Source organism: Culex pipiens, chromosome 3 (assembly GCF_016801865.2).
Source record: "Culex pipiens pallens isolate TS chromosome 3, TS_CPP_V2, whole genome shotgun sequence".
NCBI lineage: Eukaryota > Metazoa > Arthropoda > Insecta > Diptera > Culicidae > Culex > Culex pipiens.
Window position 1 is genome coordinate 143,178,380 of NC_068939.1, and position 59,844 is coordinate 143,238,223.

Sequence of the window (59,844 nt, forward strand, 5' to 3'; positions counted from 1 at the left end):
ATTGTTGTATTGTTGTATTGTTGTATTGTTGTATTGTTGTATTGTTGCATTGTTGTATTGTTGTATTGTTGTATTGTTGTATTGTTGTATTGTTGTATTGTTGTATTGTTGTATTGTTGTACTGTTGTATTGTTGTATTGTTGTATTGTTGTATTGTTGTATTGTTGTATTGTTGTATTGTTGCATTGTTGTATTGTTGTATTGTTGTTTTGTTGTATTGTTGTATTGTTGTATTGTTGTATTGTTGTATTGTTGTATTGTTGTATTGTTGTATTGTTGTATTGTTGTATTGTTGTATTGTTGTATTGTTGTTTTGTTGTTTTGTTGTATTGTTGTATTGTTGTATTGTTGTATTGTTGTATTGTTGTATTGTTGTATTGTTGTATTGTTGCATTGTTGTATTGTTGTATTGTTGTTTTGTTGTATTGTTGTATTGTTGTATTGTTGTATTGTTGTATTGTTGTATTGTTGTATTGTTGTATTGTTGTATTGTTGTATTGTTGTATTGTTGTATTGTTGTATTGTTGTATTGTTGTATTGTTGTATTGTTGTATTGTTGTATTGTTGTATTGTTGTATTGTTGTTTTGTTGTTTTGTTGTATTGTTGTATTGTTGTATTGTTGTATTGTTGTTTTGTTGTATTGTTGTATTGTTGTATTGTTGTATTGTTGTATTGTTGTATTGTTGTATTGTTGTATTGTTGTATTGTTGTATTGTTGTATTGTTGTATTGTTGTTTTGTTGTATTGTTGTATTGTTGTATTGTTGTATTGTTGTATTGTTGTATTGTTGTATTGTTGTATTGTTGTATTGTTGTATTGTAGAAATATGAATTGCGTCAAGAGAGTAAAACGGTGACGTTCTCTGCAAGTTTTATATTGCCAGATACTCCGGAGTTGGTGGGTGGCGGATAGAGCACAAACTGTTGGAAGTGTCTCCTGGTGTGACTTAAAACCACTGGATATTGGATCTGAGAAAGGTTCCTTTCTTTGGTCGCACTTTTATTGTCGGTTGCATAATGCAAAATGAAAATAAAAAGACTAAAGATACTAGAAATTCGATTGGAAAGAGTCATGATTCATTCATACTTGAACTTTGAAATTAGGATGTTAACATTTATGTGAAATATAATTTATGTACATATGTTTTTCTTTTTTCAAATTTGTCATCAGTCTTATTTGAGAAATCATTTATTTCCTTAATACGTTGAATTTGACTGTAATAGATAATCCGTCAAACTCGAATAAAATAGTCATTCAGTCACTATCACTAAAGATGTCGAAAACAATACCCGAATCAATCATTAATTATTTGCACCATCTATAGCTGGTGACACTTGCCCCATCTGTTTTCCCCGTTGTTATCCGACAGTAAAGCGGCAGCAAATCCGAAAATAACACTTACGCCAAGGCTCTGCAGCGATGGAAATCTTTTCTTCAAGGTTAACATCGTCCCGTTCTTGCTGGTGCCCGCTCCTTTGCTACAACTCCTTGGAGAATGTTCCGCTGCTCAGCTGTTGTTTTCCTCCCTCGACCCTTTTGTTCCTTTTGTGAGGAATTTTCCGCGCTGTGAAATATGTTCGCTGCCACTTTATTTTCCACCGTCTTTTCCTGGATGCTTTTTTCGCCTTTTCTTTTTGTGGTGGTGGGTTTTTTTTTTGCTGCCGGGGAAATTTTCACTTTTGCACTTTAATTTTTCGTGTACCTTTCACGTAACCTTGCCGAACAACTTCTTAACCGCTGCGAGAACACATACTTTTGGAAGAATTTGGGTTATTCGGCAAAATATTGTTGAACTGGTAGCATGAGCTGTAGGTTACAGCACCTTCAACATTTGGCAACAATCAATTTTCTTCATTTTCATTTCATATTTTAATAGGGGGAGAAAATTTGCGTACGCTGACAAAATCCCGACAAAAATGTTTCTTTTTGCGCTCCGACTGGTTAAGGGGTTACAAACATGTGAATTGCTTACAGTTGAAGTTAATTTGAGTTTAAATTTTTCAGCAGATTTAAATTCATTTTTTTTAAATGGCTGTACGCAAAAATGAGGTGAAATTTCAGCATCTACTCTATTTCAATTAACTTTGCAGTTTGCTGAAATTCCCATAGAGTTTTTTTTGTATTTTAAATTTGGTTGATTTAAATTCTAAAGCATAACAAAGTACAATAAAATTTCCAGCTGCTGTCCCTGACAAATGTGGTAAAAAATGGTTTTTATGACCATTTTACAAATTTCCCTAGAGTTAAATAAATAGTTTTCTCGTTTTCCCGGAAATTTAAAAATGGACGCCCTACGAAAAATATTTAATCAATTTGGTGTTTTCAGCGTAGCACTTCATTTAGATTTGTTATTCTTCAAATAATTACTATCGCCTTTTTTAACTTTATCAAGACGACGTCGTCGTGCTATCTTGTCGCACCCGCCATTTCGACATTCCAACAAAAACGCGTTTTAATGTTTGAACGAAAGCACGCAATGTAAACAATAACAAACACGTTTTGTTTGGCTGACCATTCTGTGCATTGTCCCGAAGTTTGGTTGAAGTTGGTTGCTGGAGTTCCGAGTTATAATTACAAATGTTTACTTGCACGTGCGTCAAACGCGTTCTGACCTGAAATCCCTTTGGCCAGTGTCGACAAAAATGCACGGAGTTTTTTCGGCTTTCGTTGAACATCTCAGGATTGAAATCGAATTTTGGGGATCTGTAAAGGTCAAAAGGTGAGGCATTGTGAGCTGCACAAAATGGCGTTCTTAACTCAATTTGGCCCAAAATGCACGTACGACAAGTTAGCACGATGGCGAAGAAAAGATGGTTACAATTCAACTTTGTTAAATGATAGTCACATTCCGTTTGGCAGCGTTTATTTTCTTCAAAATCGTGCTTTTTGAAAAAATAGCATAATTTTTAAATGTCAAATCAAATAAGCAATTCTCAAATTCGAATATTCTTTAATATTTCTTTAATAATGGTAGAAATCAAAGCCTATGCTTGACTTGGCATGCTTGTAACCGTGGCCTTATGAATGCGACTTCTATCTCTCAAGCAAAAGGTACAGGGATCAAACCCTGAAATTTGGGCGTAGCAATCAAAAATAATATTTCAAATTTCGGCATTTTTTCAAAATATTGTCCACTTGGTTATGGGTTTTTATGATAGAGATTTTGGTGACTTTTTTTATGAGATAATAATGAAATTCAAGCCTGAACCACAACCGTGTGTTATAATTTAGTTCAAGGTTAATGTTATTATTATTGGGAATTTGAGACAATTATTTAATTGATGCAGTGTACATTCACAAAATTTCAAAATATCAGCAAATCTTCAGTATTAAAGTTGCTCCCCATGTTTGTAGCCCCTTCATGCTAACGAGATCCTCGGGTCACAAACTGTGCGCGTGCTCTGAGTCATGTGCCGCCTGATGTGAGTGATATTTTCAAACTTTTGCTGTGTAAACGTTTCGAGACTTCAGCATCATCGTAGCCGTCAACAACACTGCTCTCATCGGAAGTTTGGTGTATTTTCGTTGTACGATTTCCACTTATTGGATGGGGGAAATATTTATAATTCCGACTCTTAATCCATTAGCAGTTGGTTTCACGGCACTGAAAATCCTTCAGGTTGTTTATATCGGCAGATTTTAAGCACAAATCAAACGTGCGTCATAAATTATTAGGGAACCAAAATAGATTCTCTCCACTTCGACTCAAAAGTTCAGCATCGTTTCGTCTGCCGAGGAACTACGAGATATTTCCCCCGCGGCATTTCACTAGCACTGAGAGCAATGCCAAGAATCCGAACTTGGCGCGCCTAAATTCCGCACGTTCCGCGCGCCCAGTGGTCAAAGTTGAACGTAAACCAATTTGGCGGGATCATTGCAACTTTTTGGGCGATTGGGATTCGAACGCCGCGAATTCCGTCGCCCTTTTTGTCACATTTTCACTGATGCCCTTACGTGAGTAAACTTTCGTGTCACGAAACGTTCGCGGCGCAGGTCGTACTAAGCCGTTTTCGCGCGCGCTCAACGACGCCGATCGCCGCCGGACTTGGGACGAGCTATTCTTAGCACCGAGCAGCAAGTTCGACGAGAGCGCGTCTAGACCGACCGACCGAAACTGCTCTGTGGTGTGGCCACCACAACAAACCATGTGTTGACGATCGACGACCACCCTCTTCTCCGGTGACGATCTATCGGCGTAATGGAATCGGTGACGGGAGGAAACGGATCAGTGATTCTCGAATTTCTCCCACTTCACTCCCACTAGGTGGATTGATCCCCGCCAGTGGCGTTCTCACAAACACTACCAAGCTCTATTAGTCGCAACAAAGTTCTATAATTAGTCGTCTACTGTTCTAACATTAGAAGTACTCTCTGTGTCCCAACAACAGGTTCCTCTGAGATATTGCCCAACAGATGAGGGGAATGATGCCGCGTGTTTCCGTAATCGGACCACCCTGACTGATGTACACAGCTTCCCTTTCTCGAGGGCAAGTCTCGTTTGTCCGAGTTGTCACACTTTAGGCTGTTATGACACGGGACGGCGCTAGCTTTTATCCGATATCGGCACGTTGCAACGGTTCGATTCGCTTGGGTGGAGGCTGTAAGCTGATGAACCGGACAGCAGGTGTGCATGAGCTATCGATCAGCTCATGTGTGGAGGAAGTTTTGGGCATGGGAATAGAGTGTTTACTATATAAGCACAGTTAAGACATGATTATACGGTTCCCGTAAAATTTTTACTTCGAATAATTGAAAAACGAAAAAATATTGAGCTCAAAAATTACCTCAACAATGCCTTAAAGTGATTAGGTATTTTTAAATCGAAGATGGTGGCCAAAATGGCTTCTATGAAAAATTAATAAATTGAATATGGTAATGTTACAGGAAATCAATCATTCAAAATTGACTAAAATTGACTCGTAGAACTCGAATTTGATGCCAAAACAGAGAAAATCAAGAATACGAAAAAAATGTTTTTTCCTTGATTCGGTTATTCGATGTTTCTAAGAAACTTAGGATTTTGTAACTTTTTTCATTCTTACAAGCAGGAGGTAGAAGGGCAGTTCTTCAACACTGGAACTCTCAACGCACGTCACGGGTTCCTTTGCAGTGGATTTTTTTTAGAAAAAGCAAGAAAACTATTATTTACATACAGTAAGTAAAAAAAGTATTTACACCCCTTGGGCACTATGCACATTTTGTGATGAAACATGTAAAAAATTTAAAGTTTGATAGGAACCTAGTACTACGTTTTGTTCAGAAACTCATGCCAAACATTTTGCTACAAAAAGCTCATGAAAAGATGATTTCTATAAAAAGTTATATAACAAATACTAATACAAAAATAAAAAAGGTGCAAAAAAAGTTTGTACACCTTTCGAAAAATTAACATAAATAATGTTATTTGTTGACAAATCACCATAAATCCAGTCTCCCAACTCCAAATAGGCATCCTTGACTGATTAAAAAAATAATTTGGATTGAATATAAAGTTTACTAACTACTTAGTATAAAAGTTTATATAACTCTGGAAATTCTATATAAAACTAATCTAAACTTAATTTTGCAAACTTTTAATTCAACTAAATGTCAATATATTACCATAGAATTGCTAAATAAACATTTTGGAGTGGGTATAACACCGTTTTGGGGGTATTTGTATCGATAGAATAGATTTTTCGTTGGAATTTCGTACCAACCCGGAATTACGTCGTAGGAAAATCCGCCGGCATCCGAACCGGTCCACGATTCTCAAGTCAACCTATGTGGTATCGGAAAGAGCATAAAATTTCCGATCTTTGGATACCCATCCATCTAAGTTTTCTTTAAAACCTACGTTTTTAAATACCTGGGCAAAAAGTATGTTTGATCCACGAGAACAAAAATTACGAAATTCCATACATTTTTGGCAGGTTGCTCAAACGAAACCATAACAACGTTTTTGCCTAGGTATTTCAAAACGTGGGTTTTATGGAAAACCTGGATGTATGGGTATCAAAAGATCGGAAATTTTATGCCCTTTCTGATGCCACATAGGTTGACTTGTGAATTGTGGACCGGTTCAGATGCCGGCGGATTTTCTGACGACGTAATTCCGGGTTGGTACGAAATTCCAACGAAAAATCTATTCTATCGATACAAATACCCCCAAAACGGTGTTATACCCACTCCAAAATGTTTATTTAGCAGTTCTATGGTAATATATTGACATTTATTTGAATTAAAAGTTTGCAAAATTAAGTTTAGATAAGTTTTATATAGAATTTCCAGAGTTATATAAACTTTTATACTAAGTAGTTAGTAAACTTTATATTCAATCCAAATTATTTTTTTAATCAGTCAAGGATGCCTATTTGGAGTTGGGAGACTGGATTTATGGTGATTTGTCAGCAAATAACATTATTTATGTTAATTTTGCGAAAGGTGTACAAACTTTTTTTGCACCTTTTTTATTTTTGTAATAGTATTTGTTATATAACTTTTTATAGAAATCATCTTTTCATGAGCTTTTTGTAGCAAAATGTTTGGCATGAGTTTCTGAACAAAACATAGTACTAGGTTCCTGTCAAACTTTAAATTTTTTACATGTTTCATCACAAAATGTGCATAGTGCCCAAGGGGTGTAAATACTTTTTTTACATACTGTATGAAAGTGTAAATACAAATTAACAAAAGGCATAGAAATAGATACCAATATAAAAAAAATCAAATTATTCGCTCTACAGCATTGCCTTGGCGTTCTCGATTGCTAGATTCCTACTCGAAACTAAATGTCCGAAGGCTTGATTGTTGAGGCAATTGCAAACCTCTTTTTACACCTTAGCTTCCATCCACCCCGGGATTCGAAGTGACGACCTTTGGGTTGTGAGTCCAACTGCCTACCAGCGACTCCACCGAGGATCCAGGGAGACGACTCCTACACCTGGACTGAGCTACCGACCTAACCTTTTAGGTTAGATCGGGGCCAACATTTAATTTCCCATCCGACGGAAGGCGTGGTCAGACAATTCTCGTCTCGAAAAATGCCGCCGGTACCGTCTGAGATCGTACCCAAGCCGACTGCGTGAGAGGCAACCACGCTTACCACTACACCACGGTCCCGGACCCTGTGAATGTATTTAAACTGTAGATCTCAATTAGATAAAAAAAATATCATGTGGACCATGTACTCACAAAAACAAGTGAAAATATAATGAAAACGTACAAAAATATGTAGATTCGGTTCCAAAATTAATAAAAGTGACTTACAGCTGAGCATAAACCCAACCAATTACACTTTTCTGTAGTGATTTGTAAACTCAATGGGCCCAGAAACATTTCTCAAAGAAAATTCATCAAAATAATGATCTGAATATGAGCAATTCTCGCTGAAACCGTCCCACTAGATGCACATGTTCTCAAATCGTTACGGCAATGTTCTCATTCGATTCAGCGCACCAAAAAACCATTAAAACAACCTTCGAACCATTGAAAATGTCAGCCGTTATCCACCTGTAAATAAAAACTTGTATTGAACTATGGATTTTTTCGAAAAAATGCCCTAATTTGGAGAAATGATATCTCCCAAAATACATTACCAAACATCAAAAAGTTATATATCGTTGGAAAGGTAATCGCGAGGGCTTTTTATCGCACTTTGAAAAACATTTCAAAAAATATTTTTTCAAGGGTAATTTTAAGGGTTTTTGAGAAACTTACTCTTTATTTTGAATTTTGACCGTGTTCGCAACCACTTATCATTACCCAACCATTTTCATTCGAAAGATTGGAAGATTTTGCATAAAATCAACTTGAGAAAAGTAGTGTAATGAAATAGTTTTCGTATAGTTATTAACGGATGAAAGAAATTGGTTAAATTTCAGTTAAAAATAACCAAAGCTCAGACTTCAGAAATGTGCCTAATTTACAGTCAAAACAAAGCAGGATTGTATTTAAGCCGAATGTACAGTCATATGAGGCAAATCTGGACATATAGGATGAATAGGGACAGCTATTTCAACTATACTTTCACTCATCAGATCATATTTTTAAATTGTTTATGTAAAAACATACATAAACAAACAAGTTTCTAAATTTTATGCAATTAAGTACTCTGAAAACTAATGTCCTTACTTAGACTGTAGTCTCGATTCGCCACATTTAACTGAAGTAATATTTTATGTACAGAATTTGTTTTGGGAAGGTCTGCTTTATTTGTATAACCTCAATCGTGCACAAAAAAGTGCAAAGTTGAAATCAATATTTTTTGATCAAGTTAAAATTGTATGGGGCTGTTGATACCATAAAAACAAGCAAAAAACTCGATTTTCGTCCAAATCGGACTAGGTCCTTTTATTTGACACCACCCCAAAGTTTCACTTTTCTGCAAACAATGTTAAAAACCTTCATTGACAAACTGCGATATCTCTGAAACCGCAAGCCGTACAATGTCGAGTCAGAACTCACTAGAAAGATTATTAGACGTGGAATTAATAAGTGTAGTCTGTTTTTCAATTAAAACTTTTTTCAATGTATTTATGTTGGACAAATGAAAATTTTAAATTTGGTTTTTATATAGAGAGTAATTGAAAATTAAAGTTATATAAATCCCAATTTTTTGACATAGAATAGAGAAGAGCGGGGCAACGGTACGCACCTAGTGACAATCATTCTGTCACCGATGACCATAACATATTTTTGATTCGTTGTATATACCAAATGGTACCCTTATCACTTGCTTTCAAAACGTAGTACTAGAATTCACCTCAAATTGCTTTTATGTCGAGAACCAGGCAATTACTCTAAAAAATAAGTGCGTAGCTTTGCCCCGTGTGTGGGGTAAAGGGATTTTTAACTTTTTTTTTGTTTTAATTTTAGTTAATTTTTCATTCAGTTTTCCATTGGGGGAAGTTTTTAATCTCAAATTAAGGTAAATTTATCGCAAATTGACTTGTGTTTAATGAAAGGACCTAGTCCGATTTGGACGAAAATCGAGTTTTTTGCTTGTTTTTATGGTATCAACAGCCCCATACAATTTTAACTTGATCAAAAAATATTGATTTCAACTTTGCACTTTTTTGTGCACGATTGAGGTTATACAAATAAAGCAGACCTTCCCAAAACAAATTCTGTACATAAAATATTACTTCAGTTAAATGTGGCGAATCGAGACTACATTCTAAGTAAGGACATTAGTTTTCAGAGTACTTAATGGCATAAAATTTCGAAACTTGTTTGTTTATGTATGTTTTTACATAAACAATTTAAAAATATGATCTGATGAGTGAAAGTATAGTTGAAATAGCTGTCCCTATTCATCCTATATGTCCAGATTTGCCTCATATGACTGTACATTCGGCTCAAATACAATCCTGCTTTGTTTTGACTGTAAATTAGGCACATTTCTGAAGTCTGAGCTTTGGTTATTTTTAACTGAAATTTAACCAATTTCTTTCATCCGTTAATAACTATACGAAAACTATTTCATTACACTACTTTTCTCAAGTTGATTTTATGCAAAATCTTCCAATCTTTCGAATGAAAATGGTTGGGTAATGATAAGTGGTTGCGAACACGGTCAAAATTCAAAATTAAGAGTAAGTTTCTCAAAAACCCTTAAAATTACCCTTGAAAAAATATTTTTTGAAATGTTTTTCAAAGTGCGATAAAAAGCCCTCGCGATTACCTTTCCAACGATATATAACTTTTTGATGTTTGGTAATGTATTTTGGGAGATATCATTTCTCCAAATTAGGGCATTTTTTCGAAAAAATCCATAGTTCAATACAAGTTTTTATTTACAGGTGGCTAACGGCTGACATTTTCAATGGTTCGAAGGTTGTTTTAATGGTTTTTTGGTGCGCTGAATCGAATGAGAACATTGCCGTAACGATTTGAGAACATGTGCATCTAGTGGGACGGTTTCAGCGAGAATTGCTCATATCAAAAAACATTGCGGTTTTTGGGAAAGAGGTTGTGCAATTTTATCAGAAAATCTCCCAAATTTCCAATAAAACCTTTATAACTTTTTTCCCTTATTTTCAATTTCTTTGCGTACTTCAGGAAAAATGTTCCCTGCATCATTTCTAAACCATAAAACATGTCCATGTGGACTTATAACAATACTAAATTGAAATAGGCGCAATTTCATTCCATAATAAAAAAAAGTTCAAAAACTTCAAACGAGGATAACTTTAATTTTTCCCGAACAAAGATTTTCGTTCACCCCGCAAAAGAACGGGGAATGTTCCACACTTTCAAATCGTCGCCATCGTGCTAACTTGTTGTACGTGCATTTTGGGCCAAATTGAGTTAAGAACGCCATTTTGTGCAGCTGCCTCACCTTTTGACCGTCACAGATCCCCAAAATTCGATTTCAATCCTGAGATATTCAACAAAACCGAAAAAACTCCGTGCATTTTTGTCACTTTACATATGAAAGTAGTTTCAATCTTGTCGTGCTATCTTGTCACTCCATGAAAATTGATGTAAGTGCGACAAAAAGCCAAAGGGATTTCAGGCCAGGAAAGTCAGGATGCATTTGTCGCACGTACAAGCTAGACTACCTTAAACATTTGTAATTATAACTCGGGACTCCAACAACCAACTTCAACCAAACTTTGGGACAATGCACAGAATGGTCAGCCAAACAAAACGTGTTTGTTATTGTTTACATTGCGTGCTCTCGTTTTTAAATATTCAAGGTCAAACATTAAAACGCGTTTTTCTTGGAACGTCAAAATGGCGGGTGCGACAAGATAGCACGACGACGTCGATATGTATATGATAGTTTTCTTTCTATTTCTCAAAAAATATTACCCCCTGAAAAAAACCTCGTGACGTCAACGTTACACGGGCGCCCAAACCTCCCGAAAGGGTTCGAACGGTAACTTCAACTTCGACCAAAAACATCGTTCCAACTTTTTTTAAACCACTGCCTCCGCGGATTTTTTGGAGACTTTTACAAGCGCAAAAAAAAAAATTGGAGCGCCTCAAATAAAGGCCAAAACGCGGGGAAGTAGAAAAAATCTGTTTTTCTTCTTCGACAAGACTGCTTACCAAAACCAGAAAGGAGTAAAAATTACAGATTTGATCGAATCGAGTTCTGCGAATTTTGCCCAATTCTTTCTACTACACCTGTCATTTGACGATTTTCTGTTAAAAGCAAATACTTGTTTCACTTTGTTTTCATGCCATGCTGGAAATTTAAATAATTAATTTTCCTCTGCAATCTGCATTCATGGAGTTAAAAATACTTTATCAATCCAGGTCGTTACTTGAATGCCACAGCAGGATTTGATCCTCATGGACAGTAACGGCTTTTGCCTTAAATCGTATAAAACCCATTAGCCAACCAAAAACGGTAACACTAAACGATATCAATTTGCAATCCAAAATTGAAATACCGAACCTCCTTCGTGCCATCCAATGGGCATTTGAACGCCCCAAGCGAATCAGTCGTTATCAAAAAACCATTAGCCAAGTTATTGCTAAACTTGAGTCATAAACGGAGAACGTTCCGCTTTTCTTGTGAAAGCTGGACTTCTATCTATCGAATAGAAAGACTTCTTTTATGAACCTAGAATACTCTGAAACGATGGTTGGTTTCAGTTCAAACTTTAAATTCGTGCAAACCGACAAAAAAAGATATCAAAAAATCATCAAAGCTCAGAAAATCCCAACTCTACAGCCAAGACCATTGAATTTTAATTGATTCTGCTATAGCCGCTCATGTGCTATCCTTTCTCCATAAAAGTTGTCCTCTTTTATTACTCAAACATACAAACAGCAGGGAAGTCCACACCGAAACACGTGAGCCAGTCTTGATGGCGCCCCTTGCAGCGATAAATAAAGCACCTCGTACGACCGTATTAAATTTCTGCAAACAAAGGATTGATGCATTCTGGGCTGGCGCTCTGAAGAAGGGATGATAGGGTAAGGGTACCCTAGGTTGACCAGGTTGCACTTTGGTGAACCATTTTTTATTTTTACAAGGACAATAATAGATTTTTATAGATTTAAATTTGCTGATATCATCGACTTCAATTTTCGAAATAATAAAGGTGGCATTCTATTTCGAGAAATTTTGCTTAAAAACTAGAAAAACACAATCACATATTCTCCAAAACCATAAAAGTTGTAAAAGTGTAAGTTTTTTCTAGTTTAAATCAAAGTTTCCCGCAAAGGAATACCACCTTAATCCATTCATGCCTTAGGGGACATTATTGACCCATTTTTTTTCACAAATCCTTTTAGTTTTTTATGGCCTTCAGAATTGTTTTATCTTGTTTTGCCGATAATGTTCAAAAATAAACATCATAATTTCTGTATAGTTTTCTATTGAGCAATTCTCTACGAAATCGGTTTTTTTTTTCTTCAATTTAATTTTTTGTATTTTTTAATCCGGCTAAAACTTTTTTGGTGCCTTCGGTATGCCTAAAGAAGCGATTTTGCATCATTAGTTTGTCCATATAATTTTCCATAAACATTTGGCAGCTGTCCATACAAAAATTATGTATGAAAATTCAAAAATCTGTATCTTTCGAAAAATTTGTTTGATCGATTTGGTGTCTTTGGCAACGTTGTAGGAATGGATACGGACTTCACTGGAAAAAAAATGTTATACTGTAAAAAAAATAAATTGGTGATTTTTTATTTAATTTTTTTGTCACTAAAACTTGATTTGCAAAAAAAACACTATTTTTATTTATTTTTTTCGTTTTTTGATATGTTTTAGAGGACATCAAATACCAACTTTGCAGAAATTTCCAGGTTGTGCAAAAAATCTTTGACCGAGTTATTTTTTTTATCAATACTGATTTTTTCAAAAAATCTAAATATCGGTCGCAAAATTTTGTCAACTTCATTTTTCGATGTAAAATCAAATTTGCAATCAAAATGTACTTTAATTAAATTTTGCTAAAGTGCACCGTTTTCAAGTTAAATCCATTTTTAGGTGACTGTTTTGAAAATAGTCGAAGTTGTTAATTTTTTAAAATCACTGCACATGTTTTAAAATTACTGTGTGGCCCTTTTGAAATGTTAGTCTTTTTCATGTTTCATTTATTTGGTTGCTTTAACAAATAAATTGGTGCAGTTGTTATCCTGAGCTGAGATATGAACTACCTTTCAACAGCTGATTTGTTCTTAATGGGGAGAGAGTTTACTCTTACTAAGGAGAACGAATTGGACAGAGAAAGAAAAAAAATGCAAAAATAACCTTCGAAAGAAATGTTAGTCTTGATTTAAAATTTTTTATAATATTTTTTTTCGAAAAGATCGAAAAATTTCACGAATGTTTCATATTTTAACATTGTTAATCGGACCATTAGTTGCTGAGATATCGACATTAGAAAATAAAGGGTTGTTCAATAATTAATTTATTTATCATCTTAAACCTTTGCATGGCAATATCTCAGTAACTAAGGGTCGTATCAACAAAGTTCAAAAAAGCAAAATATAGAGAATTCTCAGCTTTTCAAAAAAAGCTGTGCACTAATTTAAAAAAATGAAAAACTTCGACTATTTTCAAAAAAGTCACCTAAAAATGGATTTAACTTGAAAACGGTACACTTTATCAAAATTTCATTAAAGTACTTTTTAATTTTACATCGAAAAATGAAATTGAAATGTTTTTGCGACCAATATTTCGATTTATTGAAAAAATCAGTATTGATTAAAAAAATTATAACTCGGTCAAAGATTTTTTGCACAACCTGGAAATTTCTGAAAAGTTGGCATTTGATGTCCACTAAAACATATCAAAAAATGAAAAAAAATAAAAATAGTGTTTTTTTTTTGCAAATCAAGTTTTAGTGACAAAAAGTTTAATAAAAAACCAAAAAAAATACCGTTTATCATTTTTTTTTCAGTGTAGTCCGTATGGATATGTACAACTTTGCCGAAGACACCAAATCGATTCAAAAACTCCTTCAAAAGATACAAATTTTTGTATTTTCATACATCATTTATGTATGGACAGCTGCCAAATTTGTATGGAAAATTATATGAACAAACTAATGATGCAAAATGGCTTCTTTGGGCATACCGAAGGCACCAAAAAACTTTCAGTCGGTTTATAAAATACAAAAAAAAATCGAATTACGGAAATCTGAGAGAACTGCTCTATTGATAAAACATGATTTTCAATAAAATAAGTTAAAGTTTCAGTGATAATTTTTAGTGTAGGTTAGGTCCAACTTTGCTCAATTTCCCTACAGATGCCTTTACAAAGTGAAAAGTGATTACGAAAGAGGATGACATAATCTTAAATAACGCCTGGCAGGTTGAAAAGCTTTTTTCACTCAAAAAAGAGTTGAGGAAAATGGACCAGGTCGTTCCTTTTAAATTCTTGAAACTTTAGTTTTCGACATTAGGCCAGAGGTTCAAAAAAGCAATTCTGGCTTGTTGGTTGATTTGAAACAACACACATCCTCGCAGTTCCATGGTTGTCGCAGCGGTTGATCAACGGCCGTTCCGGAGGACATTCCCGAGTCGCTTGTTTTTCTTCACGCGTCTTGACTTCCGCGGCGCACTGACCCGGAACGCCGCGGCGCTCAGCGGTGCTCATGCGGAAAATATAAATCGATCGAAACGGGCTGAAAATGCAAATTATCTGACATTTTCCAGCTTGGATGGACGCTGTGAAGGAGTGGTGTGTTTGAAAGGTGAATTTTTGAATAAATTGACCGCAATCAGGGCTGCCATCGGAAAGGTCCTCCGGTATTGATTCTATAAATCAAAATTACTTTCCAGGAAAACGATTTATGGCGTCTTTCGACCTTCTGTGAATTGGGTTTCGTTTGTGAGTGTGTACTAATTTTCCTAATGGGTTCCGTGTAATTTCGTAGCTGTCGGTCGTTGGTCCTTCCACTGTCATAAAACTGTGCATACTGGAAGCTTTCTTGAGAAAAGTTTTATCTTTCCCGATGGTGAAAGGTTTGTTAATAAACTTAAGTATTCAAATAATTTGAAAGCTCTTCAATATGTTTGATTGATTTAAATCCTTTGAAGCCCTTTAGAGCAATACGCAATACTTTCAACAAATTCGCAACCATAATCAAAACTTCACTTAAGTGCCCACACCAAACGGCAGTGCTGCAAGCCTGCTAGGTAGATCCATCCGCCATTTTTTTTGTACTCCCACAACGATGGTATTCTCTGCTGCCAACAAAAGCAGCGCTAAAACTTGCACTAAAACTTTATCACTTTCGCAAACATCACGGACGGCGACACTGCGACGACTTGCAAGTCCTCTGCTGCTGCTGCTGCAGTGTTGCCATCTTCATCTCGTAAATGGGAAGTTCTTGGCCGGTGTCCTAGGCGGTTTCCACACAGTGATGATTTGCTGTTTTATTGGTGAGTTGCAGGAGGAAATTGTGCCAGCTTTTGGCCCACACCGAAGAGTTTTGTGCCAATTTGGCAGTCGAAATTGTAACGGCCGTGGGAGTTATTATGCCGACTCCGGGTAGGTGGAGTGAACTATATTTTATTCTGTTTTTTTTTTGCTATCGCATACACCGTAAATCAATCCTTAATTCTGACTGATATATACAGCAGTCAGTGGCGGTCCAGTTGTAGGAGTTTTTATTGCAACAGCAAAATGCTTGCAAATATCAGTTTGTCAATGATGATTTATTCATGGAGCTAAGGGAAACCAGCAAGTGTAAAAGATACATCTGAAGTTTATTTAAATTTTGAATTTCCAGGAAATGTTTATTACACATTCTGATTAATTCTAATAATTGTTATAAATAGAGAGAGGTTATTCAATATTGTTACGAACGTCTATTTAAATTTTTAAATCCATATTTTATTACGAGTTCTGAAAATGCTATTCGTCACAAGCTCACCAAACAGTTTGAAAATCGAATTGTGATTTCTGAAAATTTGAAAGTTTAGTCATAGCAACTTAATAGTTGGTTCTCCCTTCAATCAAGCAATCCCGTCAGAGAGGTCACACATTAAAGCAAACACAATTACACAAGTTTTCACTCCACAGTGCAGCAATTACGTAATGAAAGCGTACCATACAAAACCAATTAAAATTCAAGCCAGCAAGCCGGGCCCGGCAAGAAAGCACATCGTGTCGGCTTTCAATTACCTTATCCTGTGCAAGTACCATGTACTAGCTCACTCACTCTGGTGCTGAGTTGGAGAACACGTGGCAAAAAGCACTACTGAAAAAAAATGGTATCAATTTCACAAAAGTTTACAATTGTCAAATGTAGGCATAATTTGTAAATGTTTTATTAACTAAAAATTTAACACAATTAGTAATTTTATTTTTCCTGTGCAAGATCGTCCTTCGCACAAAGGTAACTCTTAACTTTTCCCGCCTCTGCTGTAACCTACATTTGCCACGATCCTTGAAGGAAAGGTCCCGGGTGTGGTGCGCTGTGTAAAACTCAAGTAGCGCAATCCTTTTTCCGCTGAATTTGCATACATAGCGCTGTGCTGAGCACTTCCGAGAGCCTTCCGCCTTAGAACGCGTACACCCGGAGTCCGACGGAGAACCGTGATGATCTAAACAGTCATAAATCTGGACGAAACTTTTTAATAGCTTTTTATTCTGCCCGCCTGCGAACAAGCTACCTACTTTTGCAACATTATAGAACGTTTCGCGAACTTTGTGCGCAATCAGAACGGGACGAAGGTCATCAGCATGTGGTAGAGGTTCGAAAATGGGACGATTCTTGGCGAAATGGTCGGTACAAGCACTGTATTTATGCTTGCGCAATAGAAAATGTTCCTCGAATGGGGTACGTGACGTGAATATCAACTGCAGTGCCATTTGAATGGAATGTTACACAGAAAAAAAAATTCCGGTAAATTTACATCATTTATGATGTACCAAAAGTGCACGTCATTAATGATGCTTATTTACATCAACTTCAACTGAAATTTACATGCCTTCCGACGTAAACGCACCGAATAGTCAACCATTCGAAAACTTGTAAATTTCCGATGAAAATGATGTAAATTTACCAAAGCAGAAAAAATTTTTTACTCCGTTGAATTTTAAATCCGATGTAAATTTCAAACACTTGTATGACCAAAATGCGGTTTGAAAGACTCTTTAGTTATTCTTTCTAAACAATTTAAGCACTTGTTTTTTTCGAAATAGTGCTTATTATTGACTAGGAAAGACAAAAAAGAATCATTTCAAACGGTAGGCAACATGAAGCTTGAAAAATAGTATCAGATTTCAAATTCAACGGAGTAAAAGTTATTTAATTGCACTTAATTCACACATGCTTGATATAAATGCAGGTTGTGATTTTAACTATGCGGAATTTACTTGGCAATTGAAAAATAATTCATGCAATACTTACAGTTGAGCAAATCAATCGTACACCTTACACGGTTTCAGATCCTTCTAGTCAAGCACCCATCGTGATCAGATCTTCCTTCAGGCTGGACACCCTGGGCTGTACTGAGACAGTTGCCAAACGAGAACTGAAATAAACCAAAACATTATTTCCACAACCGTATTTTATGCCGCTGAGTAGCTCTTTTCACCTGCGGAACTGACACCGAGAGCGTCGGAGGGCCGGAGGGTGCTCTGCTATCAAGCGTTATCTCTAACCGTTGCAGAAACTGGCAAAGCCACCATACAACTCCTCAGCCAAATCCTGACCCTTTCTGGTTCTTCATGAACGAATCGGTCGTGGGCGAGCTGCAATGAAAAAAGAACATAATTTATACTTTGGCTATTGAATTGGTCACAACTTACTAGCTGAGTGCAAAACTTTTGTGCTGCAGATTGTATGATCGTCACCACAGTCCGGATCGGGTCACCTCGAAGTAGAAATCTGCTACGTCGTTCTTGTTTTTGTCCCGGCGGCTACTAATACCTCTGATGTTGAACCACTATGGTCACTGGCACCTTAATCCACGTCCAGCACGAAAGGTCGTGATTTATGAAATGCGAGCACTGAAAAAAGCGAATAATTATTATGATGAAGTATTACAAGTATAAAATGAAAACAAACCTTCATTTCGGTCACATCAGATTGAAACGATGGAACCGGGTTGTCACGGCCTTGTCCATTTGCTGGTTGTTATCAAACCGGAACAGTTGAGGGGATTTACGAATCGCGAAACCGTCTGAACACACGAAACAAACGAATGTTGTGCAACAACAAAATCATTTTTTGTTGACATAGTCGTGTGTGTTGATTTGTTGACAGCTCGCGCGAAGGCTCCCCTCCCCTGTGACTGAAAATGCTTTTTAAGCAGGGTTGCTATACACAATGTCAAATAAATCTGTATGAGTATAGATGGAAAATCTGTATTGCTATTTGATAACATAATACCTGGAGCAACATTTGAAAGGGGCGGTGCGACATTGCTCTTACGGCCTTTCATTGCACGCGTTTAAATGGGACGAAAGGCCGTAAGAGCAATGTCGTACCGCCCCTTTCAAATGTTGCTCTGAATATGAAATAAATATTTGTTTTGTTAATAAATATTAATACCGCCATCAGGGGTGACATTGGGTCTGGGGGTGAGAATGGGTCATATTAAATATTCCGTCGTCGTCACGTTATATTATCTTGACGCTCACTCACTTATCGAGATATTAAAGGGGAACATGGAGTTAAACTTTCTGTCAAGCTTCTGTGAAGTTGAATTCCATGTTACCGGCTCACATCTCACTTTTTAATTTCTCGATGAGCCGGTAACATGGAGAGAAACTTTTACGGTTTGCCTGATAAACTTCACAGGAAGTTTATCTCCATGTTGCACTTTTGATAATTGTAATTATATTTTTATTTGGCTACGATATACTGTTAGTCAGACTTTTTAATAGGACAAGGAGGTGTAAAAATTTGTTTGAGCGTCGAGATTGCACGACAAAAACGAGTGGAAATAATTTTGGTTTAAACTTTATTCAACAAAAATTTTGAAAAAAAAAATTGTAACTGTGAATTAGATAGCAATAGGACCTTAACCAAAACCATAACGTATTATTTAAAACATGAAAACTACGAATAAACAATTTACAAAAAATATCTAATTTTTCATCTACACGCAAATACTCCAAAATAACGAGAATTCAGTTTGATTTTGAGAAAAAGGCAAATTGGGTCCTAAAATGAAGCTTAGATTGTTGATATTATTGTTTACAGCGATAAAGCTTATTTTTCTGAGTACAATGACCCTTTGTACGACCACAAAGAGTTTAAAATGGATTTTCAAATCAATTTTGAAAAATTAACCTCGTGGTCCTTCTTGGCAGGAAAGTTCCTACTTGACAGCTCATTCCAAGGAGACCATAGTTGATCCATCGAAAAAATGTTGTCTTGTCAATTTAATTTTTTGCCTTTAAATTAAAAAAAGTGTTTTTTACCGCTGTAAATAAAAAATTACATAGGGCTTTAGTACCCAATTAGTGCTGGAGGTGGTGGTGCCTGACAGGACTTTTTGGAAACTATTCCGAGATATTTTCTTAAACATTCAAAATATTTAAGTTAGTAAGTTAGGCAGCAGGCTAGGCCGATTGGTTACGCTTTCTGCTTTGTAAGCCGATGAGCATGGGTTCGATTCCCATCTGCTCCAACCTTCCGCCAGATGGGGAAATAAAACGTCGGTCCCGGCCTTGGTTGTAGTTAGGCCGTTAAGAGACATTCAAGGCGAAGGAGTCGTCTCCTCCGTATAAGAACAAACAACACCAAACCAAACCTGCTCCGGTGTAATCGCTGGCGGCGGTTGAACAAAAGACGCTCAGGACATATTGCAAACTAGTCCGAGAAAAATATACAGTTGAAGCGTGACAAAAGATAAATCTAATCTTGGAATTCAAGTTAATACCTAATATTGGGTATTCACTGATTTACGCTGTTTTACGTCAAGTGATTTACATTTTCAGTCTCAGGGGTATTTCTGTCAAAGTGGAAAACGATAAAAATAAAATTGTCTTGAGTGCTGTCAAAGTAACATTTTGGAAGGAGAAAAATGTGAGGTGATTTATTGGAAGATTTTATTGTAACTTTGAAATTAGATTTTTTACAAAGTACATTACCTTACAGCTTGATTCCCTGACAACAATTACGAAGATTTGTAATGGATCCAGCAGTTCCCAGCCGGAATAGACTTGACCAACCGCAAAATGCACAACTTGTTTCTTGGAACCATTCCGAAGGCGGATGTCGCTAAGGAAAGGGTGTCCTCGGAGATCGTCAGATCAACCTGTCGGAGGGAACCGGTCTCAACCGGTAAGTGTATCTAGTCTGACAACAATATGGCAAGCTTGGCGATCGACGAGGTTGATAAATCGCAGCGCAGAAAATCGGAGTGGATTCTCCATTGCCAGGTTAAAACCTGGGAAAGGCCATTGCCGGTGACGCCCTTTTTGTCAAGCAGCTCAGAGCTGTAGAATATGCTAAAATCATTAAATTATATAAATAGTTGATGCGGTTGTGAAAGTTTGTTTACCAGAAAACACCCGCAGGTTGTATTGTTGTGAATGATGGTCGTTTGCATTTGCTGAATGTTCATCTACCGTCGAACATCCTGCTTCTTTTGTAGTTTACAAGCACGTAAGTTTTTGACTCCCCCAGGAAACGCCAAATCAATACAAACTTGCAGCCGGATCCTTTCCGGATATCTTCCGGAAAAGATGTAGCAGAAATTTTGAATGGATAGAAGCTCAAAAGGTTTTAAGTTTGCTGGGGGAGTCGCAAGAATGTAAACAAATCTTTTCTGGGATCATTCGATAGGGGCGTATAACCAAACTACTTTTCACTCATTTTAAAACACAAAAACAGTTTTGACTTAGTCGACATTTCTCTCAAAATTTACATCATTTGACGCCGCACTTGAAAACACTTCCGTTCCACAGCGCACCAAACTCAGCATTGAATTGATTTGGTTTTGTTTTCGCTTGTGCTGTCATTCGCAAAACAAATAAGCAGCTTAAATTTAAATTCTTTTTGAGTTTACATTTTGAAAATTTTACATGTGTTTTTCATTTACATGTTTTTCATAAGTTCAAATTTATGGTTTGCCAAAGTCAAAAATTGGGTTTACAAGCGATTTATGAATTACATTGAATCTCACTTTACATGAAGGCTGTTTAAATGCAATTTAACCCTTTACATTGGTTTTCAAATTTACATTGAGCATGTTTACATCTGAAACATAGTTTCAGTGTTGGGTAAATTTACATTTTTTTTTCTGTGTATGTGACTTCAAGTTGAAAATATGATTCTTTGGTTTTTGGAATCTGTTGTTACGAAGAATCGCCGCTTCCGGAGTCATAAACATATCCGTAGTAACATTTCAATAGGGCGAATCTGCATTTGTAAACAAGCAGTCTATCCCTTTTGCTCAAGTGACAGTTCACGTCAAGTAAGAGGGGGATAGACTGCTTGTTTACAAACGCAGATTCGCCCTATTGAACTGACTTCGTTCGCGCGAGAGTCTTAAAACTAATAGTTAAAACTTAGTTGTCAGATCTAAAAGTAGCAAAAATCTTCAATCCTGTTTTTATTTTTACTTTTTTCAACTACAATTTTTCTTAGAAGACTTTGTTTATCAAACTGCTGGTTGCTGCAATACAGCCTCTAAAGTTTAAATTATATAATAATTTTGTTTTTCTCAGTGTCACTAAATGTAATGTGTCCTTATTTTTCTCGAGAACAACTCATTCGAATGTAATAATAACAACGTAAAAAAATAGTAAGCAACTTTTTGGAATCGAAGTAGGTTGCGCGGCAGGTCGGAAGCAAATTTTTCTGCTCGTGTCATTTTTATGAAATTTTTCTGGTTTTTTCTATCTGTTTGAGTGAAAACATAGTAATTCGGACGGTTTGTGAATGTTGCAGAACCTGGTGCGCGCCCGTTGGAAGAGAAGAAAAGTACTTCGTCTGCGCCGGAAAGGGATTGTCTAGAATCGCGTTTGGAGCAACTTTCTGCCGGATGCCGATAGCCATCAAGTCCTGGTCCAAGATCGTATCGACCCTTGAGGAGGCCCAGTAGAAGCTGGCCAACGTGTACAAGTGCATGGAGCTGTCTGACAGGAACATCTCGGAGGGACTGCGGGAAAAATACTGCGGACGGAGAATCGGAGCAACTCAAGAATGAAGCTTAATTTTCTGAAGACTCCGTTGTTTGGTGAGACCTTTCCTTTCTAATACAGGCAACTTTTTCATTCATTCTGACATATTTACAACTCATTGAAGACAAACCACGCCAATTTAACTATATACGCGGTAGGGTGTCCCCTTAATCGTTCGCTGTGAGTTGTGGATTGCCTGCTTCTCTAATGAAGGTTCGGCTGAGGGGGCATGCTTATTAATTTCTCGTCGCTCCATACCCTCAGTGACGTGATGGGAGCAAGGGCGTCTATGCGAAGTGTCCCTACACCCGCTACAAATTTCCGGCGCTTGGGGAGGGAAGCGGGAAAATTTTTTGATCTATGCGCTGGTATTTGTAGCATTAAAATTCGTGCAAAAAAACTTATGCACGTGGGTGTACAGATTACGGAGTAAAAGATGATCGAATTGTTCACCTAGCGCTCACATGTGTTCCAGGACCAAGTTGCCTGCGGGTATGGGGATCATACATACATACATACATACATACAAAAAAATAGTAAGCAACTTTTTTCACTCTTAGAAACATTTACCATCATACATTATTGATTTCAAAATCGGGCTTCGTCACGTACACGGGATATGTCTTGGTATTCTTCACCACAAATTTAAAAAAACCTGGTCCATCCCATTTCGAGTTATCGTGGCATCCGTAAATCAACTCGGTGTTTATAAAAAAGCGTTCACAAACTTTGACAGTTCGTCTCTCACTCAGTTTAGTCACGAAATATCTTCATGAATCTCTCAGGAGTGATTGAAAATCATCTATTGAGTGTATTTAGTAACTTTTCTGTAGTATGAAATTTTGTGATTTTGACTTTTTATAGGTCGCTACACTCTAAGATGTTTTTGGTGCAGAGATAATCAATTGGCCTTGTTATGACTCATTTGCAACACTGGTAAATTCACTTTTTACACTTTTGAGCTGAAATTAATAAAAAAACACAGTAACTTTTGATGTCATACAAGATTTATAAAAAACTATCTCCAAAGAAAATATTTTTCAAGGCGACAGCCATGTTCATTATTTATGAGCCTTTTTTTCTGAAAAATCCTAATTATAACCTAAACATTTGCTGAAGCTACCAAATCGATCAGAGGTTTCAACAATTATCGTTCCCAGGGATGGAAAAATCGCAGAAAAATCATTTTCGCTTGCGAACTTTCTTCACCCTCGAAAGAGAGAGGAGGCGAAACACGCAAACACGATTTTTTGTGAATCACCTTGCTAACACCATTTAAATTATTTTTTTTCGTTTTGTTTACACACATTGTCCATCTACAAAAAGTGACAGGTACAGGACAGGACATTTTTCGACGAGGAAAGTAGTAGTAGAGAATAATCAGGATTGAGATTGAGTTTTTTTTTTAATTTCTTCTTAACCGATCTTTCGTGCGCGAGAGAGGAGAGCCATGTTTCGTTTCTATTTATTATCTTGATGAGCGTCAAAAGATTTTCCTTTGATGATGATTCTTCCATCGCTGATCGTAACAAAAACATTCATCCTCGCCCAAGAGGGTGTCGATTTTTTTAAAGATGCTTATGGTTATGTTTAGGGCTAGTGATTTTTCGAGATTTCACGGAAGCCACGTAATCCGTGAAATACGCCCCTGGCCGTGAAATTTGGGAAATACCGTGAAATGTCGCGAAATTTGAAATATTTAATTGATAAATCGTTACTCAGTGTATTTAAGCTTTATTTTCAATTCAAACATTTTAAAAGATTTTTAACAAGCATTTTTAATTCAGTTTACAAATAAAACAGATTTTCACATCAGATTTACAATTATTTTTTGAAGATATTGTTCATTGAAATATTCATTAAAATGCATGTTTCTTTATTCCACAAAATTCCAAAAAGATTTTAAAAGAACATTACTCAACACTTCTTTGAAATAAAACGTACATTTTTGTAAAATTTATTTTAATTAATCAACGATATTAAACAACGATGAACAAATTGCATTTAAATATTATGAATATAAATAATGTGTTTAATTCAATTGATTAGTAAAATAAACAAATCGAAATCATATTTGTTAATCATTTTGCATTATCAATAAATGTAAAAACGGCTTTTAATCAAGTTTTGCCTGAACTTTATTTAAATACTAAATTTTTCCTATTGATGAAACTAAGGAAAGCAAAAAAATCTTTATTGCACTTATTTTAATGATTCTAGTTTTCATGAATTAGAGGTTCAGGACGTGCTTCGTTTTGGAGGTTTATAAGCAAATTTATTTAATAAAATCTCAATAAAATTAAAACAGCTGAATCATACGATCATCATGATTTTTTTATTGGGTCCTATAAACAAATGTTAACATTGAGTGTATCCCTTTCACACCTTGAGTCAACGTTCATTAGAGTAAGCGGGATACACTCAATGTTTACATTTGTTTGTAAGACCTAATAAAAATAATCTAGGATTCAACTGACGAAAATTCTGCAAAATTTCCCGACATTAATCCAATACTCCTTTTTCAAATAAATAAATTGTGACAGAGGGTTTTATTTAGTATCTAGAACTACTGCTAACTTTTAGGACACTTTTCTGATAATAATTTTGTTAAAAGTTTACATTTTAACGTTCATTTTAAGCACGTTTGAGAGTACTGTGAAATTGTCGTGAAATTTCAATGTTTTGTAATTGGCATGCCGATTTTTTTGCCGTGAAAAATCACTAACCCTATTTATGTTACAGACATGACCAGAATGACAAAGGACATTCATTTTAAATAGTAACCAATCAATTTAGATACTCGCAATACTGCCTCTCCACGTTGTGTCAAAAAATGCAAAATAAAAAAAATAATTTGATGCCAGTCTCCTCGAATACTTCATAAGATGTCTAAACTGTATTTGAGATTTCGATTCACTCACCGAACTGGAATGATGATGCCCGTGGTGCGTTCCGGCACTGCCACCGGAACCCAAATGCTGCTGGTGCCCATGCTGGTAGTGTTGGTGCTGATACTGGGCCAGCTGATGGCTGTACTGCTGATGGTACTGCTGCTGCAGCTCATGCGCCCCGGCATGGTGGTGGTGATGCTGCTGGGAAGATTCCGCCGGTTTCGGCGAAAGGGGCTGCTGCTGCTGCTGGTGATGGTGGCCACCGCCCGACGATGAGTGGTGCGACTTGGAGGACTTGCCGTTGGAAATCTCCCGGCTGGCACTGCGCGCGATCGCCCCGTGGTGGCCGTGCCCGTGACCGTGCAAGTGATGGTGGTGCCCCGTCGGAGGGGACGGCATATTGTGGCCACTGTGGGGCAGATGGGACGAGTGCTGCATGCCCACCTGGTGGCCATGGTGGTGCGGCATGTGCCCCTGGGAGGCCTCCATCAGCGTCGGCTGGATGTGCGTCACGAACTGGGCCATGACGACGAGGCTCACCTAGCACTGACTACTTATTTCAGAATTGATCTTAATTTGATTTTTTTGTTTTGTGGTAACTGGATTCAACGATAACTTTACACTTGTATAAATTTAATATTTGGTTGGTTTTATCCTACAACTCGTTAAAAGCGACGTGTAACAACTTTTTAAGCGATGATCAACTAAAAGTAGAGAAGATATAAAAAGTCATCTTAGAATAGAGAGTCAACAACCAAATATTTATGCTGTTTTATATACAACTCAACCCACTTTTTAGAAGGGGAAAGTGGCTTTATTGCATTGTTTAAGGAAGTATTTCGGAATAAATAAATTTGAACACAAATGATTGCTATCGAAAAAAAAAATTGTTCTTGTTTTTTACTTTACAACTAATAAGAAGCAGTAGAGAAAAAACTACGACGCAGTGTATTCAAAATGTACAAAAGATTGTAACTTGTTTACCTTTTTATACTCGCTTACGACTAGGGGGGGGGGATAATAATTCATCCTTTATTAACTCATTAATTTCATCATTTATTAGCTCATTAATTTTGTTAGGAACCTAAGTATTAACATTTTATTCATCTGGCCATCAATCTTAAAAAAAAATCAAATTATTCGCTCTACAGCATTGCCTTGGCGTTCTCGATTACGAGATTCCTACTCGAAACTAGGTGTCCGAAGGCTTGATTGTTGAGGCAATTGCAAACCTCTTTTTACACCTAAGCTTCCATCCACCCCAGGATTCGAACTGACGACCTTTGGATTGTTAGTCCAACTGCCTACCAGCGACTCCACCGAGGCAGGACCCAGGGAGACGACTCCTACACCTGGACTGAGCTAACGACCTAACCTTTTTAGGTTAGTCCGGGGCCAACATTTACTTCCCGTCCGACGGAAGGCGTGGTCAGACAAATCTCGTCTCAAAATTTGCCACCGGGACCTTCTGGGATCGAACCCAGGCCGACTGGGTGAGAGGCAACCACGCTTATCCCTACACCACGGTCCCGGCTATCAATCTTATAAAAAGTAATTTCATTCGGTTTGCTTACTTTGAAAATCATAGACGACTTCACAATCCCTGAGTAAAACAAATAGCTCTGACGTTAAATAACAACGACTTACTCTATTAAACTGGGATGCTCTTCGAGGACCAAGATTTCTCCTTAGGACAAATGTAAAGAAACTCGAAGAAGGACGGAACAAATTTGTTCCGATTTCGCGCTAGTTGATAGAGACTGACCCCAATAAAATTCTAAACATTTGAGAAGGTTCGATAGTATCAGTTACTTCTTTATTAAATGCTGTTTTTAGTTATCAACTAATAGAAATGATTCGCAAACATACATTTGTATTGCTGATAAATTCGCTCCTCCACGGACTTGATCGTATAATTGTAGCACTTGTCAACCATGGAATCTGTTGCTGCCGGATCGTATCCATCCTTCAGAACGTCAATGAATGCCTGTTTGTTGAACGATCCATCGGGCTTTACGAAACCAGTTCTTGTCATGAAGCAGAATATGAATTTCTTAAACTGAGCATCGCCGACTACTTGCTCGCCATGCTCCATGCGATTTTCGATGTTAACTCCTAACGACATATTCAAACTTGCTTCACATTCGACAAAATACCGATGAACATAGGCTTTTTCTTTGTCGGTGATTTCGGCCTGTAAATAAAATTTTACAGAGGGTATTGCAATTGAAAACAAGGCCATGGAAAAATGCACGTATCTTTCTAGTTACTTACTTCAGAAATAGTCACTAGCACTAAACAGAAAACTGCAATGATTTGAAAAGTGTTCATAGTGGAAGCGAGTACATTCGATTAACAAACGATTTCATTTTGTTTGCCTTTTTATACTCGCACAAGGTAATATTTCCTATTGAGGGGAATAATACGATTCGATACATCATTTCTCATCATTTATAATGCATGAGAAAAAAATCAGTCATCTTTTATCAGCTCATAAGTTATTAATTGTTTCCTTTCTTAAAACTTATTTCAAAATAATAAACGGTTCCATGATAGGCTAATTGATGATCTGCAACAGATCCAAATTTTACCTTCCTCCCTTAAATAAGGCTGTAATTCTGCTCTAAAAATGAACATTCCACAGAAAGCACGTAGTCCCTCTTTTATGTATACCTATCGACTCAGAATCGAAAACTGAACGCATGTCTGGATGTGTAATCACGGACGAACGGACATGACACCACGAACGAATTTGGCCCAGTTTTGTGAGGCAAAATTCAAATTTCAGCCGAATAAAAATACGTTGAAACCGCGATGAAACACTAGCGCCGCTTGTGTTCACGTTGGCGAACTATACTTGTTTTGAAATTATTACACGTTCGTCCGTGGTGTAATATTAGGTTGTAATAACAAAATCGATTTTCCAGCACAGCAATTTTCCAGCTCCTTTAGGGGTCCTAAACAACTCCTCAAAGTTTGAGAAAGATGGGTTAAGTCCTCACATTGCGCAAAGCGATTCAGTTTTCCATATAAATTTGTATGGGAAAAACATTTTTTGGAATTGTGATATTTAAAAAAAAATCCATGTTTTACGTGATGTCATATTCGGATGCCCTGGAAGGTGCTCTACAACTTTCCCGAAGAGAGTTTGGTGCTAACTTGCTCCTGAAAGAAGATACATCGTCCTCAAAACTCGTCTAAAACGTGATTTTCGAGCAAAAAACACGTTTTAGACGAGTTTTGAACACGCTGTATCTTTTTATAGGAGCCAGTTAGCACCATATTTCTTCGGGAAAGTTGTAGAGCACATTCCAGAGCAACCGAATATGAATCCGGTTTTAATATAGCGTGAAACGTGGATTTTTAAAATATCAAAATCCAAAAAAATGGTTTTCCCCATACAAATTTATATGGAAAATTGAATCGCTTTGCGCAAAGTGGGGACTTAACCAATCGTTCTCAAACTTTGGGGAGTTGTTTAGGGCCCCAAAAAGAACTGAAAAGTTGCTGTGCTCACAAAATTTGAACAACTTTATTTTTTTCCATACAACCATATTTCACCCTAGTGAAACAGGTTGCATTCTCCCGCCCGTGTGGATCAATCGGACCGCGCGCTGGACTCACAATCCAGAGGTCGTCGGTTCGAATCCCACGGCGGGCGCTCTAAAATTCTTTGTGTAAATATGGGTATTCGGCGCCGTCGCTCCGTGCCATACTTTCATACACTTAGGAACCCAGGGTGGCGAAGTCCTTGTAGTTAAAATGACGACACTAGTGGTTGGTACTAGCAATGGTGGCCGACAGCTATAAAGTCAACTTCGTTTTTTCGGTTGCATTCGGAGTCCCACACTATATTGAATTTCATGAAGTTCATAAGTTATGTATACAATTATGTTTTAGCATGAATCCGTAAATCCGTTGTCCAATAAATAGCCAGAAATCGTATTAAATATCATCAAATTATATATCGTTGAGTAGGTAATCAAAAATCCACACAAACGAGTCCAAACAAGTAAAGATCTGGCAACCCTGTCTCATGTTATGACCACTTAAGTGATATTCATGTACTTTTTTGAAGCTGGCTCTCACTTATCTGTATGAAAACTTATCCAAATCCATCATCCGACCCATCATTGGATAGGTACCGTAAAACGGAGTGACTTTGATAGCCGGGGTGACTTTGACAGGTTTGCGATTTTTCCGCAAAATGAACAGTACAATTAAAATACGTACGGAATGGTGGTAGAGAAATGTTGAAAGTACCTCAAAAAGAACTTTTCTTAAAATTTTGAAAAGTTTCAAAAGTTAGTTTACTATAGTTAAGAAAATATTGATGAAAGTCATTATTTTAAACTCCCAATGTGTCATAATTTTCTCAATGAACATGATTTTGAATCGGAAAACGGAATGCATTTTCGGATTCTTTGGACAATTTTCCACTAGGCGAAGGTTAAATAAGTTTGTAAATAATAAATAATATGTGTTTTTGGAACACAATTTCAAAAAATCTTCAGATTTATAGGCAATTTTAGTTGAACAAATTTCATGTAAAATGTGAAAACTTTTGATTCGTGCTTCGAATTCAGTATAAAATGCAATATAAATCGATAATTTTATAAACAAAACTAGTTTAACAAATTTCAGACAAAAATCCGAGTTTAAAATTTATTAGTATTTTGTTTAAAAGCTTATAAACTTAGTTAACTAATTATTGATTTTTTTTCTTAAAAACTATATCAGCTACCTAAGTGATGGTACATTTAACGTACTAATAATGTTTGAACATCTTAAATCTGATTTCAACAAGAAAAACTATGACTATCAAAGTCATCCCGGAATTTAAACTAAGAATTTTTACCGTAACTGTTTTTCTAAACACCATTGAAACAACTTTTTTCAGAAATAGTGCATGGACTTTATGTGGCCTACCCCAGTACATGTTTTAAAAATAATAATCTTGATAAAAACTTTACCTGTTGGAAAATATTCCAAAAACAAATTGAAATCCTATCAAAGTCACCCCGGTTTACGGTAATCAAAAGACCTTCCCAAACATTCTAAGATTTTGGAGATAAGTGAAGATCTATTTGTAAGGAGTGAGAAAGGCACCAACCACATAGATGGATTTAGTTAGTTTTTCTCTTTAGGTGCAAAATGCTCGGAACTCAATTAATTTGTCCAGTTTCAAAATGTTCCAGCCCCATTTTAACAGCAATAAACATGACAACTAGGGTTTAATTAAATTATGATAATTTTGAAATTGACACATTCTTTTTTTTGCTTAAATTCCACAGCATTTTTTGCCCACCACGACCGAGGTGGCAACGAGCCAGCACTGACACCCCGCCGTAATCCGATCAACTCACCGTCGTCATGTCTCCAGAGGATATTTTCCGGAATTGATTGAGATGTCAAAGTGCCTAACGGGCATCGATGTTACAATCAATCTTGGGTGAGTTTCGAAACGATCGTATGGGTTTCTCGTGGAAACTTGAAAAGAAGGTCGTAAAAACGCAAAAGCTTAAGCAAGAATGACAAACTTAAAATACAACCGTTTGAAACAACGGGCTAGAACATTTGGCTTGCAGCCCAGCTGGGTTGCGTAAATATATAAACATCAGCCCAGCCCAGCCAGCGGAGTGGTGGGCCGCACCGTTTATGACACTTTTGGCGAAGTTTCACAGCAAACCCAACTCCAGCACCCGCGATGATTGACCCACCTCCAATCCCACCAGTCAATGGAAATTGATATTCGCACAGGCTGCGCTGTTCTGTTTTGGCGGTGAGGGAGGGTGGAAGTGGGGAGTTCAGGGGGGGGCGGATCTTCGGTGTAATAAATCGCGGTTTATGGGGCCCATTAAGGATTTGGTGCGCGAAGCAATCATTAAAGTTCGATCATCAAGCGAGTGATTGCTAATGATTTGAGAGGGTGGGGTTTTCCATTGAACGGAAAATTGAATGCAGATGTGACCAATCTTGTTGAAGTTTTCTTTTTTTTTTTTTTGATACATTAAAAATAGTGTTGTTTTTATTTCGTGGCTTGTGTGTTATCTTGTGACATGTCTGATGTAAAAAGATAGGATGTATCACAAAATAGCACACAAGCGATGATCTGTTATTTTTTTAACACGCTCTGTAAGATTTTGTTTTATTTAATTATGTTCAATCTGAGTAAAATTACTCAAGATAATTTTTTATCGAAAAAATAACTACAGCTTGGTATTGAAAACTGTAAAGTTTCATTTAGTTGTTAAAAAGTTACGATGATAAAACTATTTAGACGTCCGCATAAAAGGGTGATTTTCAACATAACCTCAAATGGTCTGGTCTGATAGCCTCAAAAGAGTCGTGTAGAGGGTTCTTCAAGTCTGTATTATCTTGACTAAAAATCTGCAAATTCGGCCGAACTAACTGTATCAATGAGGTATTTATATCAGCTTACTGTTTTTAGCAAAAGACATTAAGACAAAGATGTTCAACACTTTTATTGAAAAAAAAAACAATGCAAAACCGACAACATAAAATTGATAATTTTTTTGGATGGGTTGAAAATTAGGGAGCTTCGCAACAATGATGTTCCAGAAGAGACATCTTTTTAAAGAATAAACTCTCGATTTTTACAGGGTTTTAGATATCAAAATAAACCATGCATTTTTCTTAAAGATACAAGCTAAAAAGTACAATAAAAATAAGAAGGCCGTGGCAAATATTTTTTGAAGTTTCAGTTCCCTGAGGGGAAAGGCAAAACAAAGTATACACATTGCAATTACAAGCCATGGTTTCAACATTTCAATGAAATAATTGTTTAAAAATGCATTTAAGGGGTTATTACCTGTACAGAACTCACAAAATTTCATGTTACAGAAAAATTATTGAATCCACTAAAAATATGTTTTTCAATCACTCCTAAAAGTTTTATTAAGATATTTCATGGTAAAACCGAGTAAGAGACGATTTCTGGAAAAAAAATTTGAAAAGGTCCAATTAACCAAATTTTCAGTTTTTAATTTTTGGGTGTTTTTTAATACTCCTGACTCAAGTCGGTTACAAAAACACCCAAAAAGCAAAAACTGGAAATTTGGTTTATTGGACCTTTTTAAAAAAACTCCAGATTTAAGCCTAAAAATTTGCCAAGCGCAAAGCAGACTGTCAAACTTTCTGAGCGTTTTTCTCAAAACACCGAGTTGATTTACGGGTGCCACGCAAGATATCTCGAGATGGCATGGACCAAATTGGCTGAAATTTTAGGGGAAGACTCTAAAGACGTGTGCATGATGAAGCCAGATTTTCAAATTTTGATGTTTGAAAAATTACAAATATCAAAAACAGACGATTTTTATATGAGAAACTTAAAAATATTTTTATTTATTTTTTTCAATAAACTTTTTGAAAATCGGCCTTCGTCATGCACACGGGGTCGGTTTAACGAGTCTTCACCAAAATTTTGAGCCGATTTGGTCGAAGCAATGTTGAGATATCGTGGCACCCGTTTTTTGAAACTGCTATCTTCAAATAGCTTTATCTCAGCGATGATACAACCAAATGTCCTCAAATTTGTTTTGATAATAGATAAAAATGTATAATTTAATACCCTGGAAACAGATTTAAATTTTTTTTAAATGTCTGCTTATACCAACTTCTGACATTTTTTTCCAATTTACATGTATGAAACCCCTTTTAGTCTTGTTCTTAGGCAATCAATAGTTTTCAAGTTTTATAATTATTTTAATTGATTCTGATTTAGGTTAGAGTAGTCATCAATGAGACACGGGGAACAATGATAAAATAGTAAATTATGGACAAAAAATACTTTTTCGCTCGTAGGCTGCCATTTACACCAAAACTAAAATTTCTTTCGACGTTCCAAAGGGATTGAGTTGGGCTACAATGTTCTTTCATTAGGTTTGACCAAAATTTAGAATACACCCAGAATCCAGGGCTGTCTCATTGTTTCCCACTCATTTTAGCCCATGGGTAACAATGAGACACTTTGATTTTTCTTTATTAAACATTTCAAAATCCATGTAAATCTCTCAAAACATGAATTGAAAGTGATTTTTGGCATATTTATAGAGTTTTAACTTCATTCAATCAAACATACAAAGTTATTTGGCATAAATATATGGATTTTACAAAATTTAGATACTTTTTAGTATAACTTTTGTTAATTAAAGTTTCAAGTTGGCAAAATTGCTCTAAAATGTTCAAGGCAAGTCACCTGTAATTGAACAATACAAAAACATGATGTTTTACTAGAAAAGTATTGATTATCGTAGAGTGTCTCATTATTCCCCACCTGTCTCATTGTTCCTGCCAATTGCGTCTACAATGAGACAGTTGGATAACTCTGGCTGTAGACGTCAGATTGATCTCATATTTTGGTCAATGTTAGAACACACTAAAAGAAAAAAAATGTTACAAAAAGCTCATTAAAACATCCTGATGAAAAAATTAGACAAATCGTTGAAATTTGAAAACCAAAAGTGTCTCATTGATAACTACTCTACCGTATTATTTTTTTGTATTTTTTTTAGGAGAAAACGCTTAGTTTGGCTGGCTCCGTGGCTTAATGGTAGTGGCTTCTGTCTCGCAAGCAGAAGGTTCAGGGATCAAATCCAGGTCAGTTCCCTTGAAATTTGGAATCAGAAATTGAATTTTGAATATGAACAAAAACGTTAACCAGTCGGCCATCATGGAGTTAATGCTCTAGAACCAACCATTATATAACTACTATCACCGTCTCAAAACAGTCCAGGGCCATCTTATCTTATACTCATGAACTGGACGAGGAGGTCGTGGATTTCCTGGCCCAAGTCATCTGCATTGCCGATCTATGTCTTTTTATTTCTCGAATAAAACTTTTTGTGAAACAGTACGCATTCAAAATGCTTTTACACGAGTCCAAACATGATATTCCTGATTATTATTTAGGCCGATTATAAAGAAGGTGACAAAAACTTTGATAAATATTTGCAACGGTCTAATTATATAACAATGGAATGAATTTTGGATGTCTTGAAAGCAAAATCATTAAAAAAAATGAAATATTTCACATTTTGCATTTATTATGTCGATATTATTGAATGAAATACGTTGGTTTCTTTTTCCACTTATGTTCAATTTCAATTTCTGAGATAATTGTCGTCTGCAACACACAAATCATTCAAACTATACAGCATTTTCCTTAAAGTGCGTTTGATAACTCAAGTCTGGTGTTGATATCAAGATCAAGATGCTTGTTTACACACATTTTAGTATCGTCAATAATATTGAAACTACCGTTACAATTAGTACCATTTTTAAGAATATGTTATGTATAGCAAATTTTGACTATTTTTACAACCAGATTATTCAAGCATCGGGTTTGTATTTTGTTGCACCATTTTTGCTAAAATTTTAGGTTTTTCATTGTTTATTTTTGAAGCTTTGTGGAAATTTACCATAAAACGCATGATAAATTAATTATATGCAGAATTGCATTTCCAACAGCATCCAACATTTTCCGGGAAATTTTCAGGAAGCTGCCTTAAACCGAAAACCACCACGAAAAAGATCCCAGCATTTGCTGCTGATCCATTCAACAAGCTCTTGAGCTTACTCAAAAAGCGCGTTGCTGTGTTGGCGTGCCAGAAACCACCGTTGAATGGAGCTCTTGTGTAAGGGGTACGTACCATGGTCCTTATCCAGGCAATCCTCTTTATTTCTCTGCTCTTGAAAGTAACGAAAACCATCCAGCGGAGGACCATTGAAAAAGCAACACCGTGGTTGTTATTGTGCTGGAAAACACACACAAATTTCAAAAAGAGAGTACAATTCGGGGCTATTTGAGGAAAGATGGTTCAATATTGGCGGAAAAAAACAAATTTAGAAAATTGACTCGTGGTCCGATTTCTAAAAAAAATCAGATTAAAAAAAATACTCTGAGGGACCATTTTACCCCGCAACTCATTACTAGCGCTTCCTATAGGATGCTCATCCTGCTCGGAGAGTAACTGCCAACTCCCTCCATAAGCATTATCACCCTTGTTCGGAGAGCTGTGTAGCACCACCCAGAAAGCCACTTTGCAAGTAAACGTTTCAGCTTTCCCACAAAAGCAGCCAAATTATCTTCTGGCACGCATCCAAACCACCAGAACAGCTCCAAAAAAAGGGGGAACCTTTTCAGCGCTCCTACATCGTCCTTTGGGAACACTTTTCGTTTGTTTTTTTTTTAGCTTTCCAGCGGACAAACACCACCCAGTACAGCCCATCCGTCCCTGTCGACCTACTCGGATACTCTGGCGAACTTCGGATTCCGAAGGACCCGCGTTCGAATCCCGGGGTGGGTGGTGTTTGGGAGAGAACTTTTAGCCGGTGAGCACGTTGCATGTTGCTCTCTGCAACATGTTAACGCGACTTGAAGATGTTGCGCGGGTTTGTCGCGCAACATTGTTCGTGTTGCTGGATCTCTATGCATTAACTAATTAAATTTACATAGTTTTGAAAGATAAATTAAATTTATGAATTTAATTTGTAACTTTTCATCGCTTTTCAAATATCGTTCCAAAAATTGGCAACCTTTCTTCACCAGCATTATCTGTATATTTCACGTGCCCTCGGTGTGCTTGACTAATGAGATTACTGGGATTTACTTTGTATACAGTGTACTGTGTTGTATTATTGAATCTGATTATATGGCGAAGAGAAAAGTTAAGAGGCCCCTCACACATTGAGCCGGATGATGGCAAAGTGAGGCGAAAATTGTATTCAATATAGCAAATGTGTGCGCGCTAGGGTGACACTAAAAATTGTTGTTTTGATTACAATTTTGTATTTTTGCGAAATATTTTTTTCTTTGCTGGAAAAAAAAGTTTTTTCATACGTTTCAACTTAAAAGATGTTGAATTCCACTTATATCTCGATGTCAAGTGCAGTGTTACCAGATCATAATATTTTACGGTTAAATAGACAGGTATTTCTTACATCTACTCAAGGATGCACATAATGTTGGTTCTTGATCAATTATGATCAATTATGACTCGTTATCTCAGGACAGTGTTACCAGATCATTAAGAGCGAGTTTTTCACCAATGTGTAACACGTCGTATCGAAGTGCTCCGATTTGGATGAAACTTTCAGCATTTGTTTGTCTATACATGCGATGAACTCATGCCAAATTTGAGCCCTCCTTGAAATTTGAGGTAAAAAACCCATGAAAAATTACAAAATTAATAGACATCCCGCGAGGGAGGCTGTTGCAAAAAGATATTAAGGTTTTAAAAAATCAATTTTTAACAGTAATTTGCAAAAGCTATTAGAAAAAATTAAACCAATCCCGAATGTCTATGGCACATTTTTAATTGCTTCAAAAGACCTTTCGAATGCATCTAAGAGAGTTGGAAATGATCAAGTTTTATGCAAATGGAAGCAATTTTATTATTTTTCAAGTTTTATTGACCTCAAACTTTAATGCCCGTTTTACCCCACTTCCCTTTGTCGTAGAGGGTTCATATTTGGCATGAGTTCATCTCATGTATAGATAAACAAACGCTGAAAGTTTCATCAAAATCAGAGCACCACTCTAGAACATACCGAGCAATGTTTACAAATACTGCCTCTTAAACTAAATAACTTTTTGGAAAAATCATTCAGATCAACTAAATTACTTTTTGGAAAAATCATTCAAATGTCCAATACAAAAATATATCAACATTTTGCCGTGAATTATTATCTAAGTTTCATCTAAGTATGAACTCATAATTTAAAATATTATTGCCAGATCTTCAATAAATTGTTTTTTTTTGTGTTCTGAGCTCTATTCCACGTTTTGTTTTTTAAGGGAGCAATTTTCCTCTTTAGAAATTTGAAATCGGGTAAATAATTGCTTAGATAGAGCATTTCAAAGAATTTTAAAAGAGATATTTTTTTGTGTTTCTCAATTAGGCTTCATTTTCAAACTGACGATAACTTGGCAACTTTTTAGTCTGAGTTGCAAAATTAAAAACTAAAATTTTTGAGATCATCCAAATTTTAAAAAAAATACATTTTGAAAGGCTTGTGGGTCTTTTATTCGACACCAAACACAACCTACATAGCACATACAAAACTGTAAACTGGAGCGTTTGGTACGGTATGTCCACGCCTCCTTCCTCCCCAGTAGATTCTGTGAAATGTGATTCGTTCTCGGAATCCTCTCTGCGGTAAACATAACACAGTAGGGCTGGCCGCTTTATTTTTTGCAACACATTTTCGGGTGTTCTCGGCTGTACACACAAGACTTTCCAGCATGCTTTCATCGGATTTAACTCAGTAAAATTTTAACAAAACACAGTAATACTGCCAATAATTAACACCTTAATTCACAAGCCTGGGAAAAAGACGAAATTTTCATACAAATTCCCCTTTTTCCTCTAGCTTGTGAGGTTAGGTGTTAACAATTGCTTATCTTACTTTTGATTAACTTTTATTTTTCATTTTGACAGGTAATTAATGGGTTACATACATGTAGAAAATCGCAAAATTTCATACTTTAGAAAACTTATTATTATTCAAATTTGTTTTGTTAATAAATAAAAATGTACAGTTAAACCTCGTATAAGAGCGCCTCGTATATGCAACTTTGCATATACGAGTCATTCCACCTGATTCGGTTTTGTCGCAAGAGTTGCATATGCGAGGTACAGGGCTTATGGGATTTTGGCTATATGGGAGACATGGGCTATATTTTTATAAAAAATCAACTAAACTATACAAATTTATAGTGTTTTGGAATCGTTATGAAGTCAGCTATACAGCTACACCAAATTTACATGGTTTACGATGTTCTAGATCATCCGAAACTTCGTCAAGTTAAGGTCTATGTGTTCAACGCCGTACAAGTATGAGTTAGGCGATTTGACTGTGGTTTTTGACCACAGATCATATCCGGATAGCCTCAGGGAGGTTCAGGAACTAGTCTACCGATATGTGGTGATGTTCTGGGTCTTCTGTAGAGTCCCGGGAGGTACGTCCGATGGGTCTACCGCCGTAACACGGCAGAGGTCGGTAGTTTTAGACCTCAGATCATATCCGTATAGCCTCAGGGAGGTTCAAGGACTAGTCTACCGGTATGTGGTGATGTTCTGGGTCTTCTGTAGAGTTCCGGGAGCTACGTCCGATGGGTCTACCGCCGTAACACGGCAGAGGTCGGTGTTTTTTGACCTCAGATCATATCCAGATAGCCTCAGGGAGGTTCAGGGACTAGTCTACCGATATGTGGAAATGTTCTGGGTCTTCTGTGGAGTCCCGGGAGCTACGCCTGAAGGGTCTACCGCCGTAACAAGGCAGAGGTCGATGGTTTTTGGCGTTAGATTATATCCAGATAGACTCAGGGAGGTTCAGGGACTAGTCTACCTATATGTGGAGATGTTCTGGGTCTTCTATAGAGTCCCGGGAGTTACGACCGACGGGTCTACCGCCGTAACAAAGCAGAGGTCGATGGTTTTTGACCTTAGATAATATCCAGATAGCCTCAGGGAGGTTCAGGGACTAGTCTACCGATATGTGGAAATGTTCTGGGTCTTCTGTGGAGTCCCGAGAGCTACGCCTGAAGGGTCTACCACCGTAACAAGGTAGAGGTCGATGGTTTTTGGCCTTAGATTATATCCAGATAGACTCAGGGAGGTTCAGGGACTAGTCTACCGATATGTAGAGATGTTCTGGGTCTTCTATAGAGTCCCGGGAGTTACGACCGATGGGTCTACCGCCGTAACAAAGCAGAGGTCGATGGTTTTTGACCTTAGATAATATCCAGATAGCCTCAGAGAGGTTCAGGGACTAGTCTACCGATATGTGGTGATGTTCTGGGTCTTCTGTAGAGTCCCGGGAGCTACGTCCGATGGGTCTACCGACGTAACACGGCAGAGATCTGTGGTTTTTGACCTCAGATCATATTCGGATAGCCTCAGGGAGGTTCAGGGACTAGTCTACCGATATGTGGTGATGTTTTGGGTCTCCTGTAGAGTCCCGGGAGTTACGGTCGATGGGTCTACCACCGTAACAAGATAGAGGTCGGAGGTTTTCGTCCTCAGATCATATTCAGATAGCATCAGGGTGGTTCAGGGACTAGTCTACCGATGTGTGGTAATATTCTGGGTCTTCTGTAGAGTTCCGGAGGTAACGGTCAATGGGTCTACAGCCGTAACTAGTCTACCGATATGTGGTGATGTTCTGGGTGTTTTGTAAGATTTCGGGAGCTACGCGTTGGGTCTACCACCGTAACAAGATAGAGGTCGGAGGTTTTTGACCTCAGATCATATCCGGATAGCCTCAGGGAGGTTATAGGGCTAGTCTACCGATGTGATAGATCTTTTGTAAGATCTTGGGAGTTACGGCCGATGGGTCTACCGCCGTAACAAGATATAGGTCGGTGGTTTTTGATCTCAGATCATATCCGAATAGCCTCAGGGCCGTTACTTCCGGGACTCTACAGAAGACCCAAAAGATCATAACGCATCGGTAGACTAGTCCCTGAACCGTCCTGAGGCTATCCGGATATGATCTAAGATCAAAATCCAGTGACCTCTGCCTTATTTCGGTGGTAGACCCATTGACCGTAATCCCGGGACTCTACAGAAGACCCAGAAATCACAACACATCGGTAGACTAGTCCCTGAACCTTCCTGAGGCTATCCGGATATGATCTGAGGTCAAAATCCACCGACCTCTGCCTTGTTACGGCGGTAGACCCATTGACCGTAGCTCCCGGGACTTTACAGAATACCCAGCACATTACCAGAAGTCGGTAGACTAGTCTCTGAACCACCCTGAGGTTATCTGGATATGATCTAAGATCAAAATCTAGTGACCTCTGCCTTATTTCGGTGGTAGACCCATTGACCGTAACTCCTGGGACTCTACAGAAGACCCAGAACATCACCACACATCGGTAGACTAGTCCCCGAACCTTCCTGAGGCTATCCGGATATGATCTGAGGTCAAAATCCACCGACCTCTGCCTTGTTACGGCGGTAGACCCATTGACCGTAGCTCCCGGGACTTTACAGAAGACCCAGCACATTACCAGAAATCGGTAGACTAGTCCCTTAACCTCCTTGAGGCTATCCGGATATGAACTGAGGTCGAAAACCTCCGACCTCTATCTTGTTGCGGTGGTAGAGCCATCGGCCGTTACTCTTGGGACTCTACAGAAGACCCAAAAAATGACCACACATCGGTAGACTAGTCCCTGAACCACCCTGAGGCTATCCGAATATGATCTGAGGTCAAAAACTTCTGACCTGTATCTTGTTACGGTGGTAGACCCATCGGCCGTAACTCCCGGGACTCTACAGGAGACCCAGAACATCACCACATATCGGTAGACTAGTCCCTGAACCTCCCTGAGGCTATCCGGATATGATCTGAGGTCAAAAACCACCAACCACTGCCGTGTTACGTCAGTAGACCCATCGGACGTAGCTCCCGGGACTCTACAGAAGACCCAGAACATCACCACATATCGGTAGACTAGTCCCTGAACCTCCCTGAGGTTATCCGGATATGACCTGTGGTCAAAAACCACAGTCAAATCGCCTACCTCATACTTGTACGGCGTTGAACACATAGGCCTTAACTTGACGAAGTTTCGGATGACCTAGAACATCGTAAACCATGTAAATTTGGTGTAGCTGTAAAGCTGACTTCATAACGATTCCAAAACACTATAAATATGTATAGTTTAGTTGATTTTTTATAAAAATATAGCTGATGTCTCCCATATAGCCAAAATCCCATAAGCCCTGTACCTCGCATATGCGTGCTTCGCATAAGAAACCCCCATATGAGGTGCATATGCGAGGTTTAACTGTATACTATAATGCTCATACCAAGCTCTGTTTTTTGCCGATTTACATGTATGTAACCCCTTAACCGATTTTGGTAAAATAAATAAATGTACTGATTTTTGTTCAGAGTAACTTCGTCACGTTTTCATAGTAGATAAGATAAAAAATATGTTTTGAACCTTTATTAAACTTATTTTTAATAATATATAAAATATATTATGCATCAAATATATTACACGGATTTTCAGCAACAAATATGGTGGTCGTCATTGATCATGGCCGTTCATGGTCACCCGCGACAAACACCGGACGACACAAACAAAGAGCAACACAAAAAAAAACAACTTTTTCAAAACTTTTTTTGTAAAATCGCGATAACTCATGACGGTTACAAGCAAAACCCTTATGTTTACACATCATTTTTTTGTAATTGTCTGCCCTACAACTTTGTAGAACATTGTTACACTCTAAAAGAAAGCCCAGTAATTTTGCAAAATTAGAAAAAAACACGAAATTTTAAATGATTTTTTTCTACATTTTTTTTCTTTCTAAATTACCCTTCTGGGTTAATGTTGATTCGAAAAGTTCATTAAATTTCCCTTAAAATGACATGTTCCAATTTTTTTTTACAATCAAGTTACGGAAAATGTCAAGTTACGGAAAATGTCAGTAAAGTTTTTTTAAGCTTTTTTAGTATTTTGTTGATGAAAAATACTTTTTTTTTTAAATTTCGAGTACGCCATGAAATTGGACGTCCTATTTTACATAAAAGTCTCTTTGAAACCAAATGTCTATCTCATCACCGTTTTAAGCTGCAAATTATTGAATAACACCTCATTTTGCATGCCCCTCCGTCACGAGTTATAAAAAAACGGACCTCGAATTCGTGATCTGGGACAAAAATTACTCCTTAGGACAAAGTTTTACGTAAATCGGAGAGGGGTCGGGCAACTATTCTGCATTTGAAATAATGTAATGTAATAATCGATTTTCTACAATTGAATTGTGTATTTTGTTGTTTAACCCTCTACAACCTAACCCCGCCTTTAAAAGGGCTTCGTTCTAAAAAATCGCCAATAATCAATTTTCCAACCGATTTTTGTTCTTCAAAAACCATTGAGAAGAAGAACTCTTAAAATTTTAGAAAATTTCAGGGTTGGAAGTTTAACTTGTTTTATGTAAATTTGCCAATGTTTTTAAAAATGTAATTTTTTTAGGGGTCAATTTTGGCTGTGTGTTTTACTAGCATTTCCTATATTTTCAGTAAAAATAAGCGTGCAATAATTTTTGTAGTGTCCCAGACTATGTATCTACGCATTTTTTTACAATTTAAATGATGATGGTGCCATTCTATAGCAGAAAATGTGAAAAACATGCAACAAATTGAAAAAGTGACTGTAAAAACGTGAAAAAAATAGATAGGCAAAATGTATTTATTTTAGGTGGTAGAATAGGCCAAATACAACAGACATAAACTAAACAAGATAAATGCAAATTAAAATACTAAAAATTAAACAAGAAAAACATAAAACAAGCGAAGTAAAGTTTTTCGTAGAACAAAAGTTGCTCAAAATCACCTCCTAAACACGGGAAAAATAAATATTTTCGAAAAAAAAATTGGGCAGTAGAGGGTTAATTCCAACTTATCGCATGCCACCCTAGCTAGAAAGCTTCCATAAAATATCGCTCACCACAAACATTCCGAGACACAAAAAGAAGCTACAGTTTTCTGCCAACACACAGACACTTTCACACTAAGCTGAAATGAATTCTCGGCTTCCAGTCGGTGGAACATTAGCACAGAGAAAGCTTTCCAAATTAAATAAATAACGGATGATCGTTCCGAGGAACTGGTAACTGGTGGCCCCAGCAAAGGGATCAGCCTGGAAATGGGATGGGATTTGGCAAACTGACCATTTTTTTGTGTTTGTAGAATGTTAGTTTGAATGGTTTTTTCTTGTGTGGCAATTTATATTACTTTTTGTAAGAACTCATGTTAATAAAAAAAAGACAAAATATTTAGTTTTCAAACAGCTTCGCGGTACACTAAACTAGTAACGTTTGCATCATAATTTGCATTATTTTCAAAACTTCGTCCAGTGTACATTCGTGGTGGAGACGCCTGGTAGTAGCAAACAAGTGTCGTTTTCCAACAAAGTTTATCTTTTGGGGGAAATCCGCCGACGCTTTCAAACAAAGTGTCATAGACTAACAGACCTGGATCTTCACTTTAAACAACTGGAAAAGGGATAAATGTCAAAACAGCGCCACCACCTGCGTGTCAAACTAATTTTCATTTAAATTGGCCGTTTTTGTTGCTCGTTTTCTGTCAATATTGCCTATGTCCCACATAGACAAAGAGCCCGGCGCGTCAGATTACTGCACCCTGTGATTAATTTATCGCAGCCCGTCCCTTGTGCCGTCACTGACTTTAGTGACTATAACGAGTGATTATCCCGCCGGAAAATGGAAACTTTCGCATGCGATAGAAGCGAGTTTGCCAGCTCCTTAAACCAAAGCTCTGGGTTTCATTTTCGTGACTGAGCACCATACCCGGAAATGGCAGTTAATTTCATTAGCCACAGATCGCTGCTTCGACCTAGTTTGAACAAAAAAAAACCAGCAGGGGGACTTGTCTGGGGGCCCCACGAGGATTATCACGTGTTTGCTATGCAAAGTGCCGAGAATGAAGTTCGCCCCTCACAAGAAAATGGACTCAGAAGCTTCAAAACAGATTTTGCTACCTTGAAAAAAATACCAAAATCCAAATTGAATAAATTCGCTTACCGTGTAACAAAAAATAAATCTTTTCACTGTGAAATCTGTTTCGCCAGTGTCCTACATCACATGACAAAGCCCCACACAACAGTCTCAGTTGGGAAAGCTAAAGGATTATTAAGGATGAGCCAAGAGGTATTTGCTCCATTTCAATCGCTGCTTTTTTTTTCAATGAATAATGAACAGCACATCAGGGGACTCTTTGTCCCTCCATATATTAGAGAGACTGATGAGAAAAAAGGTACGCTTCTATTGGAAAATGTAAAAAAAAGGTGTAGAGATTGGTTTCTAAAAATAATTGTGCATCCATCAGCATCACTAGTGATTGTGATTAAACATTCAGTCACAGTTTTTGGTTTTAGTGTGTGTGCGCGCTGGAGTGAAGAGTAGCTCCCGACCGTTCCGCCGGAATTCGTCGAAAAACCCGCGTGAAGTGCCCCCCCCCCTCCTCCGCCGCAACCAAGAACCCCCCCCCCCCCCTCCAAGAGCGTCTGTTCCCCAGGTTAGGGGCGGCTCGAATCAAGAGGAGTTCGAGTGTTCGCAAGCTGTTAGCGTCTGTTTCCCAGGTCAGGGGCGGCTGACAGCAGCGGGAGTTGGAACCCCCCCCCCCCCTCTTCGAGCGCCTGTTCCCCAGGTTAGGGGCGGCTCAAGGAAACCGGTGTCCTACTCCATCGTCGAGGTAAGCGTCTGTTCTCCAGGTTAGGGGCGGCTTACAGCAGGTAGAGTTAGGACCCTCCCCCCCCTCGAGCGTCTGTTCCCCAGGTTAGGGGCGGCTCGAAACAGCGTCTGTACCCCAGGTTAGGGGCGGCTGATTGAAAGTCCCTGTGTCGGCGTGGGACTCTAAACAGTACCGGCACGACGGTCCTCCGGCGAGACAGGGGGTTGGTGATGGCTACACGCACCCGCCGTAAAACAGAAGTGCAGAGAGCTCCAGATGCGAGCCGATCCAATCGCCGACCCGATTTTCGGGGATCCAGGGGTTGGAAACTCGGGACGTGGAACTGCAGGTCCCTCAACTTCGATGGGAGCGACCGCATTCTTCACAACGAATTGCGGGTCCGCGGTCTCGAAGTCGTGGCGCTGCAGGAGGTGTGCTGGACGGGGAAGGACCACCGAGAGCTCGGTGGGTATACTATGTATTGGAGCGGCGGCGATACACACGAGCTGGGGACAGCTTTTATAGTGTTGGGCGAAATGTCGAAGCGCGTGATTGGTTGGTGGCCAGTCAACGACAGAATGTGCCGGTTGAGAATCAAGGGCCGATTCTTCAACCTGAGCATTATCAACGTGCACAGCCCGCACATGGGAAGCGACGCCGATGACAAGGACGCTTTCTACGAGCTTCTTGACCGCGAGTACAGGAAGTGTCCAAAACACGACGTCAAGATTGTCATCGGCGACTTAAACGCTCAAGTCGGCCAGGAGGAGGAGTTTAGACCGGTTATTGGGAGGTTCAGCGCTCACCAGCAGACGAACGAGAACGGCCTACGACTCATCGATTTCGCTACCTCCCGAAACATGGCCATACGTAGTACCTTCTTCCAGCACACCTCCCTATACAAGTACACCTGGAGATCACCAAACGACACGGAGACGCAAATCGACCATGTTCTCATCGATGGTCGGCACTTCTCGGACATAATCGACGTCAGAACCTACCGTGGCGCGGACATCGACTCGGACCACTACCTGGTGGTGGCAAAGCTGCGCCAACGCCTGTCTGAGGTCAACAAGATCCGGTACCGTCGCCCGCAGCGGTATAATCTGGAGCGGCTCAAGGATCCTGAGGTCGCTACCCAGTACGCGCGGGAACTCGAAGCTGCGTTGCCTGACGAGGGTGAGCTTGCCGAAGCCCCTCTGGAGGCCTGCTGGAGCCATATGGAAGCAGCCATCAACGCAGCGGCATCGAGCGCCATCGGGTACGTGGACCGAGTTCGACGGAACGGCTGGTTCGACGAGGAATGTCAGGCGATTTGGGACGAGAAGAAAGCAGCGCGGGACAAGTGGCTGCTGCACAACACCCGTGGGAACAAGGAGTCGTACAAACAGTTGCGAAGACAGCAAACCCATCTCTTTCGGGACAAGAAGCGCCGCCTGGAAGAGTTGGAGTGCCAGGACATGGAACAGCTGTATCGCTCCAACGAAACGCGTAAGTTCTACAAGAAACTCAGTCAATCCCGGACTGGCTTCATGCCGCGAGCCGAAATGTGCCGGGACAAGGACGGAGGCATCTTGACGGACGAGCGTGAGGTGATCGAAAGGTGGAAGCAGCACTTCGACGAGCACCTGAACGGCCCAGAGGCGGAGTACCAGGACGACGGGGGAAACGACGTCAGCGGTATGGTGGACGGCGAGGACGAGCCAGCACCCACGATGAGGGAGGTTAAGGATGCCATCAAGAAGCTGAAGAACAACAAAGCAGCGGGTAAGGATGGTATCGGTGCTGAACTCATCAAGATGGGCCCGGACAAGCTGGCGGCCTGTCTACACCGGCTGATAGTCAAGGTCTGGGACACAGAACAGCTACCGGAGGAGTGGAAAGAGGGAGTAATATGCCCGATCTACAAGAAGGGGGACAAGTTGGAATGTGAGAACTATCGAGCCATCACTATTCTCAACGCGGCCTACAAAGTGCTGTCTCAGATCATCTTCTGTCGTCTGTCGGAGCGAGCAAAGGATTTCGTTGGGACGTACCAAGCCGGTTTCGTGGAGGGGAAATCGACGACGGACCAAATCTTTTTGCTACGCCAAATCCTCCAAAAATGTCGCGAGTACCAGATCCCGACGCACCACCTGTTCATCGATTTCAAAGCCGCGTACGACTCGGTCGATCGCGAAGAGCTATGGAAGATCATGTACGAGAACGGCTTTCCCGGGAAGCTGATCAGACTGGTGAAATCGACGATGGACGGGGCACGGTGCAGCGTGAAGATTTCGGGAGCGATGTCCGACCCGATCGAATCGCGCAAGGGACTGCGACAAGGCGACGGTATCTCCGGCCTCTGTTTCAACATTGGGCTTGAAGGTGTTATGAGGCGGGCGGGCTTCAACATGCGGGGCACGATCATCAACCGGTCCAACCAGTTCATCTGCTACGCCGACGACATGGACATTGTCGGCAGAACGTTCGAGGATGTGGCCAGGCGGTACACCGAATTGAAGCGGGAAGCGGATAAGGTTGGATTGAAGGTGAATGTGGCGAAGACGAAATATCTGCTGGCAGGAGGAACCGAGTCCCTTAGGACTCGCATAGGACCGAGCGTGACGATCGACGGCGACGAGTTCGAGGTTGTGGAGGAGTTTGTGTACCTCGGATCGTTGGTGACGTCGGACAACAACTGCAGCAGAGAAATTCGGAGGCGCATCATCACCGGTAGTCGTGCCTACTACGGACTCCACAAGACCTTACGGTCTGGTCACCTTTCCCGGCGTACAAAGTGTACCATGTATGAAACGCTGATAAGACCCGTCGTCCTCTACGGGCACGAGACGTGGACGATGCTCGAGGAGGACCTGCAAGCGCTTGAAGTTTTCGAACGGCGAGTGCTTAGGACGATCTTTGGCGGCGTGCGTGAGAACACTGTATGGAGGAGAAGGATGAACCACGAGCTGGCGCAACTCTACGGCAAGCCAAGTATTCGGAAGGTCGCCAAGGCAGGCCGAATCCGGTGGGCCGGACACGTCGCAAGAATGCCGGACGCGCTGGATGCGCGCCAACCGAACCAGACTATCAATCCGGTGAAGTTGGTGTTCAATTCGGAGCCGGTTGGAACGCGGCGGAGGGGGGCGCAACGTGCAAGGTGGTTGAACCAAGTGGAGGAAGATCTGGAAAGTGTGGGAGTTCCGCAGCGAAATTGGAGAGTAGCAGCCCAGGACCGAGTCCAGTGGCAGCGCATCTGGAGACAGCTCATGACCCGGAGGTTGTACGAGCAGTAAAAGTCAAAGTCACAGTTTGCCTAAGAATGGCTTATGAAAGTTTGATGATAAAATACTCAGGTTTTGAGTCATTACACAGTTGAGCAGTACCGTGAGATTTCGTTCAACGATTGAGGAACTTTAATTTTTTTGTTGTGGTAATGGGTTGGGCTTTGAAAAACAATTGTTTTTATCACTAAATCAATGATGCAGCTTGATTCAAAATTATTTGCTCTATCAGAAAATTGCATTGTTCTAGAAAATCTGTAGAAATCCAGTTTTACCGCGAAAAATTAACACGTAGTCTTATGTTTGGGACAGACTTGTCCTACGTTTTTCTTAACATTCGTTTTTGCATTTGGGATACTTATGCGAACAAGTAAGCCCCCAAGGGGGCTGACTTGCAAATATCAAGATTTCAACCACATTTCAATTTCCTAGCCGCAAAGAGCATTGAATTACAAGCGTAATTTGAAAAATATACAAATTGATGTTACCCCATTTTATGTTAATTACACACTTGTTCTGACACAAAATCTGTCCATGATTTTTTTACTGTGCTCCAAAGCATCCCAATGGAATAAAGGCCAAATAAAGCAATCAGAATCAATCAGAAAATTTGAATTTTGTGTTTGAAATTAGTAGCTGATATATCGACATTAGAAAATGGTGGATTGTTTGGGTGAGACTTAGAAAACATCAATTTTCCTATTTTTGAACCTTTGCATGGCAATATCTCAGCAACTAAGGGTCGTATCAACAAAATTCTAAAATGCAAAATATAGAGATTTTTCTCAGCTTTTCAAAAATATTTCTTTCAAAAGTAGGCAAACAAGTTCACCAATTTAAAAAAAAACGAAAAACTGCGACTATTTTCAAAAAAGTCACCTAAAAATGGATTTAACTTGAAAACGGTGCACTTTATCAAAATTTCACTACAGTACTTTTTGATTGCAAATTTGATTTAACATCGAAAAATGAAGTTAAAAAATTTTTGCGACCAATTTTTCGATTTTTTCCAAAAAAAACCAGTATTGATTCAAAAATTCATAACTCGCTCAAAGATTTTTTGCACAACCTGGAAATTTCTGAAAAGTTGGCATTTGATGTCCTCTAAAACATATCAAAAAATAAAAAAAATAAAATAGTGTTGCAAATCAAGTTTTAGTGACAAAAAGTTAAATAAAAAATCACCAAAAAATTTTTTACCGTGTATAATTTTTTTCCAGTGTAGTCCGTATCCATACCTACAACTTTGCCGAAGACACCAAATCGATCAAAAAATTCCTTCAAAAGATACAGATTTTTGAATTTTCATACATCATTTTTGTATGGCCAGCTGCCAAATTTGTTTGGAAAATTATATGGACAAAATAATGATGCAAAATGACTTCTTTGGGCATATTGAAGGTACCAAAAATGTTTCAGTCAGATTAAAAAATACAAAAAAAGTCGAATGACAGAAATCTGAGAGAACTGCTCATTTCAAAAATTCTGAAGAATTAATTCAATTCGCTTAGGGAATATAACAAAATTAAAAAAAACAACTTTCAAAACTTAATTTTATAGGAATAATTTTAGCTTAAGGACCCCATTTCATGGTCACATAAATGGCCCCGATGAAATTGATCAGAATTATTCCATAGTTCTAGCCAATTTTAGCAAAGTCAACTTTCAAAATTTCAACTTTTCAGAATAATTTAAGCTTAAGGATCCCATTTCATGGAAAAAATTTTGGCCCCGACGAAATTGGTCAAAATTAACCCTAGTTCTAGCCAATTTTAGTGAAGTACCTTAGGGGGTATATCAAATAATTAATCAAAATCAACTATCAAAATTTCAACTTTTTAGAATAGTTTTAGCTTAAGGACCCCATTTCATGGCCAAAATAATGACCCCGACGAAATTGGAAAAAAATATCCCAAAGATTTAAACATATTTAACAAAAAAAAATAACAGATTGTGTTATGGAAACTTTCCCATTTGTGCGATTAATGGTTATTTTATTTCTAAGTCAGAATACCAAACGAACAATAAATCTTGTTATTAGGAGAGTTCTTGAAATGTATAACATTTCCTCTTATTAGCGTGTTTTTGAACATTTTCAATATAATATCAATTCAATACCAAATCTTGTTATTTTATCAGAAACTGTTGTTATTTTTTCTTCTTGAAGTTGAAGTTAAGGATACAATAATAACACTTTTTGTTATTTTAACAGGATTTGTTATAGAAATATGTATTATTAATTTTGTTATTACCGTCTGCCCGGGTAACCTTCAATTTTTTAAATTGCTATGTTTCACATTCCAAACTCGAATGTCCAAAGTTTCAATAATCCAAAGTTCGACTATCCGAAGTATTGTAATCGAAATATGAACAAAAATTAGTTTTCGTACTTTTAACATCAAATTCAAGTTCTGTGATCATTTTTTTTTCAAATTTGAGTGGTTAGTTGTCTATCAAATTACCAAATCCGGTTTGGCTGCCATCTTGGATTTCGAAAATCTAAATCACTCTAGTGTTGGGATGTAAGCTCAATAATCAAAAGTATGACAACGGGAAAAAATGTGAAAGTCAATTTTAATATTCACTGTTTCACTATGCAAACTTCATCAAATCATCTCAGTATTCTGTTTAGTGCCAGTTATTAGTAATAAAGTTAGTTACAAACAAAAATTTGCGTGTGTTTTTGTTTGAACAGTAAAACAATATTTAAAGGCTGATCAAACCGACAAAGAAAAGGCCTTTTTTCATCAGTTAGTGGGATGTACCACCAGTTTGAAAATTCCGTTTAGTTCTGACTCGAAAAACCACATCGAGCATGGCCAGCAAGCTTTAAACGATCCTCTGGCACGGCGTGTTTTTTGGTTATCAAGAAAAAATAGTCATCGCTACTTTCAAATGAGTCTTATAGGAAATTTTCTCAGCTTTCCAATGCTTCTTAGAGCGAAATGTTTCATCGGGAAATTTCTGAGATATCTCTATTTTAAGTTGTTTGATTTTAAATTTCTTTATTATTTATTGGAAATTTTATACTAACTGTTCAGAAAACTTATGAAATGATGTGTTTCATGTGTCATTTACTCATCAAAATGTGCAAAATAAGACAAGAAACAACTTTGTTGAAGGTTGCAAACCGCTAAACATTTTGAAAATGAAGTTTTAACCGAATTTTTGAATATGTGGGATTTATTCAGAAACTAAAATCATAAAACCGCATTAAAATATTATTTTTACAAGAATAAAAAGATTATTACATAATTGTTGTGTACAAATAACACCAGTCTACTCTGATTCAGCTTGGAATTAGCTGATACAACCGAATTTTTTACAGGTTTGAGATTGATAGGGTATTACAAGATTTTTATAAATAAATAACATATTTCCTTAATCAAACATTAACCAGATGCATGAATACAAAACATGTTTAATACTCGAAATTGAACTGCAAACTACTGTTGCATGCTTTAAGAAAAATACTTTCCATTAGTATGAAATGATTGGTTTAGTTTTTTGTTTTGTACTAAATGATCAAGGAAAAAGCAATATTTTTGAAGTTTATAAGACTCTCATCTTTAATCTCATCTAGGGGAAATATACCCATTTTAATCACACTAAGCCGTTCGACCAATTCTCATCACTTTTGCCATTTCTGCTATTAAATCAACATTTTCAGATGTTTCAACAATGGAGAGTTGCTTGCTCACTTTTATTTGAGCTATTTATTACTTTGGAACAGTCAAAAACACTTTATATAAGCTGTAATTCATGATCAAAGTGCTGATAGGCCGATAATAGAAATAGGCTGAGAAAGGGTATAGTTCCCCTATTTTAAAAAATGTTTTATTTCTTGATTCTTGTTCAAATAATTGGAAGACTTTTTTTTGTTAAAATAATAAATAATATTGTTCAAACAAAAAAAAAGTTTGTGACGGTGTTTTCAGCATTCTGAATTGGAAAAGTCGAGTTTTATTGCTACTTTTAAGTGCATTTTCAACAGTAAACATTTTATAAAATTTTATATTTATTTTATTCTCATGAAAATATGACTATTGAAGCTTGTAATAGTAATATTTTGTACATTTCGATTTTAAATCATATTTGTATTTATGTTCCTGGTTAATGTTTGCTTAAGAAAATATCAAATTTATTCATTAAAATTCAATTAACAATCACAATCCTGCCAAAGTTTCGGTTGAACAATCTAAATCAGAGCAGACTCGTGATATTTGTACATAAAACAATATATGTAATAATCTAATAAATATATATATATATATTCAGCAATTCCATTTCAAAAGAGCCTAAACCGAAAAAAAAGTTCTCCGATCGGGCTCAAATTTTTTCTGGGGGTGCCTTAGCCAAAATAATTAGACCCGTATTTTTTTGTTTGGCCATTAGGGTGACCTACATCGTGCTAGGGTGGTTCGAAAAATGGCAATTTTCGTCATTTTTCGCAAAAACCTCTTTTTTCAAAAAATCATATCTCCGCGCCATTTCATCCGATTTTCGCTGTCTTAGACGCAAAAGAAAGATGATGAGTTTGGCTATTTGGAAAAAATAGTAAGAAGTTTCGAAAATCTAGCTTAACATTTGAAAAAGTCGCATGAAAACTTAAAATGGCGTTTTGACCGTGTCTGGACCAAAGAGCCTATGTCTGAAAATATTTTTATCGGATTCCTCGGAAAATTTCACATAACATATACAAAAATTGGCGATGTCGAACCGTACGTTTCCAAGATATGATTTTTTGAAAATAAAAACTGAGTTTTTCGACGCGCCACGCGCAAAAACAGGAAAATGACGAAATCGGCAAAAAATCATCTTTTTTCACTAAAACTGCGATAACTTAAAAATTTCAGCGATGACCTATACATGTCTGGGTATCAAAATTTTTGTAATTGAAAGACGCAACTTTTGGTACCCAGACATGTATAGGTCATCGCTGAAATTTTTAAGTTATCGCAGTTTTAGTGGAAAAAGTTGTTTTTTTGCCGATTTCGTCATTTTCCCGTTTTTGCGCGTGGCGCGACGAAAAACTCAGTTTTTATTTTCAAAAAATCATATCTCCAAATCGTACGGTTCGACATCGCCAAATTTTTGATATGTTATGTGAAATTTTCCGAGGAATCCGATAAAAATATTTTCAGACATAGGCTCTTTGGTCCAGACACGGTCAAAATGCCATTTTAAGTTTTCATGCGACTTTTTCAAATGTTAAGCTAAATTTTCGAAACTTCTTACTATTTTTTCCAAATAGCAAAACTCATCATCTTTCTTTTGCGTCTAAGACAGCGAAAATCGGATGAAATGGCGCGGAGATATGATTTTTTGAAAAAAGAGGTTTTTGCGAAAAATGACGAAAATTGCCATTTTTCGAACCACCCTAGCACGATGTAGGTCACCCTAATGGCCAAACAAAAAAATATGGGTCAAATTATTTTGGCCAAGGAACACCCAGAAAAAATTTGAGCCCGATCGGAGAACTTTTTTTTCGGTTTAGGCTCTTTTGAAATGGAATTGCTGTATTTATACATTGTTTTATGATTTAAATTTCTGAATAAATTCCATTTATTAAAAAAAAAGTTAAAACTTCAATTTAAAAAGGTATAGCGATTTTCAACCTTCTACAAAGTTGTTTCTTGTCTTATTTTGCACATTTTGATGAGTAAATGACACATGAAACACATCATTTCATAAGTTTTCTGAACAGTTAGGATAAAATTTCCAATAAATAATAAAGAAATTTAAAACCAAAAAACTTAAAATAGAGATATCTCAGAAATTTTTCGATGAAACATTTCGCTCTTAGAAGCATTGGAAAGCTGAGAAAATTTCCTTTAAGACACATTTGAAAGTAGCGATGACTATTTTTTCTTGATAAGGTTGTTCTAGAAAACACGCCGTGCTGGGTAAGAAATTTGCGTTTTACTTCATGACGCGGAGTGTTTTGCTGGAGCCCGATAGATCGTTCAATAAGCAGAAATTTGTTAGCATTGTAAAGGATGGATACAATGGCATAACTTCTATGGTTGACACGTGCTACGACAGTAAGATTAAGTCAATTGAGGATAGATTTGTTGGTCGTTACAAAGTTTTTTGCGAAACATTCCATCTAGCTTAAAAATAGTTTGAGTTTTGTTTCACAGAAGCCCATACTCACCAAAAAAGAGACACAGTTTTAATTACACTAGACTGCAGTTAAATTTTGTAGATTTTTTTTAAACTTTAACTAACACCACCCAATAACTACGCACATTGATACAATGACTACCGTAAATATGTACAGCTTTTCTTCTAATAATAAACCAGTCTTCACTTTTCTCCACTCCAACGACGAACGGTTTTGGATTTTTGTGTTTATCGATCCCAATATCAATTACTCACTCACAGCCCCTTTCAAGTGTTGTGGCACATTTACAGTTAAAATTATTTATACTTTGCCAGCCAACAAACCGCGATCGATCGTATCAAATTTTGCGCACGGGATTCAAACCATCAAATCTCCATCTCGCCACACTCGATGAGAGAGAGAGAGCTGTAAATTGACATCCAAGCACAACAAACATTGTAACTCCCACCGCCCCGGGGGCAAGATTATGAATTTTCCACGTAAACACTTTACGACCTCGGGACTAATTAACACCACGCGATTTTTTTTTCTTTTCTTCCTTTTTCCAGCGGGAATCGCAATAAATTTCCGTTACTTCTTCTTGCCAGTGCACGCACTCGTGGGGAGGGAAAGTGAATAAATTTTACCCTTTTGCACGAGGATGGGCCAGGAAGGAAAAAAAGGGAAAAGCCAAATGCAACCAGTATCGTTTTCCAGCAGTAGTGTGCCCACGCCGCGGAAAATCCCACCAGCGATTGTGGTGGGAATGAACGGAAAATGGCAACGTACGAGTGAAGGTGGTTTTCAGTGAATAATACAGAATGCGCGGTGTGTCGAATGTTGATGTTTATGAGCAAAAAACGTGTTTTTGGGAAAAACACTGTCATCACATTTCCGTGCAAATGTGAGACAAAGTTTAAAAGATTGCGATATGCAAAAATAGTGAAAATTATAATATTTATAAATTGAATAGTTATTTTTACATTCTTTTAAACATGAGCGCTCTTTGAAAATAATTCGAAGCTTATAAGATTTTTAAAAACATATTTCTGTTAGTTTATACAATCTCGCAAACATGAGAACTTCTTTGAAAAAGAAAAAAATGAAACCAGTTTTGAATTACCTTTTGCATTCTTGTGAACATAAGTAGACCTTTAAACATAATTCAAAAGAGAATAAAGATTTCACAAATCTCTTCACAGTTAAACAAATGACGGTAATATTACATTCGTGACAGGTTTTGTGTCAAAAAATGTGTAATTTTACCACTAGCATGCCCAGCTCTTTGAGGAAGTTGGAACAATAAGTTGACGTTCTTAAAATTACGTCATATATAGACACCTCCTGATCGAATTTAGAACAGAACAGAACAATTTAGAACCCTGTGCTCGCTGGTTAAATTTTCATAATTTTCTGTTGAAATTTACATTTATACATTATTTAAAACAAGAAATACTCAAAAAGAGGATATATTCAAACAATCAAATTCAACATTTTTTCAGTAATTCTTTACATTTTTCAATCTAGAAAACATCAGCCTTTCTTAATATGTTTTACGTTACGAAAAATAAAATACACATTTTTTTTCTGTAGCTTTTAGAATTATTTCAATCATTTAAAAAAACATTTCAAACTTATTGGAATACCCTGTTAACCATATTTATGCCGTTTTGGTTGAATTTCACAATTGTAATTGTAATTGTAATGTTATTTGGCTACAATATCCATTCACAATTCAAAAATGGGTGTCGAATGAAGTGCTTTTTTCTGGATTTGCATAACTTTTATTTTGTGCAACTGTTACGCAAACAAAACTGAAATCTTAATAAGCTTATACTTTGGTGTCAGAAGAAGTGAGCTTTTGTAGAAATTTTGACAATAAAAAGGTGGGATAAAATACTCAAATTTTCATTTTTTTTTTAAAACAAATAAAAACTTCAAGTTTTCATAAAGCCATTCACATTTTTTTTCTCGGAAAAGTTGTCTTTAAGGTAGAATTTTCAAATATGGACAGCTTTTTTAGAGTCGAGTTGAAAAAAAATGTTTCAGCGATTTTAATTTTGGTTCAAACATAATCTTTTGATGTTTGCCCAATTTTGAGGAATTTTGTTTCCAATTTTGAAAATTCTAAACTTAAAATTTGAAGCAAATATGGGATATACTAAAATTTATATCCTTTTAAAATCAAAATATGTGAAAAAGAGATATGTTACCCATGAATTAGAATACTATTTTAAAAAGCTTCGCAATTTAAAAAAATGAAGCAGGTTTTTGGCATCACCAGCTTATTTTTTTACTTTTCAAGTTTCCTCAAATGTTTAAATTAATAAATTATTGTTCAAAATTGTCTAAACAAGTATTTTATTTACAATCTTTTAAAAAATAATGATTTTTGTTTAAACTAGGCCTATATAAACCATTTTTGTGTAGATGGAGCCAACAGCACTCGAAAATAACATTTGAGAAGGGCGTAAGGTTTTTAAATATTTTTGTATTTTGCAATTTAAAAATTACTGTATCTCGAAGCCGTTGCATCGTATCAAAAAGTGGTCAAAGACAAACTTGTAGGAAATTGGACGGGCTTTCTGAAAAAATACACTGAAACAAAAATACACGCCACTTCTATGAGATTTTTTGATTTTTATGTTTAAAAGTTAAATTTCAAGGTGATGTCACGATTTTTTTTCGCTCAAAATTTTTGAGGAAATAGCCTAACATGTTACAAAAAGACTCACGAAAAATGCAGAATGGTTTGTCTCTCCTAAAAAAATAAAAAAATCATTTACTAAAACTGTTTTTTTTTAATGGTCTCAACGTCAAAACTTTCAAAAACCGATAGTGGGAATCGATTCCCCAGACAATTTTACATAAAAGTCTCCATATGGATCATTGTCCTAAGTCCAATCCTTGGGAAGGTACAGCGGTTTTAAAAATAAAAATGATGAAAAAACTGGTTTCTTGGTGGTTTTTGGCAAATTCTATGTAACAGACTTGGTTTTTTAGTCTCGTAAATATTTTTACCGGAAAGCTCGTCCAATTTCCCATGAGTTTGTCACCTTGAAACTTGTTAAACTTAGAAGTGGCGTGCATTTTTGTTTCAGTGTATTTTTTTTTCAGAAAGCCCGTCTACAATTTTGTCTTTGACCACTTTTTGATACGATGCAACGGCTTCGAGATACAGTAATTTTTATATTGCAAAAAACAAAAATATTTAAAAACCTTACGCCCTTTTCAAATGTTATTTTCGAGTAGTGTTGGCTCCATCTACACAAAAATGGTTTATATAGGCATAGGATAACATGTCTACAAAGTTTCATTTAAATTGGAGAGGATCGGGTACAAAAGTACCAGAAAAAATCCTGATTTGAGCTGGAATTGCTCTTACTCTTTGTTCAAAATTTAGGAAAAAAATCTTTATTTTATTAATTTTAGAAGCTATTTCAAAAATTGGTAACATCAGCTGATAATTTATTTGCATTGAATTTTAAATGTATTTCTTTTGCACATTAAAACATTATGGAAACGTGAAACTTATCAATCACAATTTCGATTATCTGTATTTTTGTAAGCTGTTAAGTCTATTAGATGCTTTATAACTGTTTCATAAAAAATATTTAAGATGTTCAATTTTTCGTAAATTTTAACAAAAAAATCAATTCTGAAATCCAAATTTAAGAAATCTTGAAGTAATTAAAACACATTTTCCTAATCTTTGAAATTGGCTTATACATCTGATTTTTGGTAATAAGGCTGTTGCAAATATTTTTTGAAGTTTTTGTCCCTCTACTTTTACCAAAGTCGAGGGTGATTCAAATAAAAAAAAAGTACAAAGGTTTAAATAACGTGCAATGGTTTCAACATTTGAATGAAAAAATGTTTTAAATGCACTATAAACCGGTCCAGTTGATTTGCAATCAACTGCTTGCTGAAACTTTTAGCGGTGATCTACATTGGGATTTTATAAAAATGTTTTAAGTTGATTAGACTAATTAGACTAATTCCTAAAAAATGCCCCCGGATGTTTAGATCAATCCTGAAGGGGGACATAAACTTTGAAATATATTTGTAGCGGCCTAAAACGATTTAAACAACCAAAATAGGAATATTTAAAAATTTCTTAACAATTTTTCTGATTTAAGAGCATTTTAACCCTTGTATTGTTTTTTTTTTTTTTTTTGCTCTAAACAACAACACTCGTTTTGCTTTCCCAAAACAACAACTGGCCAGCCATTCACAGCTTTAATTTTTCTCACTATCGTGCTGTTTTCTTCTCTTTAGTTGTTTTTTCCTTCTTCACCAAGGAAAAACTGGTGGCTGCCACTCGTAAATCACTCCAGCCAAGAAAACGCTTAATTTTTCCCACCAAATACACACACACGCCCAGCTTCCCCAGGCTGGTGGTTTTCCACTTTCCCACTTTTTTCTTTTTCTCACTTCCTCGCAAACGCTACCCAGATCACTTTCAACAATCGCGGCCGTAATGAGATTTTCCTCTCGCCACACAGGGCAAACGCCGCGCCGTCACGAGGTCGGTGAAAAATCCCCGCGCGACATTGATAAGCTGCTGGCTGGTCGACACACTTTTCCGGCCGGGGGAATTACTGGGAAAATTCAACGTTGACGAAAACTTTTCGCGACACTAAAATGTCAATCTTGAATTGATGAGGCAAACCGTCACGAGTTAAGTTGGGAAATTAAAGATCAACTTCTTCCCTCCCAGAATCAGCAAAAAAAAATCGAGAAAAAAAACTTGCCAACTGGTCCCCACCTACAAAACTTAGGCGGGAGTGGGATGGGCCAAGAAGGTTTATGGCGGGGGGAAGGTCGATAGTACACGGAACACCGATACGAAAACGTCTGATCTGGCCAACGGTTGACGACGGAATGACGAGAGAGCAACCGCGTGTCCTAGCCGTGGTTCTGGGTTGGCACACTTTTTCCGGATCGGAATCTAGCTTTGGACGCGGGAGCTTTGGAAATCTTCGTTTGCCGAGAGAGAACATAATAGAAGGGAGAGAGAGTGCGACCCCGCAAGGACATCCACCCGCTTCCACGAAGGACATTGACTGGTTGAGGGTGGAACTACTTCCATGTCGCGGAACAGGTTTGTGGCATTCATGGGTGGAGCGATGCAACGTTGCGTTTGTTGCAAGAGGTTTGTTGATAATGTTTTGGTTACATTGGAGAAAAAATCAACAACATTTTTGCTATTTTTCTGATACTGATACTGAAAGAAAATAACACTCCACTTTTATGAGATTTTTTTAATTATTATGTTTAAAAATCAAATGTGAAGGTGAGCCCACGATTTTTTTTTTCGTTCAAATTTTTTGTGAGAATAGCCTGAGGTGTTAAAAAAACTCACGAAAAATGCAAGATGGAGCAACTCACCTAAAAAAATCAAAAATCATTTACTGAAACTGATTTTTAAGTGCTCTAAACGTCAAAATTTTCAAAACCCGAATACGGTTATCGATTCTCCAGACAATATTGCATAAAAGTATCCATATTGACCACTGACTTAAGTCCAATCCTTGTGAAGTTACAACAGAAAAAATGCCTTCTTGATGGTTTTGACAATTTCTATATGACAAACTTGATTGTTCAGTCTCGTAAATATTTTTACCGGAAAGTTCATCAAAATTCCCATAAGATTGTCTTTGACCACATTACAATTGGAAGTATGGGCTTACATATATAAGCTAATTGCATTGCTCATACCTGAAAACAGAATATTTTTTTCAGTGTGGTTCAGTAGATGGTAATAACCTGGATAGAAAATTAGCTTAAATCATCAAAAAAACTAGTTATTTTGAAAAGTGGTCAAAGACAATCTTATGGGAAATTGGACGAGCTTTCCGGTAACAATATTTACGAGACTGAAAAATCATGTTTTTCATTTAGAAATTGTCAAAAACCATCAAAAACCCATTTTTTCCGCAGTAACTTCACAAGGATGATAGTCAATATGGATACTTTTATATTAAAATTTTCTGGAGAATCGATTCCCGTGTTGGGAATCGAAAATATTGGCGTTTAGAGCACTTTTCAAAAAAGAAGCTTGAGTAAATGATTTATGTATTTTTTTAGGTGAGTTGCTCCATCCTGCATTTTTCATGAGTCTTTTTGTAACATCTTAGGCTATTTTCACAAAAATTTTGAATGAAAAAAAATCGTGGGCTCACCTTCAAATTTGACTTTGACTTGAAAATCAAAAAATCTCATAAAAGTGGCGTGTTTTTTTTTCATTCAGTGTATTTTTTTCGGAAAGCCCGAGAAATTTCCTTCAAGTTTTTCTT

The 59,844-nt window shown here is 37.3% G+C and overlaps 2 protein-coding genes and 1 long non-coding RNA gene across 5 annotated transcripts; all 3 read right to left on the reverse strand.

The window, feature by feature from the left end:
* Nucleotides 1–17,136: 17,136 nt before the first annotated feature.
* On the reverse strand, nt 17,137–18,183 carry LOC120415890 (uncharacterized). The gene is made up of 4 exons (XR_005605274.2): nt 17,974–18,183; nt 17,715–17,915; nt 17,501–17,657; nt 17,137–17,437 (listed from the first exon to the last, which is right to left on the reverse strand). It is a non-coding gene; the product is annotated as an uncharacterized LOC120415890 (long non-coding RNA).
* A 6,100-nt stretch (nt 18,184–24,283) lies between these two features.
* Nucleotides 24,284–58,578, reverse strand: LOC120415962 (histidine-rich glycoprotein-like). Of its 3 annotated transcripts, none has more exons than XM_052709365.1 (3): nt 58,318–58,578; nt 53,597–53,971; nt 24,284–25,638 (listed from the first exon to the last, which is right to left on the reverse strand). In XM_052709365.1, exon 3 carries the CDS (start codon nt 25,457–25,459, stop codon nt 24,836–24,838), a length of 624 nt encoding a protein of 207 aa, XP_052565325.1. In that variant the 5' UTR covers nt 25,460–25,638; nt 53,597–53,971; nt 58,318–58,578; the 3' UTR covers nt 24,284–24,835. The 3 variants fall into 3 exon arrangements, with proteins under 3 accessions (XP_052565325.1, XP_039433540.1, XP_039433539.1); XM_039577606.2 differs by having other exon boundaries at nt 58,314–58,578; XM_039577605.2 differs by lacking the exon at nt 58,318–58,578 and having other exon boundaries at nt 53,597–54,380.
* LOC120415963 (uncharacterized) lies at nt 26,719–27,311 on the reverse strand. The gene is made up of 2 exons (XM_039577607.1): nt 27,209–27,311; nt 26,719–27,128 (listed from the first exon to the last, which is right to left on the reverse strand). The coding sequence occupies exons 1-2, from the start codon at nt 27,263–27,265 to the stop codon at nt 26,778–26,780; spliced, it is 408 nt and encodes a 135-aa protein (XP_039433541.1). The 5' UTR covers nt 27,266–27,311; the 3' UTR covers nt 26,719–26,777.
* Nucleotides 58,579–59,844: the final 1,266 nt, after the last annotated feature.

Coding starts and splice junctions, on each gene's coding strand:
- LOC120415962 (XM_052709365.1), bottom strand. CDS start 25,459: ATGGCCCAGTTCGTGACGCACATCCAGCCGACGCTGATGGAGGCCTCC.
- LOC120415963 (XM_039577607.1), bottom strand. CDS start 27,265: ATGAACACTTTTCAAATCATTGCAGTTTTCTGTTTAGTGCTAGTGACT. Junction 27,129..27,208: donor TGCTAGTGACTATTTCTGAA/GTAAGTAACTAG, acceptor TTTTATTTACAG/GCCGAAATCACCGACAAAGA.